Here is a 72,089-nt window from a genome sequence, read left to right as displayed (position 1 = left end):
ACAAAACTCCTTCACATCGGCATCATATAGATTCCAAAAATATTCTCGTGATCCTAAAAAAAATTTGAGTGAGAAGAGGAGTAGAATTAAAATATTACGTCAAGATTCCTCACCAGAGCATAGAAGAGGAGAAAAAAAGAATCCTACTCTCTGATATATAACTAAGACTCAAATATATTTGGTGGCTAACTTACGAGTTCAAGAAATAAGAGGGGGAAGATCTACGCATGACGGTCGTGAACTACTGATGATCAAAAGAATGATCCTGAACACCTACCTACGTCAGACATAACCCCACCGTGTCCTCGATCGGAGAAGGAACTCACGAAAGAGACAGTCACGGTTACGCACACAGTTGGCAAGTTTTAATTAAGTTAACTTCAAGTTATCTAGAACCAGTGTTAAACAAAGTTTCCACGTTGCCACATAACCGCGGGCACGGCTTTCCGAAAAGGTTTAACCCTGTAGAGGTGCTCCAACTAGTCCATCACAAATTACCACAAGCCGCATAGAAATCCTCAATCACGAAGCTCGCGATCTCGTCGGATTCCCTAGTGGAAAACCTCAACTCTGAGATTACCCAAAGCATCACCAGAATCCCGATGCACAAGATATTTCGTCAAAGGTAAAACTAATCCAGCAAGGCCGCCCGACGTGTCGACGATCCCGATAGGAGTCGCGTACCTCGTTCTCAGGACACGACGGATGAGCTTGACGTCGGGATCGCTAAACCTTCGGGTGACCTGAGGGGCGCCGGACATCGCTCAGGTGGGGCCAACACTCATGAGGAGCACTGGCCCGGGGGTGGATTAAATTATCCTCGGGTTAATTACTCCCTATGCAGTTCATTAGTTATTAGGCAAATGTAGTACCAAAGTTGGGCCCTGCCAGACTAGCTTTAAACTAAAATGAATTATCAAGGGGGTCCCCATAACAACCCCGATCGTGTTAGGAGCGCTCATTTATGGAACATAACACCGGTAGCCGAAACTAAGGGGGCAAAGGTGGAACAAAACACCAGGCTAGAAAGGCCGAGCCTTCCACCTTTTACCAAGTATATAGGTGCATTAAATTAAATAGCATTTAATATGGTGATATAACAAAGAACCCATGTTATCACATGGAAGCATCTGCACCTGCAACTAGCAACGCTATCAACAGGGTTAAGCAAGCAGTAACATAGCCAATCAGTGGTTTGCTAAGTTGAACAGGTTGAAGGTTTCATGGCATTGTTGAGAGGCTGATAATTAACATGTGGTAGGCAACGAGACATAATCGGTAGAAGCGATAAAACTAGCATGGCAATGATAGTAATGGTATCTGGGGAAATGGTCATCTTGCCTGAGATCCCGCTTGGAAGAAGAATGACTCCGTGAAGTCGGCGAACCAACGTAGTCGAACGGTTCCTCACATTCCGACACGCTTGCGGAACACTATCGAGACGGAGCAAACCGGAAACAAACATCAACACATATATTCACCACAAGATGCAAGACACATATGATGCATGAACGGTCTAATGCAAGGCATGACAATCACAACAATCAAACACTACACATTAAGTGAAGCTCGATATGACGAAACTCCACGTTTAATTATTTAGTTCTAACCCAATTAGATACACGGCAATATTAAATGTGGTTAAACATGGCAAGAGGTGAAGCACAATTAAACTACCTATCTAGGCATTTTAAATGAGGTCGGAAATGTCATATAGCACCTCCGAAACGACCTCACATGTTAATTTACAATTCTGTCCAGATCTGAATTAACACCTTTAATTAGTTGTTAAACAGCAAAACAAGTAGGTTCACGTGATTCTACGCGTCGATACAAGCAATCTAGACATAATGAACATCTCCAACGGAGCTACGAATCAAAAGATACAAGCACCGCAAGATATGATGGCATGAATGCAATATGTGTGCAACGACGGTCACGGGTACTTCAAAACATACAACCAGCAAGAGAAAATGAAACTACACGAGATTCTAAGCAAGTTTCATGTAGGAAACGATCAAATCGGAGCTACGGTTCAACAACTACGAGCAAAACAAGAAATGACTACAATCTGCCAAAATCAGCCACATAGCATATTCTACGCCCCACAACTACGAGCTACACAACTCCGATAAACTCAAGCAAGGCATGGCATGAAAGAGGGCAAGACGCAGTACTACAAACAACTAACAACAACTAGCATGGCAGCAAGGAGCACTAGGAAAAGAAGACACAAAATGGCACCTCACGCACTATTTCAGACTTAGTGAAAATTACACCTCATGAAAGTGCAGTTTTCGATCTGAAGCAATATTGACAGCAGCAAAACCTATAGCTACAGGACTCCAAATGGCATGAAAATTTACAGCATGCTAGAGAAACACAAGGGGTACAACTAACTTCATTGGACCAACCTCAATAGAGCTACAGATCACACGATGCAAGCAAGACAAGACAGCAACAAAATATAACAGATTCTAGACTTAGAAATATTTCAGCACCTCCAAATCAGCACAATTTCTAGCAACTTGAGGGCAATCAAAACACACCTAAACATGCATTTCTATTGCAACTAAAAATACCAGGGGCTAGTCTAGACACTCAAGATCAACTCTCTAGTTGACAACTTAATCAAACGGAGCACGGAATAAATCCTACGAATTAACCAAAAGGGCAACACGGCAAAATTTTGCGCGAACTAATTTACTCAAAAGCTAAAACTAATTGCACGGAAAAATGCATGGGATTTTTCTACCCCGGAAACATATGAAATATGTGGGGTTTGCAACACAAAATGAAGTCAGACATAAATGCGAGAAAAAATTGCCTATGTGCGGGAAAATAAATTACCGACAATTCCTACACGCAAAAATACGAGTGACCGCTCTAAAATACACGGAAAAATAGTTCCTAAAACATAGGCATTTCTAATACGGCACTCGAGCAATCCGTACTTGCACGAAAAATAAATACGGGGCGAAACCTATTAGGACAGCACGCTTATCTAGGCAAACAGCATGCTAAACGACGTCAAACAAATGTGCAAGTTGGATAATCGTATTCTACGCGAAAATCTACGCCAAAACCATATAAAGATCACCTAGATCCGACTTACGGAATATAAGTTACGGGGGTTCTAATATATGTCTAAATTCTGAAATTATCTAAACCAAAAAAATAAATCCTATAAAGCTACTGGGCCGAAACTGAGGCGTAAAATTAACTAAGAGGCGCCTATGCATAAATAAAAAAAAGGGGGGGCTGGGGATCTCACCTAGCGGGCCTCTACTTGGGTCGGCCTCGTGCTGCTGGTCAACAGGGTCGGGAGGGAGAGGCGAGGCGGCTGGGCCGAGCCGGCTGCTGGCGCTGGTGGGCCGCGCGGGGAAAGCGCTCGTGCGTGGTCGTCGTCCTCCCGACCTGGGCGAGCGAAGCCATGGCGGCACTGCTGCCACCACGCGGGTGCACGAGAGGCGACGGGACGGCGGGGAACCGGCGGCCCCGTGTGGATCCGGCCACCGGGGTTCCGTTCCCGGCGTTGGCGGCTCGAGGCGGGCCCGGGGCGAAGAGATCGGCCGCGGCTTCCATGGTGGTTCCTGCGGGACAGAGGGAGAGAAGAAGGGTGAGAGGGAGGAAGAAGAGAGGAGAAGGGGCGGTGGTCTGGCCAGGACCTGCAAGGGGCGGCTCGCCGGCGGCGGCCGGTGGGAGGAGGCGTCGCGGCTCCCGGGTCAGGAGGCGCGCAGGAGGACCTCGGGGCAGGGAGCTCGGGAACAATGGCCTCGGGCTCCAAACGGGCTCGGGTGGGCCCAACGTGGGCCCCGCGGCCCGGTGGCTGGAGGTGGGAGGAGGGAGGCGGCTAGGGTTTCGGGGGTAGGCGCGCGGATCCCGAGGCAGAAGGGGTTGGCTGCCTAAAAATGCACACGGGACTATATATAGACAAATGGGGGGCTAGGTTTAGCGAAATTTCGTTCCGGATCCAACCGCGGGGTCGGATTCGGACGATTCCGAACGCAGGTATGGGCTAAATGGCCGTGTAGTGTAGATAACCGGAGACGAGAGGGAAAACGGGCGGCACGGCAACGAATTTTTATAACACCGACAGACGTCCGACGGTAGCCCGAATACAGTGCCGCTACGGTCGACCGTTCGGGTACCAGACGAACTCCGATCGCGACGAATTTCGACAGGCGGCCTAGCTATAACTAATCACGACCGCATGCCGAGTTTCACCTCGATCAGAGAAAGTTCAATGCATACTTTTAAAACAGGGTGTCGATGGTGCCGCGGGCGCGTGCGTGTGCGGTCATGCTCGGAACGAACAACGTCGAACGCGAAGAGAAGCGGCAACTAATAACGGATGCAAGTTTGAAAACTGGCGGCAACGGAGATGCCGATGCAATGCAGATGATGCGCATGATGCGATGACGAATGCGACAGACAAACGAATCACACGACGAAAACGGAATAGGAGGGGGAATCTTCTGGAACGTCGGCATCGGGTTGTCTCATACTGTTTCCATACAACTTCAGGTGAGGGTCTTTACTCAGTTGTGTCCATTCACTTATAAGTGTAATTGATAAGTTACTGACACATATATATATACATGTGCAGCTTTCATTGGATTCTGTTGGACATTCAAATTGATAAGGGAAGAGTTGATGCCTTCGACCCATTATCGAGACCCTTGGAACAGTTCCAAAGCCTGCAGGACATGTTCCAAGGGTAATTTCAATCATTCTTGCGCTCTATCGGTCTCTTTCGATGATTTTCCGATATATCAATTAATGAAAAACTTAGCAAATCATTTTCCTTGTCGGGCAGGGTTTGAAAGCGGTTCAAGTGCGTGACTCCCGGTATCGAGCATGAGAAGCTGACCTTTAGAGCGGCTCAGGTAAGTAGTAGTATGATATACTTCTATTTTCAATACATTTATGATGCTAGATTATTATTTTGATTATATATATTCTATTCTCGTAAAGTGCGACCAGCAGCCACGGGGGACGCATCTATGCGGATACTATGTTTGCGAGGCCATTCGCACGTTTACCTCTGAGCACAAGGATCACAGATACGACGTAAGCAATGAACATTCACACCTCTATTTTTACCCATCATTCTTTGTTATCAAGATTGATATTCATATTCATCTCCTCTTCTTATATAGTACACGGCCATGAGGGAGAAGGTCCTACCATAGCAACGCGCGATTGCTGTTGCAGAGGAGCTTGCGACCTTTCTAAGGACGGAAGCTATAGATGACAAATGACGATTTAGTGTAGCTAGGGGCCATTACTGATGTTGGTCCATGCAATCGAATAGACGGGCTCTAGTCCCGATAATTCGGATCTTCATATAATTGTATATATATGCTCGCTTGTAAGAAGTTAATCTTATATATATATATATATATATATAAACATGTATATTTAGAATTATATAAAAACTAATCCCCGAACACCAAACGAGGCATCACGTTAATCTCCCGAACATCTAAACCCTAAAACCCTAAAATAAACAAAATCTGCAGAAACTCTTTAGTCCCGGTCCGTGTTAAGACCCGGGACTAAAGGGGCTGCCCCTGAGGGCGCTCCGAGACGTCCACATGGAGCACCTTTGGTCCCGGCTTGGAACAGGGCCAGGACTAAAGGTTAGGCCTTTAGTCCCGCCCCTTTGGTCCCGGTCGGTGAACCGGGACTAAAGCCCCTTACGGACCGGGACTATAGGCCCTGTCCCCACTAGTGCATTTAACCCTCCTGCTTTGGATGAAATCCTCAAACTTCGTGTTGAGCTCGTCGATCTCTAGCTTCTCTAGCTCCTCCTCGGCCACTCCGTCACAGGTTGGCTCCGTCTCCAAGGCGGCCATGTTGGCGCCGTCTCCATTGAACCCGGCTGTTTCGAGCCGCGACGACACCGCCGGCACCTCTTCTCGTTTAATCCCTTCCTCTCCGGAACAATTCGCTGATGCACCTTTGGTGTTGCTATAGCAGTAAGAACCACATGGCTCAGCTTGAACGGCACATGACGGCAATTCAGAAGCCGTGACGACGTCGTCCCTCGTGGATGCGGTGGCCATGCTGGAGACGCTGGGGAAGAAGCAGCGGCAGTCTGCGGCGAGGAAGAGGAAGATGGCGTTGGAGAGGACGAACAGCGCCTTCTTGGTGGTGATAAAGCAGCACAAGGCCGCAAGGCGAGCAGATAGGGCGGCACCGGAAGGGAGAGAGGAAGAAGAGGCCCCCGTAACGGAGGCGCCGCACAAGGACGACGAAATCAATGAGAGGAAAGCAACGGCGGCAAGCGCGAATGCGACCTGCGAGACACCGGCACCAGCGCTGCTGCGCGTGCCAGTAGTAGCCGTTGCGGCGTCTGGTTGGTTGCCGCATTGCTGGTGCTGGTCTGGATGGATCATGTGATCCATGCTCGCTCCTTTTCTTTCTCTGAGAGCAGGATCACTGACACGGGAAGAGGAGGGTTGTGTCTTCTGTCTTGTGTGTGTGTGTGTGAGTGAGGGTGCCGATGCTCCTGAGGGGGATCAGGTCTATGTACGGTATTTATATACTAGTTTTCGTCGTGGAGCACTGAATACATGTTTGTTGGCTGGTTTCCTTGCTGGGATCTAAACAAGACAAGACAGAGAGCACAGGTTCAGATGCTTGTATTGTAGGCGCTCTGTCCATTGCAGTTGTTTAAGCAGCGTTGCCACCTATAGCTAACTAAAGCCTTGTCATCTCCTTGGACAGAGTATATGGTAGGAATTCTCATGGAACTTGCTCATGCTTAGCTAGCTAGGTAGCTGATGCAATAACTAATTAGTACTAACTAATACTGCTGCTGAGCATAGGTCCAGTAGATGCAGTGGAGTTGGAGAGGAATGTTCGTCGACACGATCCGGATCCCTCGATCGGGACATTGCTCTACTAGATTAATCCCTTGGGTCACCCAACGACTCGCTACACGGCATTCTTATACTTTTCGAAGGTTCAGGTCGTGTTTGATCGTCGCAGGCGACGCGTGGTGGTGGTGGTGTTAGATCGCCGCGAGACGCAGGCGTCAGTATATAGTGGTACCTCAGAAGATTGAGTTTATCTATCGGCGATGGTCCCGTCTAATGACTGTGGCCGTGTAGGAGGAGGATGTGTGGAATCAGGGTGTGTGCAAGGGAGGGCAGTCCGACAGCCTCATGATCCGGCCGTGTCTTGTCCCCGTCCTCGTGTGCTTAGGTCAAAATGCTACACCTACGTAGAAAATCTACATAATCATACATAACTAGCTTAAATACTAATCTCTTCACCCCTGATTTCAACTGAGTGGCCCCCTTTCCCTGATTTCTTCCAACTGAAAAAGGCCACCTGAACTATTACGTTAGTTTACGTTTGATGCTTATGTAGGTGTAGCATTGCTGGTTTCACTCAACTTTGTCCGTTCACCGCAAGGGCGGAGCCAAGATTTAGGCATAGGGGGGCGAGATGACGGTGAAGCCAAAAAAAAAAATTATGCCTTGTGACTACTAAAAGTTTTATACCTAGTATATACAAAAAATGCAACAGGAGCATCCCTTAGCTATTTATAAATAAATTACATTTAAAATAGGTTATTCTTCACCCGACGTAATCTTACGAGCTTTTCATAAATAAATTACATTTAAAATACAAATAGTTACATTCATATTGACTCACTATGTAAAATTTTGCATAAATTTTTTTTTAAATATAGGCTGTAAGACAAGAAAATATGCATTTTATGTATCTTTTACACTATGTTTTTACGTTTGTAATTTTACGTAACAAAAATATTTTTTACGGTGGTTATATATTTTTTTACTGTATGTTTTTACGTATGGAATAAGTAAAAAAAATACGGAACGTAAATTTACGATGCATTGATGTTAAAATGGAGGGGGTGAAGAATAACTATTCCTCACCCAGGGTAACAAATAGCGCTATATATATATATATATAAGGTGTAACCGAAATTATGAAATGAAATTATGAAATGAAATATATATTATGAACCGAATATATATACTCCGAAATTATGAAATGAAATAAAACATTATCGTATATAAGTTTAAGATGTAAGACCTAGAAAAATCTTCGTGTAACTAAATGGTAGTATTCGGTGTATCTAAATTGGTTGGGTCAACACTTACATTGTACCTGATGTGGAGTTGGTAGCTACCAATGCGTACACATCCTTAAACACACATGATCAATTAGTGTTGCATTAGGAGATAACAATCAAGATTTTCCAAAAACATACCTAGAGCATTAAATCCACCATATCTTGTCCCCTCCACTGCTAGGTCGAAGCAGATCGACTGGTGGTAGCTAGTCACCAGGAACGCAACAATCATCCCTGATCACCAACGCTACAAAACGTCAGGGCGTCCGAGCTTCAGAGTTCTGACCGATTATGTGCGCCTATACTCTCGAGTTGCAATGATGGGCCACAACAACCAATTAACTGGAACACAAACATGATTAGATCGAAGGATAGTTGCTAGATCATAGCATCTTCCCTAACCGCCATGAACGGATCAACAATAACGCTTGACCAAATCCTATCATGATCGTGGGCGGCGGCGACAACAGATCAATTGCGTCGGTGTTATTGATGTATTGCCTGATGCGTTCACAAACATCAGACACCCTGGACAGCAGATGTCATTTGGACTATACCGCTTTGGGCTCTTGGGCCAACATGTAGCGTTGAATGCATAAAACAAAGGCATGTGACTTTGCTAATGACGGGTAGCTAAGCAAAGATCGCATAGAAGATTAGAACTAGTCCCCCTATGGATCCATGGGGCATGGGGGTGGTCGGCCCATGGGGGGGGAGTCTGGCCCCGCTCGCCCCCCTATTGGCTCCGCCCCTGGCTTCACAGTACATAATTGTTTTCTCTTATACCGATTGTTTTCTCGAGCTAGGCCTTGAAACCGTGCAGTAAAGGGTTTTGCTTCACGGACGGGAACTTGGTGCTCTCGGGTACCTATGTACCCTATATGCGCCAAAAATAGTAGTAATTTGAAGAAGTTCAAAAATTTCCAAAAGCATTGAAACCAAACATGATTAAGTATTGTACTCGTATAAAGCGTTTGGACAAGAAATGATTTCTAGTGACTTGGCAAAAAAGAAAAGTTTGTGACGATAATATAGCTTGTATAGTACTTGTATATAGCATTTTTTGCCGAATCTTTGACCCGTGATGCAATGAAAGTCATTCTCTGACTAATATATACGAGTACAATATATACTTGACCATGCTTGATACCAAAAAAGATTTGGATTTTTTGACCAGTTTTTGAATTACTTTTTTTTTGCATATAGGGTGCGCTGGCACCCAGGTTCTCGTTTCTATTTTGCTTTGCTTCGCACCTTATTTTAATTGGGCCAGACGGAGTCAATACCCTACATGGCTCAAGGGCATGCGCCGCGTCTTTTTTTTTCTTGGGCCGGAAGGAAAATATAAATAAGTGCTTTCTTTGGAACCTATGCTTAGGGTAGGCCGACTATAATTATATAACGCATGCCGTGTTAGGCCTCTTCCGGGTGTAAAAACCCCATCGACTCAATAGGCCAAGCCGCTCCCATGGGAGAGCGACGCCAACGGTTCGCTATGATGACAGCAGTGTTCCTTCTCGCTCAGAATTTCAATGTAATTTTTATTATATTTGAAATGTGGTGTACTTCTAGTGAACTCTAAGTATAATAGATGTGACGCTTTTCGCCCAAAAGAAAATACCACATCTCCCCCTTAGAACCAAAACATCAGTATAATAAATGTTTTGGAGTTACCTGTTATCGATCAACTCAATAAGTCGGCTTGAAAATCAACAAGTGAGGGATGAGGATGATGGCGCGTGAAGAAGACATGAGTTGCGAGGAAGGAAAGAAATATGATGGTCTATGTTATCTAATTACGTGATGCACATTTAAATGACTTGATGAATAATTAAAGGACTAGAAGGGTGGGACGGGCTTTGCTGCGCCATTGATGTTGTTAAGTTTCATCAAAAGATAATCACTCTCTTTCAAAATACTTCTTATGTACCGGAATATATGTCGCTGGAGTAGCTACTCCAGCTACATATATTCCGGTACAGAGGGAGTACAAGGTGTATTACCTTTTTTCAAAAGTCAAACCTTTTAAGTTTGATCAAATCTGTAGACAAAATATATCAAAATTCATAATATCAAATTGATATTTTTAGATTCATCATGAAATGAATCTCCATACTTTTTTAAAGATTGTGGATGTCGATATTATTTGCTCCGAACTTGGTCAAAGTTGAAGAAATTTGATTTTCAACAAAACTATTACCCCTTATACTTTAGAACATGTGGAAAATTTAGTTTGGCGGGTGAGGGAGATGGTAGAGTGTGTTTTATTTTTATTTTTAATGCAGTGATTTTGTGTGTCTTTCATGATGTGATTTTGTGTTATCCGCTAACTAATCTATATTTACGTTGGAAAACTTCTATGTCGTTGATTGCATGTACTACTAAATTGGTGCTACAAATATCACATAATGACACTTTTTTGAGGTGGTGGGAGGGGCGCGCTAGATTGATATGTGTTTATAGGTCGGTTGTTGTTGATAGATTTGGAAAATCGTTTGCCACTCAAAATCGCAAACCAAATTCAAAATACAATATCACAATAAAATGGAAAAGTTTCAAAATTAGGGAATATAGTGAATTAAAAGAATAGAATGGGACGGCTTGAGAAAGTATTGACCAGGTCAAAATCGATTAACCCAATCCTACATTAAATATCTCAACTAATTATGAGACCTTAAAATTAGAAAGCATACTGCATATTTTTTTTTTGAATGAGAGGGCTTTAAGAAAATTTGACGCGGTCTAAATGGAATGACCCAATTCTAATCCGAGACCTAAGTTAATGTGGGCTCTTTAAAATTAGGGAGCTTAGTGTTATAGAGGATGTAGCATCACTAGTAGAAAACGGGGCTATAGTCCCGGTTAGTAAGGGCCTATAGTCTCGGTTCTCCAACCGGGACTATTAACTTGGGACTAAAGATCCCCCCCCTCTTTAGTGCCGGTTTGCCACGAACCAGGACTAAAGGCCCTCCACGTGGCTGCTGGGTCTCGAGGACCTTTAGACCCGGACTAAAATATTTTTTGCAATTTTTTAATTTAATTTTTTTTATTTCTTAAAATAAATTCATGTTTTTAACTTTTTATGATTTTCAAATCTTTGAATTGTTTGACAATTTAATCTCTAATCACCCCTACTCATTGCTCCATCGTGGAGCACTCATTTCAAATCGTCAAACTTCCTGGTCAGTCACTCACTCCACTCATTTCAAACCATCTAACTTCCCGGCCGATTACCCATCCTCTCACTAATCCAGCTCAAGCAAGCTTAACTTTCCGATTCTATCTCCACTAGTTTCCAAGTCTCCACTTATTGTTTTCTTGACAATAGTAAGCTATCAATCCTATTAAACCTTAGGTCAAGATGTCAGATGATTTAATTTTTTGAATTCCAAAAAATTATTAAAACAAGAAACAAAGATCAATAAAAAAATAATTAATTTAAAAACCTCAAAAAACTTCAAAAAGGCAAAAAAAAAACTCAAAAAACTCTTAAAAAGCGCAAAAAAACCAAAATAACTAAAAATATCAAAATAAAATAATAATATTGAATTTCAATGAAAATCAGATAAGTAATATTATTTTATTCATTTTTTTGCCATTTATTCATTTAATATGGCATAATTAATATCTATTAATCTATAAATCAAAATTCGACAAATAATATATCCATTATTATCACAAAAATGTGAGGAATCCAAATATGGCACCCTTTTTTAAATAAAATTAGAAACACCTAACATAGCAATAAAGTAATATTAACTAATTACAAAAACAAAATTATTGTCAAACAACAAAAACTAAATTTAATTATATTAAAGTGGCAAAAAATTACTTTTTAATATAGCAAAACTAATTCTACCAAGTTTCAACATTTTTAGTTTTCATTTGTATTTCTTTTTAATTTCAGAGTCATTTACCTCAAAAACAAATCATTAAATGCATGAAAAGTAGCAAAATAGTTAGAAAGGGTTGAAATTTGAAGATTTGGCTTAGAATGGTGCATAGTGAATGCACAAAAAGTCTGGAGTTGAAATAAGTTAAAAAATTAAATGCCTTTGTAACAGATGAGTTTTTTTTTAAATCCTCATACTTCGAAGGAGATGGTCCAGTTTGTACACGAAGTGCATTCTGTTTTTGCAGTAACGGTCTCAATTTTTTATCACACGCTATGTGGTCGAAAAGATGATACCATTCCAAGTTTCAACCTTTTCAGAGTTCATTTGTAGTGACAACAATTTAAAACAACAATTAAATTACTAAAACAACTATATGAGCAAAACAGTATTGTTTAAATTAAAATCCTAAATTAAATTATTCTAAAAATAACCAAATAAATCTTACTATGACATCAATCTAACAGATGACTAGGAGAAAAAAGAATTAAATTAAAAACTATTTGTAAACTCAACTTATTCACAATTTGGGTTTGAAGCAAATTTGAACAAATTCAAATTTAAACCATTCAAATTTGAAAACTAATTGCACAAATAGAAACTAGATAAAATTTTGAATCTAATGCAAAAATAATCACTCAAAAACATGAAATATCGTAAAAGATATAAGGAATTTAGAACAGAAACTACAAACAGAATTTTTTTTTAAATTAAAAAAATCAAAACCCCTTTAGTCCCGGTTCGTGTCTCGAACCGGGACTAAACATCCCATTTGAACCGGGACTAATGACCGACCGGCGCCCTTGCCGCTCGAACCGAGACTAACGCTAAACCCGGTTCATAATGGCACCTGGGACGAGCTGGGACGGAAGCCCCTTTTTCTACTAGTGACACCTTGTACCATGAACGTCATGATGCACATTTTAGTAAGAGGAGTTTGTTTCTTTTAAGCCGGCCTATCTCCATTGTGGTTCAATTAATGTTGCACATTTCGAGCTAATGGCATAAAACCACCACATTCCAGGGTTTTCTGCACAAAACCATGTGGCCCCTAATCATTTGCAAAATTCATCATGTATTCAGTAAACTTTTTGCAAATAGCACTTATCGTCCGCTTTGGCATGTTTAAACAACCTTATGACAGGTGGGACTAGATCGTTAGAGCTGGCTAGGCAACAAAAAATAGTCTTCTCCGATCATTTTACATAGAGACCTCTCGATCAAATAAAAAAAATCAATCAGATCCCCCTCTCTCTTTATCTCTCTCTCTGGAGGTGCAGCCGGAGAGCCGGAGCACAACGTCGTCGGATCCGCCGACGGCCATGAGCCAACAACCGCAGGGAGGGAGCTCCCGTGTACCCTCCAGCCATGAGCTCCGGTTGGTGGCTCCCCTATATGCGGGAGGATGGAGATAACCTTATCCTTTGAATATTTTACAATTTTGTCCTTTATATTTTTATTATTTACTAAAGAGCCCATTGTTCAGTGTTTTTTGTCAATTCAGCTCCTTATAGCCAGGACCCGCTGTCAGAAAATGATCAAACAGGTCAAATCACCTTACCAACGCTATTTGCAAAAAGTTTGCTGAATGCGCGGAGATTTTTACAAATGATTAGGGACCAGGTGGCTTTCTGCAGAAGAAACCAGAAATGTGGTGTTTTTATGCAATTAACTCTGCACATTTCAGTAGAAGGAGTTTGTTTCTTTCAAGTGGATGTGCATTGTGTGGTTTTTTAATTAATGTTGCAGATTTCAGTAAGTGGACTCCGGGTTTTTTCAAGTGTATGTCCGTTGAGGTATAATTAACAAAAATGCCAAAAATCTGACGTCGGGTTTCTAGACATGGAAAATCTCCTGATTTTCATGGAAATTTATATTGGTATGCGAATGAAAAATTTGTTGGGCTAAGTCCCTTAACGTGGAGGAGTGTTGGCAGCCCAACATTAGTCCATAATTTCTACACATGTGAACCATTGTTCCTCGCTGCATCCAACGGTTGAAAGTGCTTTCAAGGGAAGAGAAGCAAGAAGAAAAACCCTAGCCACTCCATCCTTGCCTGTGGTGGCTGCCATTCTGAGAGTGGAGAGAGCACATAAGAGAAAACACAACCTGTTTGAGAGATGAAGGAGAAGAAGTGGAGGTTCTGTCCAGATTTGGTGCATCTGACTAGGCAGTGTTGAAGCTAGTGATTGGAGGCTCAAACGTGCTTGGATCCACCCCAAACTTGGTGAACTCGTTCCTTACTTTGAATACTTTAATCTGGTTAGCTGGTTTAAGGACAGAGTAGTTTTGGAAGACGAACAGATTTGAGAGTGGTTTTGTCATCTCTAACTGCTGCAGTTTCAGAACAGAGTAGTTTTGGAAGACGAACAACTTGGGTAGGCAAACGGTGTCCGATTAAGCTGAGACTTTTAGGGGATCTCAGGAACTCGTGTGTCTACTTGTGTGCCAAATTTGGTATTGTTTGGTTTAGCGATTTAAGAGCAGTTTGCAATATAGTGAAGGGGACATAAGCTGTGTGTACTCTGTTTTGCTGAAATCTTGCCTCTTGTGGTTGTTGTTGCTGTTGCCGGTTGGTAATGTGGAGAATGTGTTGTAAATCTCTCTAGAGGTTCTAGTGAAGACTTTGTACTCATAATTCTCATAGTGAAGTTGTGTGGGCCGGTTAGTCCATAACCGTGATTTTTTACTACTGAACTTGAGGAGGTTTTTACACGTTAAATAGTGTCTCACATGTGCATGTTGTTTGTGTTATTTCACTGCTTACTTGTTGGTTGAAGTTGTCCTCAAAGTTCATCACAAAAGAAGGGGATGTGTAGTGTGCATAAGCATATTTGGCGTGTAGGTGAATTTATGCAGCTCATTGTTGTTGTCTGGAGATGTCTTATCCTACCTACCTAATTCTAATTACAGTTTAACTCATGAGAGGATGCCAATTCGACGAGTTCTAAGGAATTTGATGGTTCGACATGTCCTATCCTACCTAATTACCTACACTGTGGTGGTGGAGAAAAAGTCGTGGTGTAGGTGGATACTGTCGTGGTCGCGCGCTGAGCGACAAACGCAAAAGCGCTATACCCATCGGAACAGTAGTAGAAAGAAGAACGTGCTTAGACATAATGTCATCACGTTGCAGTTTAATTGGTATTACTAAATGATTGGTACAGAAAACATGCTAAGAAAGACCATCACGTTGCCGGGGGATCATGGGATTTAATTGTTTGCTATACTTAATAAAAACAGCTACAATCCATGTTGGTAACACTTAACAACCTTAACCAATGGAGGAGCATGATCAAGACCACTCCGAGCTCTCCCAGGCGGAGCTTCTGCAAGCCACGAATGAGCTTATGGACCACACGTTAAGCTTCGTCAGGTCGATGGCGCTCGGATGCGCCGTCAAGCTAGGCGTCGCGGACGCTATCCACCGCGGGGGCGGGCACGTCTTCCTCCACGACCTGATCGCTGCTCTTCCTAATCCTGTGACGGCAAGCAAGCTCCCACACCTAGGCCGATTGATGCGCGTGCTCACCACGTCCGGCGTCTTCGCCCAAGCGGACGACGGCGCCTACTGTCTCACTCCCGTCTCCTCCCTGCTCGTGAGCGACGGTGGAAAACGCAAGAACCAGACGCAGCTGGTGCGGCTTCACCTATCGCCGTTGGTCGTGTCGCCCTTCACCAACATGGCCGAATGGTTCACGAGCGACGACGGCGAGGACACGGCCTTCAAGATGACGCACGGCGCCGATTTCTGGGGAGTCTGCGAACGCCACGCAGAGTTCAGCAAGCTGTTCAACGAAGCGCTGGCCTCGGACTCACAGTTCATCATGGACGCGGCCATCCACGGAGCGGGTCGTCAGGTGTTCGAGGGAATCAAGTCCTTGGTGGACGTTGGTGGCGGCACCGGCGAGGCGGCTAAGGCGGTAGCGAGAGCCTTCCCGCATATCAAGTGCATAGTGCTGGACCGTCCTCAAGTGATCGATGGGATTCCTGCTGGCGGCCCGGTTGAGTTTGTCGGGGGCGATTTCATGGATTTCATCCCGCAAGCAAATGCTCTCCTGCTTAAGGTGATATATACCTTATCCCACATAATTAATAAAACAACGAATGTGTCGGAGGGTGGGCCGCACCTTTCAGTTTTTTATTTGAAAAATAAAAAGAACCAAATTGCATGCACACTCTTTAAAATGCCACGTATGTATAACACATATACTCCCTCCGTTCCTAAATATAAGTCTTTCTAGAGTTTTCACTAATGGACTACATACGGATGTATATAGACATACTTTAGACTATACATTCAATCATTTTGTTTCGTATGTAGACATCTAATAAAATCGCTTAAAAGACTTATATTTAGAAACGGAGGGAGTAGATGTTTACACATGACATATAGAGACGATGGCCGGAATTCTCGAATAAAAAAGAAGAGAAGACGTCCGGGTTTCAAGATTGATGAACCCACTGTATATGCCTCGTTATAAATATCCTATTTACGTTCTTTCATATTTATTGTAGCAGTGGTTTATAAATTCTTGAGAAACGGTTGAACAATTAATGAACCAAATTGCATGTCCGTCATGATTTAGAAGACGTGCTTGAAAAATCTCTGAAACCTAGATAGTTTTCGATTGATCGTGAGATGGGCTGAAAAATAGCATCAACATTACTCATGCATCTAATGAGGCGAGAAATTAACACGGCGCATGCATACATGAATAGTACTAATTAGTATGAGTAACTGTGTTGGCGTCTTAAACCTTATCTATTATAAAAATACACGTAAATTTAACTATGCCTTCTAAACCGCGACGAAGAGAATATACTCTTTAAAATGCCATGTATGTATAACAAATATAAATGTTTACACATGACTCATAGAGAAGATGGCCGGGGTTTCTCAAATAAAAAAGAAGAGAAGACGATCGGGTTTCAAGATTGATGAACCCACCACATAGGCCTTGTTATAAATATCAAATTTATTTTCTTTCATATCTATTGTAGCAGTGCTTTATAAATTATTCAGAAACGATTGAACAATTCATAAACCAAATTGCATGTCCGTCACGGTTTAGAAGACATGCTCGGAAAATCTCTAAAACCTAGATAATTATCGATTGGTTGTGAGATGGGCTGAAAAATAACATCAACATTACTCATGCGTCTAATGAGCTGAAAAATTAACACGGCGCATGCATACATGAATAGAACTAATTAGTAGAAGTAATTGCGTTGGCGTCTTAAACCTTATCTATTATGGAAATACTCGTAAATTTAACTGTGTCTTCTAAACCGTGACGGAGAGAGTATACTATTTAAAATGCCATATATGTATAACAAATATACTCCCTCCGTTTCAGTGCATTAGACATATTAGAAGGTGCACTGCAACCTAGGCACGTAGAGATTGGGTAGGAAAAAAAAATTTAAATTGTAGAGGAAGCCAATCACACTACTCCTTTCTCAACTAAAAACATGCTATTAATTAGAAGATATTTCCAAACCCAAAAAACATGTCGCATATATTGCATGCATGTTGGGGAACGCCGCATGGGAAACAAAAATTTTCCTACGCGCACGAAGACCTATCATGGTGATGTACATCTACGAGAGGGGATATTCGATCTACGTACCCTTGTAGATCGCACAGCAGAAGCGTTAGTGAACGCGGTTGATGTAGTGGAACGTCCTCACGTCCCTCGATCCGCCCCGCGAACCGTCCCGCGATCAGTCCCACGATCTAGTGCCGAACGGACGGCACCTCCGCGTTCAGCACACGTACAGCTCGACGATGGTCTCGGCCTTCTTGATCCAGCAAGAGAGACGGAGAGGTAGATGAGTTCTCTGGCAGCGTGACGGCGCTCCGGAGGTTGGTGATGATCTTATCTCGGCAGGGCTCCGCCCGAGCTCCGCAGAAACGCGATCTAGAGGTAAAACCGTGGAGATATGTGGTCGGGCTGCCGTGGCAAAGTTGTCTCAAATCAGCCCTAATACCTTAGTATATATAGGAGGGAGGGAGGGGAGGAGGCAGCCTCAAACCCTCAAGGTTTGGCCAAAATTTGAGGTGAAGGAGTCCTACTCCAATCCTACTTGGAGTAGGATTCCACCTTCCCACTTGGAAACTCTTTCCACCTTGTGTTTTTCCCTTCTCAAACCTTATGGGCCTTAGTGGGAACTTATTCCAGCTCACTAGGGGCTGATTTATCTCTTCCCATAGCCCATGAGACCTCTTGGGGCATGACACCCCTTTCGATGGTCCCCGTCACCCCTCCCGGCACTCCCGGTACACTACCGATGAGCCCGAAACTTTTCCGGTAATGCCCGAAAACGTTCCGGTAACCAAATGAGGTCATCCTATATATCAATCTTCGTCTCCGGACCATTCCGGAAACCCTCATGACGTCCGTGATCCCATCCGGGACTCCGAACAACATTCGGTAACCAACCATATAACTCAAATACGTATAAAACATCGCCGAACCTTAAGTGTGCAGACCCTGCGGGTTCGAGAACTATGTAGACATGACCCGAGGGACTCCTCGGTCAATATCCAATAGCGGGACCTGGATGCCCATATTGGATCCTACATATTCCGAAGATCTTTATCGGTTGAACCTCAGTGCCAAGGATTCATATAATCCCGTATGTCATTCCCTTTGTCCTTCGGTATGTTACTTGCCCGAGATTCGATCGTCAAGATCCGCATACCTATTTTAATCTCGTTTACCGGCAAGTCTCTTTACTCGTTCCGTAATACAAGATCCCACAACTTACACTAAGTCACATTGCTTGCAAGGCTTGTGTGTGATGTTGTATTACCGAGTGGGCCCCGAGATACCTCTCCGTCACACGGAGTGACAAATCCCAGTCTCGATCCATACTAAATCAACGAACACCTTCAGAGATACTTGTAGAGCATCTTTATAGTCACCCAGTTACGTTGCGACGTTTGATACACACAAAGCATTCCTCCGGTGTCAGTGACTTATATGATCCCATGGTCATAGGAACAAATACTTGACACGCAGAAAACAGTAGCAACAAAATGACACGATCAACATGCTACGTCTATTAGTTTGGGTCTAGTCCATCACATGATTATCCTAATGATGTGATCCCATTATCAAGTGACAACACTTGCCTATGGTCAGGAAACCTTGACCTTCTTTGATCAACCAACTAGTCAACTAGAGGCTTACTAGGGACAGTGTTTTGTCTATGTATCCACACATGCACTGTGTTTCCAATCAATACAATTATAGCATGGATAATAAACGATTATCATGAACAAAGAAATATAATAATAACTAATTTATTATTGCCTCTAGGGCATATTTCCAACAGTCTCCCACTTGCACTAGAGTCAATAATCTAGTTCACGTCACCATGTGATTCCAACGAATCCAACACCCATATAGTTATGGGGTCTGATCACGTCTTTCTCGTGAGAGAGGTTTCAGTCAACGGTTCTGAAACTTTCAGATCCGTGTGTTCTATACAAATCTTTATGTCATCTTATATATGATGCTACTATGTGCTATTCGGAAATACTCCAAATATCTACTCTACTATACGAATCTGTTTCACTACTCATAGTTATTCGGATTAGTGTCAAAGCTTGTATCGACGTAACCCTTTACGACGAACTCTTTAACCACCTCCATAATCGAGAAAAATTCCTTAGTCCATTAGTTACTAAGGATAAATTTTGACCTCTACTAGTGATTCAATCATGGATCACTCTTTGTACCTCTCAACTGACTTTGAGTCAAGGCACACATCAGGTGCGGTACTCAGCATGGCATACTTTAGAGTCTATGGCTAAGGCATAGAAGACGACCTTCGTCTATTCTCTTTATTCTGTCGTGGTCGGGTTTTAAGTCTTACTCAAATTCACACCTTACAACGCAACCAAGAACTCCTTCCTTGCTGATCTATTTTGAACTCCTTCAAAAACTTGTCAAGGCATGCATCTTGTGGAAACTTCTATTAAGCGCTTTCGATCTATCTCCATAGATCTTTGATGCTCAACGTTCAAGTAGCGCAATCTAGGTATTCCTTTGAAAACTCCTTTCAAACAACCTTGTATGCTTTACAGAAATTCTACATTACTTCTGATCCACAATATGTCAACCACATATACTTATCAGAAATTCTATAGTGCTCCCACTCACTTCTTTGGAAATACAAGTTTCTCATAAACCTTGTACAAACCCAAAAACTTTGATCATCTCATCAAAGTATATATTCCAATTCCGAGATGCTTGCACCAGTCCATTGAAGGATCACTGGAGCTTGCATACTTGCTAGTATCTTTAGGATCGACAAAACCTCCTGGTTGTATCACATACAATGTTTGCTCAAGGAAACCGTCGAGGAAACAATGTTTTGACATCCTACGTGCAATATTTCATAAATAATGCAACAACTACTAACATAATTCTAACAGACTTTTAGCATCGCTACGAGTGAGAAAGTCTCATCATAGTCAACTGTTTGATCTTGTCGAAAACATCTTTGTGACAAGTCGAGCTTTTCTTAATAGTGACTTATCACCATCATCGTCTGTCTTCCTTTTAAAGATCCATCTTTACTCAATAGTCCTATGACCATCAAGTATTTCTTCCAAAGTCTACACTTTGTTTTCTTACATGGATCCTCTCTCGGATTTCATGGCTTCCAGCCATTTTTCGGAATCTGGGCCCGCCATTGCTTTCTCCATAACTCGTAGGTTCAGTGTTGCTCAACAACATGACCTCCAAGACAGGGTTACCGTACCACTCTGTAGTAGTACGCGACCTTGTCAACCTACGAGGTTTGTAGTAACTTGATCCGATGCTCGATGATCACCATCATCAGCTTTTACTTCAATTGGTGTAGGCGCCACAGGAACAACTTCCTGCGCCCTGCTACACGCTGGTTGAAGTGATGGTTCAATAACCTCATCAAGTTCTACCACCCTCCCACTCAATTCTTTCGAGAGAAACATTTCCTCGAGAAAGGATCCGTTTCTAGAAACAAACACTTTGCTTTCGGATCTGAGATAGGAGATGTACCCAACTGTTTTGGATATCCTATGAAGATGCATTTATCCGCTTTGGGTTCGAGCTTATCAGACTGAAACTTTTTCACATAAGTGTCGAAGCCCCAAACTTTCAAGAAATGACAGTTTAGATTTCTCTAAACCTCAGTCTATACTGTGTCATCTCAACGAAAATACGCGGTGCCCTATTTAAAGTGAATGTGGTTGTCTCTAATGCATAACCCATAAACGATAGTGGTAATTCGATAAGAGACATTATAGCATGCACCATACCAAATAGTGTGTGGCTATGACGTTCAGACACATCATCACACTATGATGTTCCAAGTGGCATGAATTGCGAAACAATTTCCACATTGTCTTAACTGCGTACCAAAACTCGTAACTTAGATATTCATTTCTATGATCATATCGTAGACAGTTTATCCTCTTGTTACAGCGAACTTCACTCCGAAACAGAATTGAACTTTTCAATATTTCAGACTTGTGATTCATTAAGTAAATACTCTTGTATATACTCAAATCGTCATTGAAGTAAGAACATAATGATATCCACTGCGTGCCTCAGCAACCATTGGACTGCATACATCAAAATGTATCACTTCCAACAAGTTACTATCTTGTTTCATCTCAATGAAAACAAGGCCTTGCTCATGTGGTATGATTTGCATGTCACCAGTGATTCAAAATCAAGTGAGTATAAAGATCCATCAACATGGAGCCTCTTCATGCAATTTATACCAACATGACTCAAGCGGCAGTGGCACAAGTAAGTGGTACTATCATCATTACCTCGTATCTTTTGGCACCACTATCATGAACATGTGTAACACTATGATCGAGATTCAATAAACCATTAAAGGTGATTATTCAAGAAAATAGAGTAACCATTATTCTCTTTAAATGAATAATCGTATTGCAATAAACACGATCCAATCATGTTCATGCTTAACGCAAGCACCAAATAACAATTATTTAGGTTTAACACCAATCCCGATGGTAGAGGGAGCGTGCGACGTTTGATCATATCAACCTTGGAAACACTTCCAACACGTATCGTCACCTCATCTTTAGCTAGTCTCCGTTTATGACATAGCTTTCATTTCGTGTTACTAATCACTTAGCAACCGAACCGGTATCCAATACCCTCATGCTACTAGGAGTACTATTAAGTACACATCAACATCATGTATATCAAATATACTTCTTTCGACTTTTGCCAGCCTTCTTATCTACCAAGTATCTAGAGTTGCTCCGCCTCAGTGATTGTTCCCCTCATTACAGAAGCACTTAGTCTCGGGTTTGGGTTTAATCTTGGGTCTCTTCATTAGTGCAGCAACGGTTTTGCCGTTTCACGAAGTATCCCTTCTAGCCCTTGCCTTTCTTGAAACTTAGTGGTTTTACAAACCATCAACTATTGATGCTCCTTCTCGATTTCTACTTTCGCAGTGTTAAACATCGCGAATCGCTCAAGGATCATTGTATTTATCCTTGATATGTTATAGTTCATCACGAAGCTCTCATAGCTTGGTGGCAGTGACTTTGGAGAACCATCACTATCTTATCTGGAAGATCAACTCCCACTTGATTCAAGCGATTGTCGTACTCAGATAATCTGAGCACACGCTCAACGATTGAGCTTTTCTCCTTTACTCCGTGGACAAAGAATCTTGTCGGAGGTCTCATACCTTTTAATAAGGGCACAAGAATGAAATCACAATTTCATCTCTTTAGAACATCTCTTATGTTCCGTGACGTTTCAAAACGTCTTCGGCGCCTTGCTTCTAAGCCATTAAGTATTTTGTACTGAACTATCGTGTAGTCATCAGAAACGTGTATGTCGGATGTTCACAACATCTACAGACGACGCTCGAGGTGCAGCACACCGAGTGGTGCATTAAGGACATAAGCCTTCTGCGCAGCAACGAGGACAATCCTCGGTTTTACAGACTCAGTCTGCAAAGTTTGCTACTATCAACTTTCAACTAAATTTTCTCTAGGAACATATAAAACAGTAGAGCTATAGCGCAAGCTACATCGTAATTCGCAAAGACCATTAGACTATGTTCATGACAATTAGTTCAATTAATCATATTACTTAAGAACTCCCACTCAAAAAGTACACCTCTCTAGTCATTTGAGTGATACATGATCCAAATCCACTATCTCAAGTCCGATCATCACGTGAGTCGAGAATAATTTCAGTGGTAAGCATCTCTATGCTAATCATATCAACTATACGATTCATGCTCGACCTTTCGGTCTCATGTGTTCCGAGGCCATGTCTGCACATGCTAGGCTCGTCAAGCTTAACCCGAGTGTTCCGCGTGTGCAACTGTGTTGCACCCGTTGTATGTGAACGTTGAGTCTATCACACCCGATCATCACGTGGTGTCTCGAAACGAAGAACTGTCGCAACGGTGCACAGTCGGGGAGAACACAATTTCGTCTTGAAATTTTAGTGAGAGATCACCTCATAATGCTACCGTCGTTCTAAGCAAGATACGGTGCATAAAGGATTAACATCACATGCAATTCATAAGTGACATGATATGGCCATCATCACGTGCTTCTTGATCTCCATCACCAAAGCACCGGCACGATCTTCTTGTCACCGGCGTCACACCATGATCTCCATCATCATGATCTCCATCAACGTGTCGCCATCGAGGTTGTCGTGCTACTCATGTTATTACTACTAAAGCTACATCCTAGCAAAATAGTAAACGCATCTGCAAGCACAAACGTTAGTTTAAAGACAACCCTATGGCTCATGCCGGTTGCCGTACCATCGACGTGCAAGCCGATATTATCTATTACAACATGATCATCTCATACATCCAATATATCACATCACATCGTTGGCCATATCATATCATAAGCATACCCTGCAAAAACAAGTTAGACGTCCTCTAATTTTGTTGTTGCATGTTTTACGTGGTGACCATGGGTATCTAGTAGGATCGCATCTTACTTACGCAAACACCACAATGGAGATATATGAATTGCTATTTAACCTCATCCAAGGACCTCCTCGGTCAATTCCGATTCAACTAAAGTTGGAGAAACTGACACCCGCCAGTCATCTTTGAGCAACGGAGTTACTCGTAGCGATGAAACCAGTCTCTCGTAAGCGTACGAGTAATGTCGGTCCGAGCCGCTTCGATCCAACAATACCGCGGAATCAAGAAAAGACTAAGGAGGGCAGCAAAACGCACATCACCGCCCACAAAAACTTTTGTGTTCTACTCGAGAAGACATCTACGCATGAACCTAGCTCATGATGCCACTATTGGGGAACGCCGCATGGGAAACAAAAAATTTCCTACGCGCACGAAGACCTATCATGGTGATGTCCATCTACGAGAGGGGATATTCGATCTACGTACCCTTGCAGATCGTACAGCAGAAGCGTTAGTGAACGCGGTTGATGTAGTGGAACGTCCTCACGTCCCTCGATCCGCCCCGCGAATCGTCCCGCGATCAGTCCCACGATCTAGTGCCGAACGGACGGCACCTCCGCCTTCAGCACACGTACATCTCGACAATGATCTCGGCCTTCTTGATACAGCAAGAGAGACGGAGAGGTAGATGAGTTCTAATTAATATGCATTGGTCCTTCAATTAATAGAGGAGGTCTAATTAACAATGCATTGGTCCTTCAATTAATAGAGAAGGTCTAATTAATATGCATGCAACTAGTACTAGTGTAATGTGCCTTAGAGTTTTAGGATTATTTGATTTTCATAAGATGCCTAATGCACCGAGACGGAGGGAATAGATGTTTACACATGACACACAGAAAAGATGGCCGGGGTTTCTCAAATAAAAAAGAAGAGAAGACGACCGGGTTTCAAGATTGATGAACCCACCATATAGGCCTCGTTATAAAAATCCTATTTATGTTCTTTCATATTTATTGTAGCAGTGGTTTATAAAACCAAAACGGTTGAACAATTAATAAAGCAAATTGCATGCCCGTCACGGTTTAGAAGACGTGTTTGGAAAATCTCTCAAACCTAGATAGTTATCGATTGACTGTGAGATGGGTTGAAAAATAGCATCAACATTACTCATGCTCCTAATGAGATGAGAAATTAACACGGCGCATGCATACATAAATAGTACTTCCCGTCTCAAAATAAGTGTCTTAAGCGTATAAATTTGTACTAGAGCTAGTATAAAGTTGAGACGGTTATTTTGAGACGGAGGGAGTACTAATTAGTAGGAGTAATTGCGTTGGCGTCTTAAAACTTATCTATTATAAAAATACTCGTAAATTTAACTGTGTCTTCTAAACCGTGACGGAAATAGTATACTATTTAAAATGCCATGTATGTATAACAAATATAGATGTTTACACATGACACACAGAGAAGATGGTCGGGGTTTCTCAAATACAAAAGAAGAGAAGACGATCCGGTTTCAAGATTGAGGAACCCACCACATAGGTCTTGTTATAAATATCATATTTATGTTCTTTCATATCTGTTGTAGCAGTGGTTTATAAATTCTTAAGAAACGATTGAACAGCTAATGAACCAAATGTTTCACTTCCTACAGATATTTTTAAATAGTTTTAAATTAAATTAGCCGTTGTCAATATGTTGTGCAACGCTAACTCATGCATTTTGGATCTATCACTGTGATATGTTGTGCAACATAAACTCGTGCATTTGGGATTTATCACTCTTTGTGCATGGTTACAGTTTGTGCTGCACGATTGGAATGACAAGGACTGCGTAAGGATCCTAAGACGATGCAGAGAGGCAATCCCTCCTAGACAAGCAGGAGGGAAGGTGATCATCATAGAGATTGTGGTTGGATCTTCTTCCGAAGCAATATACCATGCAACCCAACAATTATATGATTTGCACATGTCAATGGTGACACCAGGCATGGAAAGGGATGAAAAGGAGTGGTGCAAGTTATTTATGGAATCTGGATTCACCAAGTATAAGATCAATCCTTTATTAGGTTTGCGATCTATCATCGAAGTGTTTCCGTAGACCACCATCCCTTCTACAATCAGAACTGTGTACTCCGTTCCTAGTACTTGTTTCTTTATCCCACACGTCATCATTTTGTTCGTGTAATTCCATAGAAAGACTCCGACTTATGCTTGTACAATAAATGATTGGTAATAACTGAGAAAAGATGTCTCTCTATAAAAGAATCTCTTCCGCAAAAAAGAAATATTCAACAACATCATAGTGCTATCTAGAGAAGTAAAAAACATGTCATATATGATGAAATTACTTTTTACTGTTATTGCTAGCAATTAACAATCGTGTATCGCTGAAATTTTTGGTTGATTAAAATTAAAGTAGATAAGGTATGACTATGATAACACATCTTTTACATTAGACAATAACATCCATATCTTTCTTCATAAGACATCACGTCTTAGCTGAGGAGATATGCATTTTTGTTCATTTTAATTTCTCTTTTCCAACTTATCATTTATCCTACAAGGCATTGCTGAGATAGCATCATAGTACACGCCCGGCAATCATATCTGAGCAATAAAAATCTCTTTGACGACAAAAATACATAAAAAGCTCTTTTATGATACCGGGGACAAATATTGGCCGTCCATTTATGAAATCTAATGCTAGGTACCGATCTATACTGACTCAATTTGACAATAGAATTGCCAACAATATAGATTGCACTGCTTCGGTCCCTTCCTCCAGTATACAAGTTCTGAGGGCATTTTAGAAAGTAAAAAAATTTAGCCCACCCCGCCGGCCCGCCCTCGCCCTCCCATTTCATTCTCGAGCTCGGCCATGTGAGTTCTAGCCACCACCAGTGTTTGCCTGACCATCTATGGCAAACCAGGAGGTTATCGAGCTAGGCCATCTTCCTTACCATCAACGCCCTGCCGCTCTCTCTCGTCCCTCCACCCTCGTCCTTTTCTTCCTGCCGCTAGGGCGCTAGGCGCTGGACGAGAACCCACCACGCCCACACCGTTGCTCCACCACGAGGTCGTGACTGGTCTCTCCTCGTCTTCGTATCCACAAGCGCGCTGCTGCTGCTGCTTCTCTCTCATCCCTGAAGGCACGACATGTCCTCGGGTAGCGTGCGCTGTCTTACACCTGCTTGGCGCGTCGCCGACTTCAGGCCCAACTTCTCGCCCTCCGTGGACTGGATTGTCGCTGCAAGGATGGCTGGGTCGGCAAGGTGGAGCACTTCGGAACCGAGAACGACACCTTTCGGACATCTGAATCCTCCCGGCGCATGGTGCTCGTTCGGGACGTTGGCTAGCCATGCGAGGCAGTCGAAACCAAGGCGGTTGGCTGCCATTGTCTGCCCTCTGGGATCGCGTTGACTGCTGACGGCGACGAGGCGACGTGAGGGTTGTGGGGCTACTTGCGTTCGGGAGGCGGAAGCGGTCACTACGAGGCTATGGCGTGTGCGCTGCGGCTGTCCTTGCGGGCATGGAGTGCGAACGGCGCGCGTGTGTTTGGGCGTGTCACATGTGTGTGTGCAGGGCCGAGCTCCAGGGGCTAGTCCATGACGGACAGGGTAGAGGGCACCGGCTTCAGTGAGACGAAGCTACAATGGCCGAAAATGACAGGAAGAGAGGCGTGACCGAACGACGAGATGGCCGGGGTCGCAGAGGAGATGGCGAGGGAGAACGCCGATGCCGGCAGTGGTCCTCGGGTGCTCCAGGAAGAAGATGAGTTTGAGGCGGAGGTCGTGTTCGAGGACGACTGCTCGGGGGTGCCTTTGTCCAGATTGCAGGCTGCAGGCTGCAGCGACCGCAACAGGAGGTCGAAGGAGACCATGGAGTCTTGGTCTCATGGGACAACAAATCTATTTTCAATCGCGCCATTATTTGCCGACTAACAACGAAGCTATGCTTCACATGACAAAAAAGCTATGTCTAACCTACCCTTAGAAAATGATTGGTCGGATTTTAATATACTGCTGCCGGCATTGTCCCTCTTCATGTAAATCTTGTAAAATAAGAGAGAAAAGACATAAGTATTGTACCATAATGTGCAATAAGAACCCATAATGCAATACATATTGATATAAAAGCAGGATGCAAAATGGATATCTACTCCCCTAAGCTTAGACCTCGCTTGTCCTCAAGCGAAAGCCGAGATAAATAAACATGCCCACATGTTTAGAGATAGAGGTGTCGATGAAATAAAATATGGACACGAGGGCATCATGATTATCTTTAGAACAACAACACACATTGACATATAATATCTTATACTAGAGTAACAATTCATTCACAAGGCAAATATGCATCAAGAACTCTATTGAGAACTAAGAAACTATGATTTCAATCACTGAGGCAATTCCAATTTATCGCAACGTAGGAAAGAGTCAATATAAGAGCTTGTAACGCAAATCCACATACTCAATCATCTTATAGTCTTTCATAATTGCTAACACTCACGCGATACCTATGAGGTCAAAGTTTTAATCGGACACAAAGGAAGATATGGGCTTATAGTTTTGCTTCTCAACTATTTACCTCAAAGGTAATGCCAACAATAATAACTCATGATCACTCACATCCGAGTGGATATATTTGTCTAGATCATTTCCCAACACATGACGCTTGCCAAAAGATAAAGGCGAAATAAAAGAAATGGTGAAGATCACCACGACTCTTACATAAAGGTAAGTACTAAAAAGTAAAGGTAACAGATACGCCCTTCGCAGAGGGAAGCAGAGGTTGCCATGTGCTTTTATAGTTGGATGCAGAATCTCTTAATGCAAAAGAACATCACTTTATATTGCCCCTTGTGATAGAGAACTTTATTATGTAGTCTGTCGCTTTTGTTTCTTCTATATCACAAGTTTGTATAAAGTTTGGAGCACACATATTTACGGAGAAATTTCTATTGCTTGCACCGATGAAAACTTACTTGAACGATCTTACTCAATCCATAGGTAGGTATGGTGGACTTTCAAGGCAAACCCGGGTTAAAGATTTTTGGATGCACAAGTAGTATCTCTACTTGGTGCAGAAGTTTCTTTTGGCTAATATGAGGTGGAAGCAAGCGACATACGTTGTAGGATCTACAACCATATAACTTCTATTCGGAAATAAGCAAACATAACTCATTATGTTGTCTTCCTTGTACAACATGAACCTTTTAGAATATAATTTTTAGTGAGTTCTCACAATCATAAAAGATGTCTACGATAATATATTTATATGTTACCCTCTCTTTCTTTATTACTTCATGTTAATTGCAAGAATGACCAATAGCTTGTTTGTCAACTTACAACAAATTTCAATCAACATACTTTTTATATGTGAAGTCATCTCTCCATATAAGATCATCATGTATGCTCTTTTGCTTTTATTATATACTTCTTTCTATTTCTTTTTCTCTAGATCATAGAAAGAAAGCAAAGCCCTCAACTAAGAACTACTTTTTACTCCCTCTGTCCCAAAATAACTGTCTCGACTTTGTATTAGATCTAGTACAAAATTGTATTAAGCTTAAGACACTTATTTTGGGACGGAGGGAGTATTATATAACTCTCGGACTTGCTTACATAGGGGGACCAAAAAGAAAAACTTAAAACTAGATCGAACTAAAACTTTATTCCACTAGATCAAGATATAACTAAAAGTATCGAACACAGAAAAAAAAAGTAAAAATGTGTGATGGTGATACGATACCGGGGCACCTCCCCCAAGCTTGGCACAAGCCAAGGGGAGTGCCCATACCCATGTGTCCGGTTGTCTTCTTTTGAAGGTGCTGACGTTTGAGTTGTTGGTGATGTTGAATGTTTGTCCTCCGTCTTTCAAGGCATGGGTGCACCATCGTGAAAAGATGAACTAGTCTCCAGGATGCTCAGGCCTGCAGCCAAACTCATTTTCTTAAATTTGTATTCATACTCACAGTTTTGGTTTTGCAGGTCATAGATCTGGGCTTGGAGTTGCTCGATTTTCTCATAAATCTTGAAGATGTGATCCCAGATGCCCTTGGCGTCTAGCTTGTGCTTATGGGTAAACTCCGTGATCATCAGGTGATTGGCATTAAGTCCTCGTTCCACCATCCCTTGACACTTGAAGACTTGTTGCTCCTTGATGCAAACCCATGGAAACACACCTAACGCCACATAGAACTCTCACAAAGACCATGCGGGTTAGTACACAAAAGCGTTATGGACAATGCTTACCATACCATGGGATCACTTGATCCCTCTCGGTACATCTTATACACTTTGTGTGTTGATCATTTTGATTTACTCTTTGCTTAGTCTTGATCAACCTTGTGTCTTTATGACCAATCTTTGGATAATACTTTGAATACCATCTTGGTCATCATGTAAACTCCTTGAAACTAACAGATGGACTTCAAGAAGTATCTATGGACAAATCCTTCGAATATAACTCAATGCAACCATTAGTACATAGGGATTGTCATTAATTATCAAAACCACATACAAAGAAATATACTCTAACAATCTTCCCCATTTTGGTAATTGATGACAATCACTACATGAGAGTTTATATAAGGAAATAAGCATAACCAAGCACATACATACAAAGCAATAATGCATGCGTACAAGACAAAACCCTCTAAGCATCATCAAATTAAACTCTCTAAACTTCTCCCCCATTGGCATCGATTGTCAAAATGGACAAAAAGTTTAGAAAACCAATATAGTAGGTGGTCGTCCAAAAAGTGTGTGCCTCTCAACAAATTACTGCAAACAAATACACTAATACAATGAGAAACGTTGGAGAAAAACGAACTATATTAAGGACCCAAAGATTGCAAGAAGGATCGTATGTCACAAGGACATATAGAAAAGAGAAGCAAGCAATCAAAATATACCAATAGGGACAAGCAATCGTATGGTCCTTCGAACCACATGAATAAAAGATATTATGATAAGGGCAAAGGACTGTTTTATCAAAACTAGAGAAGCTCCCCATGATTTGTTTTACAAATAAGAATTTTGTATTGATACACGTGCACAAAATAGGACCGGTGCTCCTCCAAAATTAATAAAAACACACAACAAGTGCAAGAAAATAGATGAGACAATAAGCATATCACTTGCACAAAACATATGGTTGAGCAATATGTAAAAGAGGCAGTGCCAATGGAAAAATCCTTCGAATAAAACTCAATGCAACCATTAGTCCATAGGGATATTGTCATTAATTACCAAAACCAAATACAGAAAAATATGCTCTAACATGTACGATTTTTTTCCATGCAACATTCCCCATCACCCTAGTCGAAAGAGTTGTGTGGACGCAGAACCAACTAGACTAACATATGATACGGTGAATGGTCCCATCGCACTAACCATGTAGCATTGGATGCTAGCCGGATAATATGAACTTAGAAAGATCTGGTCAGATTTGACGTAGTCGGATCCGAGTCGAGATAAGGTCTGAGTTGGACAGACCCAATTATGCACGCAACGATAGCTCATCTGTGAGACTCTTGTACAACATACATTCTATGTCTTAGGACCTGAGCTGCCGCATGTACTCGGGATGATGACAGACTTGCTTTCGGCCGACCAAACGCTACTCCCTTATTCGATAGCCCCTCCTTGGGCGGATTTCTCCTTTTGCTCCTCAGCCTACGGGGTAACAATTCCATCGAATTGAGTATGACTGTATGTGTGATAGCATCTACTATACCAGGAATATCAATGAACCCCATTCTTGCAATTGCTCAGGATACCCTCTTTTAGCTGCTAGGTCTATTTCTTAGTTCAAGATCCCTCTTACTAACTGGAATAAAAGAATTAGTAGATCTGAATTCAAAATAAAATTATGATATGAGTTTTTTATTTCATAATCATTTCGAATTTTATTTTGAAATTTTAAAAAAGATAAAGAACCTATATTATAATATGAGTTCTGTGATTAATCGTTTGCTATGTCAGTATCTATACGTGTTTATTAAATGTATAAAGTATAAAACCCCTCCCATCCCTCGTCGGTTGCCCGCAGGACCCACTATCAAGAAGTGTATCCACGGCTTCTTGTACCAATTTTTCCTGGCACATTACTAAATCTGCTGGCGCTAATTCACTTCCTTTTAATAGATAGGCAAGATTGTTGTTCCGACGGATAATTCTCTTATAAAGTTCATTAATGTCTGAAGTCACTACTTTATCTCTAGACCTATAAACAATAGGTCTCAATTCGGGAGGAAGAACCGGTTACAAAGGTAGGTTTCGGACTTGTCCAGACCCATGCTGCGAGACGTGGTCGAGCTAGATGAGGTTTTCCCCTCCGATCAGGAGAGATATACTCTGGGCCCCTCGGGTGATCTGACCTAGATAAGCATGGCCATACAATGAGGATTATGAGATAATCCGAATGTTGGTCAGATTCTCCGGAACGAGAAAGAGCTCGCGTGCGACAACAAGGCTAACCATGTCGCCTTGAGTACGACAACGTATATCGTGTGGCAAAGGGAATAGAAGTACGAAGTATAGGTTCGTATAACCAGCTCCATCATACACTTGGAGTCGACACGTCTTGCTAGAGGCGCTGCCGACTAACCGAGTCACGTGGTCTGAATCACGACAAAGTGAATGAGAACCTAAAGGGTCGCGCGCTTAAAGGAAGGAACACGTCGGCTTTAGGGTCCGTGTGAGGCCCAAGAGTTGAGCCCGCGCTGGATGCCTATATATAGTGAAGGTGCGGCACATTTATTCAGTCGATCGCTTTGGCGCCGTCATTAATTAGGGTTGTGCATGTGTTGCACCTAGCCACCTCCATCCGCCGCCGCTAACTGTGTAATCCGTACCTAGCAGTCCGCCGGACGTTGTTCCTCCTGCGCGCGGAGATACCATTAGGGGCAGTGCACCTGCGCCGCTCCGGCGAACCTGTACGTGGGATCCGGCGACCGACTATTCGTGGGAGAGGGATCCGACGACCGACTGTCGGACGAGGAGGAGACGGACCACGCGGACGCGCTGCCACATCTACTTCCGCTATACGGCACTGCGCGTCTAGTGGTAACAATCTATGATCCATCTCCGTAGCATATTCTTGGTTGTTCTTCGCGTAGGAAAATTTTAATTTTTGCATGCGATGCGCCTACAGTAGAACCCAACAAAGGGCTTCATACAGCGCACGCTGCTCAGCGACGAACTTCGGGGTCGTTGCTTTCATGGCCACCACAGCCTCCTCGCTCGCAATCTCGCATTTGATCTTGTCCTCCACCAGACGGTGATGCTCCAGCGCCCGTTCGAACACCGACATAGGCACCGACGTAGGCTGCACCTCCGTCATGGGTGGTGTTGTAGTGCGCATGCGCCTCCTTCATGCTGAAGCCGGCATCGGGACTGTGTCCTCAGAGCCGTGGTCATCGTGGTGTCGTCCTCGTCACCGAAGACCTCGCGCGAGCTGGTCGGCAATCCTGCCTCACTCCGCCTGGCAAGATGGTACTGCCACGCGGCGGCAAGGGCGGCCACCTCATGCTTCATCTTTGTGGAGAAGCCCTCTCATAGTGATTTGTCGCCTGTAGTGATGGAGGATGCGGACATGCGGTGCAAGGGAAGAGGATGGGAAACGGCTTTTGTTGTGCCACGGTGTTAGCCAGGTGTGACCGTCTTTAAATAGGGGATTTTGGCTAGGACAGGCGTCACTCCAAGGCGCCAGAATGGTTTTCTCGACCGGTGATCCTGCTTAATGGCGGCATACGGACGGACGGGCCATTGAACGGGCGTGGTAGGTAACGCGTCCCCGGCATTGAACAAGCGCGGACATCGGGGACGTGTCGTGGGCAGCGCCCTTGGTTGGCGCGCTACTTCAAAGGCGGAGGCAGGGAGAAGTCGTGTCCATCCTTAGTCATCTTCAATATGGAGAGGTGGCACATGAATGCGAATAGCTCACATCTGGCGGGAACACACATGCGAGGGAGGAGGAGTTGGGGTGTGCAAGGGTGGTAAGAAGCGGGCTCATGCGCGGTCCGAACGCCCGCATATCCTTCATGTTGGTTTCCGTTTTACGCAAGAAATTATGTTCGGACCGTCATTTGGAATGATACAGGCGCGCATTAGATGGCTTCCGCGGTGCGGACAGCGAGTCCGAATGGATGCGGGCGGTTTATGGGTCATCGTTGGAGATGCCCATATAAGCACGTGTTGTGGTAGGAATTAATTGTAATATAGAAGCATACGGATAAGAGTTTTTTCATGGAACATGAATATTTAGTATTTGGACTAATAATTTGAAGTAAAACTGAACTGATAAGAGTTGCCATCAAGAAGCTTATCCTGAAATTTACAAGCATCCCGTAAAACCAGTTATACAGGAATCTATCTATGTGGTAAAGTAGGAAAGTTTCCGTTGTCGGGACGCGGCAAGTTGGTCCGTAAATCCATGCGGCATGCACGTTTTGTGTGTTCACGGTCACGTGGTATGCATGTTATAGTTGATGACCAGAAAACTGCAGTATATTTTGTCTCCATTGGGGTTGGCAAATAATAAACGCAATCGTGGTCGATAAGAAAAAGTAGCACACGCAATCCCTCTATACATCTGTTGCAAGAACGAATGTCTCATCGGCACATCTCTTACACTACATACATATATATATATATATATGTTGCGCCTAGCTTGCTGGAGAGCCGGCGCGGATATACCACAATCACACAAGGACATATTTGTAAGGGCTAGGTATCGATCACGTACCCCGGAAGTAACAGGTAATGGGTGCTGATCGCAGTGGCCCCTCGGAAGATGTTAGGCAAAGCCGACAGATATCGATCCGCGTACCGAGAACACCAATCGGTACCGAGTTGGCAGATGATTCCACAGCGGAGGAGCCTTTGAGCCCAACCGCGAGACTCATGGAGGGTATCTGCATCGTCGTCATGATCGGTTTGGACGCCCCCCTAAACCTACCGCTACTGCGTGCCGGCTTCGAGGCTCAACTTCGCCATTACCCGCGCTTCCGGAGCATCCAAGTACCTACTCCTAGTTACCGCTGGCAAAGCTAAGGATTACTCCATCCGTTGTTGAATATAAGACATTCTAGAGATCCCTTCTAATATATAGACTTACATATATATATAGTTTGCATATATATGGGTACGTAAGTTTATACTATTAGAATCTTTAAAATGGCTTATATATATATATTTATATAAACGGAGTAGTATATATGGACGGGCATGCGAATTTCCATCATTAATAAACAGTCATTTTCGCCGCTCTGACCATGCGTGAACAGGTGACGGATGGGTACAAGGATGGAGAACCGCGGTGGGTGCGCACGACGGTGAAGTTCGAGGAGCACATCACATTTCCGACGCTGGATCCCGACGCCGTGACGATGGACCCAGACAAGGTCGTGGAGGACTACGTAGCAACGCTGCCTACGCTTCCCATGGACGGCAGCCGACCACCATGGGAGCTCCACCTTCTCGACTTCCCGACCTCGGAGGCGACTTCCACCGTCGTGATGCGCGCGCAACACTCCCTGGGCGACGGCATGTCTCTGATGGCATTCCTCATGGCGTCTGCGCGTAGCGCCGCTGATCCGACCAGCTCGCCGGCCATGTTGCCGACGGCCAGACGCGCTGGCGCCCTGTACGCGCGGTCCGCGGGAGCCACGGCGTTCATCGCCTGGGTTTGGTCGGGGTTCGTGCTCTCCTGGCACACCGTGGTGGACGTGGCCTTGTTCGTGGCGACTATTCTGTTCCTGAGAGATCCACGCACGCTGTTCAAGGGTGCGGAGGACAACGTACTACTATCACACGGCAAGCGCTTCGCACACCGGACCCTGAGCCTCGACGACATCAAGATTGTGAAGAATGCCATGAACTGCGTACGTACGTCCTACTCCTCCCTTCGTCCCGCCTATTGCAGCAGCCAACGCGCACCGATCAAGCTGGATGGTTATTTATTGGACTTTACTCCCTTCGTCCCTCACATATTGGATGTGGGTAACATCGATCTGATATTATGGGACGTCTGTCTTCAACCCCCTGTAGAATGCTGAACGGATAAATTAATACCATCTAAATTTATTTTTCTAACTTGATTTCGCAGACTGTAAATGATGTACTAGTTGGACTAACTTCTGCTGCACTATCTCGATATTACTTTCGCAAGTCCGGTAAGCATATCAGTCATGGCTCATGGGGGTGTGAGCGGCTAGCTTCGTCCGGCCGGCTTCATCCCACAATACTCATTAATGCAGTAAATTTAACGCTATGTTTTTGGGATCATACGATTCCACGTCTATATATAGTTGACTTGTTTTCGATGCTAGGTGACACAAACACTAGGAAAATCAGTTTGCGGTCAATCATTGTGGCCAACATAAGACAGAGAACTGGCCTACAAGTAAGAACTTAAACTATTATTTCATATGCTATTATTAATTTGTAATATTTTATTCTAGTATGTTATTACTTTAACTACCTTATTGATTTTTACAATTACATGGACACAGTCCCATGATAGCATGGTAGAATGTGGTAAAAGTAATGATGTTACATGGGGTAACAAATTGGGCTACATCATCCTTCCATTTCATATAGCCATGCACGATGATCAAATGGCTTATATCCGTGAAGCAAAGAAGATGGTGGAGCGAAAAAAGAGGTCACTTGAAGTGATTATGACACAAAAGATCCTTGCGATTTTCCTCAAATGTTTTGGTCTCAAGGTATATTTCATGAAATGCATAAACTTTTATAACAAGTTTATATCTCGCTACTTTCATGTTTCGACTTGCACTGCATTTATCCATCAAAGCAGGCAGCAGCCTTTATCGCGCGGCGCGTGCTGGGAAATACGACATTATTGTTCTCCAACATGATTGGACCAGTTGATCGGATAGAGTTATGGGGGCATACAATTACCTTCATTGCGCCAACCATGTATGGGCCAGGAGAGGCAAGTCATCATGGTGTTTATTTTACTTCCCAATTAATAGATCTTTTGTGTTACTGTGTGGGGTGTGGGGTGCGTGTGTGGTGGGGTGGGGGGGGGGGGATATAGTTGGCATACATATATATTGACAGTTTTTATCTTATTAAAATATCTTGATATATCATCACACGGTATGTGTGGTAAGCAACTTCGTAACTGAAATTGAGCTATACGATGCTTTAGGTCATTAGAAAAAAAAAACTAATACACCCAGGAGTTTGTTAAAACATGTTATAAGTAATGGACCAGGGTATATCAATTAATACAACCACTAGTGGGGACAGGACCTATAGTCCCGGCCCGTAAGGGGTTTTAGTCCCGGTTCACCAACCGGGACCAAAGGGGCGGGACTAAAGGCCTAACCTTTAGTCCCGGCCCTGTTCCAAGCCGGGACCAAAGGTGCTCCACGTGGGCGCCTCGGAGCGCCCTCAGGGGCAGGCCTTTTAGTCCCGGGTCTTTACACGGACCGGGACTAAAGAGTTTCAGATTTTGTTTATTTTTGGGTTTTAGGGTTTTACGGTTTAGGTGTTCGGGAGATTAACGTGATGCCTCGTTTGGTGTTCGGGAATTAGTTTTCATATAATTCTAAATAGAAATAATTATGCATATATATATAAGATTAACTTATCTTACAAGCGAGCATATATATACAATTATATGGAGATATGAATTATCGAGACTAGAGCCTGTCTATTCGATTACGTGGACCAACATCAGTAATGGCCCCTAGCTACACTAAATCGTCCTTTGTCATCTATAGCTTCCGTCCTCAGAAAGGTCGCAAGCTCCTCTGCAACAGCAATCGCGCGTTGCTCTGGTAGGGACTTCTCCCTCATGGCCATGTACTATATAAGAAGAGGAGATGAATATGAATATCAATCATGATAACAAAGAATGACGGGTAAAAATAGAGGTGTGAATGTTCATTGCTTACGTCGTATCTGTGATCCTTATGCTCAGAGGTAAACGTGCGAATGGTCTTGCAAACATAGTATCCGCATAGATGCGTCCCCCGTGGCTGCTGGTCGCACTTTACAAGAATAGAATATATATAATCAAAATAATAATCTAGCATCATAAATGTATTGAAAATGGAAGTATATCATACTACTACTTGTTGGGTAACGTAGCATAAATTCAAAATTTTCCTACGCATGTTCATATCTTCCTATGGAGAGACCAGCAACGAGAGAGGGGTAAGAGCATCTTCGTACCTTTGAAGATCGCTAAGCGGAAGCGTTTGCTAGAACGCGGTTGATGGAGTCGTACTCGCAGCGATTCCGATCTAGTGCCGAACAACGGCACCTCCGCGTTCAACACACGTGCAGCCCGGTGACGTCTCCCGCACCTTGATCCAGCAAGGAGGAGGGAGAGGTTGGGGAAGAAGACCAGCAACACGACGGCGTGGTGTTGGTGGAGAGACGAGGTCTCCTGGCAGGGCTTCGCCAAGCGCCGGCAGAGAGGAGGAGGGAGAGGAACAGGGCTGCGCCGAGAGAGAGAGATCAAAACGTGTCTCAAACAGCCCCGAACCTCATCTATATATAGGGGGAGGGGGAGGGGGCGCAGCCCTTAGGGTTCCCACCCCTAAGGGGTGCGGCAGCCCTCAGATGGGGAAGGGGTGGCGGCCAGGGCAAGGGGGAGGGGTGGCGCACCCCTCTGGTGGGCCTAAGGCCCACCTAAATTAGGGTTCCCCCCTCTTTTCCTTTCCCCTGCGCCATGGGCTGAGTGGGGAGGCATACCAGCCCAACTAGGGGCTGGTTCCCACCCCCACTTAGCCCATCTTACCTCTTGGGGTCGCAGCCCCCCTTCGGTGGTCCCCCGGGACCACCTCCGGTGGTCCCGGTGGTCCCGGTACGTTACCGGTGATGCCCGAAACACTTCCGGTGTCCGAAACCATCCGTCCTATATATCAATCTTTACCTCCGGACCATTCCGGAGCTCCTCGTGACGTCCGGGATCTCATCCGGGACTCCGAACAACTTTCGGTAGTCTCATATAACAATTCCCTATAACCCTAGCGTCATCGAACCTTAAGTGTGTAGACCCTACGGGTTCGGGAGACAGGCAGACATGACCGAGACATCTCTCTGGCCAATAACCATCAGCGGGGTCTGGATACCCATGGTGGCTCCCACTAGCTCCACGATGATCTCATCGGATGAACCACGATGTCAAGGATTCAATCAATCCCGTATACGATTCCCTTTGTCTGTCGGTATAGAACTTGCCCGAGATTCGATCGTCGGTATACCTATACCTTGTTCAATCTCGTTACCGGTAAGTCTCTTTACTCGTTCCGTAGCACGTCATCGTGTGACTAACTCCTTAGTCACATTGAGCTCATGATGATGTTCTACCGAGTGGGCCCAAAGATACCTCTCCGTCACACGGAGTGACAAATCCCGATCTCGATTCGTGCCAACCCAACTGACACTTTCGGAGGTACCCGTAGTGCACCTTTATAGTCACCCAGTTACGTTGTGACGTTTGATACACCCAAAGCACTCCTACGGTATCCGGGAGTTGCACGATCTCACGGTCGAAGGAAAAGATACTTGACATTAGAAAAGCATTAGCATACGAACAATACGATCTAGTGCTAGGCTTAGGATTGGGTCTTGTCCACCACATCATTCTCCCAATGATGTGATCCCGTTATCAATGACATCCAATGTCCATGATCAGGAAACCATGATCATCTATTGACTAACGAGCTAGCCAACTAGAGGCTTGCTAGGGACACATTGTGATCTATTCTTTCACACATGTATTATTGTTTCCTGTTAATACAATTATAGCATGAACGATAGACGATTATCATGAACAAGGAAATATGATAACAACCATTTTATTATTGCCTCTAGGCATATTTCCAACAGTCTCCCACTTGCACTAGAGTCAATAATCTAGTTACATTGTGATGTATCGAACACCCATAGCATCATGGTGTTGATCATGTTTTGCTCGTGGAAGAGGTTTAGTCAACGGGTCTGCAATATTCAGATCCGTGTGTACTTTACAAATATCTATCACTCCACTCTGGACATGGTCCTGGATGGAGTTGTAGCGGCGCTTGATGTGCTTCGTCTTCCGGTGAAACCTGGGCTCCTTGGCTATGGCAATGGCTCCAGTGTTATCACAGAAGAGTGTCATAGGACCCGACGCGCTTGGAACCACTCCAAGGTCGGTGATGAGCTCCTTCATCCAAATTCCTTCATGAGCTGCTTCTGAAGCAGCTATGTACTCCGCTTCACATGTAGATGCTGCCACGACTTCTTGCTTGCTGCTGCACCAGCTCACTGCCCCACCATTCAACACATATACGTATCCGGTTTGTGACTTAGAGTCATCCGAATCTGTGTCGAAGCTAGCATCGACGTAACCCTTTACGACGAGCTCTTCGTCACCTCCATAAACGAGAAACATTTCCTTAGTCCTTTTCAGGTACTTAAGGATATTCTTGACCGCTGTCCAGTGTTCCGCACCGGGATTACTTTGGTACCTCCCTACCAAGCTTATCGCAAGGTTTATATCAGGTCTGGTACACAGCATGGCATACATTAGAGAGCCCACGGCTGAAGCGTAGGGGACAGAACTCATCTTCTCTCTATCTGCTGTCGTGGTCGGCGACTGAGTCTTACTCAATCTTATACCTTGCAAAACTGGCAAGAACCCTTTCTTTGAGTTTTCCATATTGAATTTCTTCAATATCTTGTCAAGGTATGTACTTTGCGAAAGACCTATGAGGCGTCTCGATCTATCTCTATAGATCTTGATGCCTAATATGTATGCAGCTTCTCCAAGGTCCTTCATTGAAAAACTCTTGTTCAAGTAGGCCTTTATGCTCTCCAACATCTCTATATCATTCCCCATCAATAATATGTCATCCACATATAGTACGAGGAAAGCTACAGAGCTCCCACTCACTTTCTTGTACAGACAGGCTTCTCCGTAAACCTGTATGAACCCAAACGCCTTAATCACCTCATTAAAGCGAATGTTCCAACTCCGAGATGCTTGCACCAGCCCATAGATGGAGTGCTGGAGCTTGCATACTTTGTTAGCACCTTTAGGATCGACAAAACCTTCTGGTTGCATCATATACAACTCTTCCTTAAGATTCCCGTTAAGGAATGCTGTTTTGACGTCCATTTGCCAAATTTCATAATCATAAAAGGCGGCAATTGCTAACATGATTCGGACTGATTTCAGCTTCGCTACGGGAGAGAAAGTCTCTTCGTAGTCAACTCCTTGAATTTGTCGAAAACCCTTTGCGACAAGTCGAGCTTTGTAAACGGTTACATTACCGTTTGCATCAGTCTTCTTCTTGAAGATCCATTTATTTTCTATGGCTCGCCGGTCATCGGGCAAGTCCACCAAAGTCCATACTTTGTTATCATACATGGATCCTATCTCGGATTTCATGGCCTCAAGCCATTTGTTGGAATCCGGGCCCGCCATCGCTTCTTCATAGTTCGAAGGTTCACCGTTGTCTAACAACATGATTTCCATCACAGGGTTGCCGTACCACTCTGGTGCAGAGCGTACCCTTGTGGACCTTCGCGGTTCAGTAGTAACTTGATCCGAAGCTTCATGATCATCATCATTAACTTCCTCTTCAGTTGGTGTAGGCATCACAGGAACAACTTCTTGCGTTGCGCTACTTTCCTGTTCGAGAGGGGGTGTAATTACCTCATCAAGTTCTACCTTCCTCCCACTTACTTCTTTCGAGAGAAACTCTTTCTCTAGAAAGGATCCGTTCTTGGCAACAAAGGTTTTACCTTCGGATCTAAGAGAGAAGGTATACCCAATAGTTTCCTTAGGGTATCCTATGAATACGCATTTCTCCGCTTTGGGTTCGAGCTTTTCTGGTTGAAGTTTCTTCACATAAGCCTCGCAGCCCCAAACTTTAAGAAACGACAACTTAGGTTTCTTGCCAAACCACAGTTCATACGGTGTCGTCTCAACGGATTTAGACGGTGCCCTATTTAAAGTGAATGCTGCAGTTTCTAATGCGTATCCCCAAAATGATAGTGGCAAGTCGGTGAGAGACATCATAGATCGTACCATATCTAATAAGGTGCGATTACGACGTTCAGACACTCCGTTGCACTGCGGTGTGCCAGGCGGTGTTAGTTGTGAAACGATTCCACACTTTCTTAGGTGTGTGCCAAACTCGTGACTCAAATATTCTCCTCCACGATCAGATCGTAGACATTTTATTTTTCTGTCACGTTGATTCTCAACCTCACTCTGAAATTCCTTGAACTTTTCAAACGTCTCAGATTTGTGCTTCATCAAGTAGATATACCCATACCTACTCAAATCATCGGTGAGAGTGAGAACATAACGATAACCACCGCGAGCTTCAACGTTCATTGGACCACACACATCAGTATGTATTATTTCCAATAAGTCGGAGGCTCTCTCCATTATTCCTGAGAATGGAGTCTTAGTCATCTTGCCCATGAGGCACGGTTCGCATGTGTCAAATGATTCAAAGTCAAGAGACTCTAGCAGTCCATCAGTATGGAGCTTCTTCATGCGCTTAACACCGATATGACCAAGGCGGCAGTGCCACAAGTATGTGGGACTATCATTATCAACTTTGCATCTTTTGGTACTCACACTATGAATATGTGTAACATCACGATCGAGATTCATCAAGAATAAACCATTCACCAGCGGAGCATGACCATAAAACATATCACTCATATAAATAGAACAACCATTATTCTCTGACTTAAATGAGTAGCCGTCTCGCATTAAGCAAGACCCTGATACAATGTTCATGCTTAAAGCTGGTACTAAATAACAATTATTAAGGTTTAAAACTAATCCCGACGGTAGATGTAGAGGTAGCGTGCCGACGGCGATCACATCGACCTTTGAACCATTCCCGACGCGCATCGTCACCTCGTCCTTGGCCAGTCTCCGCTTATTCCGCAGTTCCTGCTTTGAGTTGCAAATGTGAGCAACAGCACCGGTATCAAATACCCAGGAGCTACTACGAGCGCTGGTAAGGTACACATCAATAACATGTATATCATATATACCTTTAACGTTGCCGGCCTTCTTGTCCGCTAAGTATTTGGGGCAGTTCCGCTTCCAGTGACCTTTTCCCTTGCAGTAGAAGCACTCAGTCTCAGGCTTGGGTCCGTTCTTTTTCTTCTTCCCGGCATCTGGCTTACCGGGCGCGGCAACAGCTTTGCCGTCTTTCTTGAAGTTCTTCTTACCCTTGCCTTTCTTGAAACTAGTGGTCTTGTTGACCATCAACACTTGATGCTCCTTCTTGATTTCTACTTCTGCAGACTTGAGCATCGAGTACAACTCGGGAATGGTTTTCTCCATCCCTTGCATGTTGTAGTTAAGCACAAAGCCTTTGTAGCTTGGTGGGAGAGACTGGAGGATTCTGTCAATGATAGCATCATCCGGAAGTTCGACTCCAAGTGAAGTCAGACGACCGTGTAACCCAGACATTTTGAGTATGTGCTCACTGACAGAACTGTTCTCCTCCATCTTACAGCTGAAGAACTTGTCGGAGACTTCATATCTCTCGACACGGGCATGAGCTTGAAAAACTAGCTTCAGCTCTTGGAACATCTCATATGCCCCGTGTTGCTCAAAACGTCTTTGGAGCCCCGTTTCTAAACTGTATAACATGCCACACCTGACCAGAGAGTAGTCATCATTCCGCGCTTGCCAGACGTTTAGAATGTCCTGGGCTGCTGCGGGAGCGGGAGGGTCACCTAGCGGCGCATTAAGGACATAAGCCTTTTTACTTGCTTCAAGGATGAGCTTCAGGTTGCGAACCCAGTCCGCATAGTTGCTACCATCATCTTTCAGCTTGTTTTTCTCTAGGAATGCGTTGAAGTTGAGGTTGACGTTGGACATCTACAATATTTATAAAGACAACTTTTAGACTAAGTTCATGACAATTAAGTTCATTTAATCAAATTAAGTATGAACTCCCACTTAAATCGACATCCCTCTAGTCATCTAAGTGATACATGATCCATGTTGACTAACCCGTGTCCGATCATCACGTGAGACGGACTAGTCACCATGGTGAGCAACTTCATGCTGATCGTATTCAACCATACGACTCATGTTCGACCTTTCGGTCTCTTGTATTCGAGGTCATGTCTGCACATGCTAAGCTCGTCGAGTCAACCTAAGTGTTTTGCGTGTGTAAATCTGGCTTACACCCGTTGTATGCGAACGTTAGAATCTATCACACCCGATCATCACGTGGTGCTTCGAGACAACGAACCTTCGCAACGGTGCACACTTAGGGGAATACGTTCTCGAAATTTTAGGAGGGATCATCTTATTATGCTACCGTCGTTTTAAGCAATAAGATGTAAAACATGATAAACATCACAATGCAATCATATAGTGACATGATATGGCCATTATCATCTTTGCTCATTCGATCTCCATCTTCAGGCATCGCATGATCATCATCGTCACCGGCGTGACACCATGATCTCCATCATCATGATCTCCATCATCGTGTCTCCGTGAAGTCGTCACACCAACTACTACTATCACTACTACTATGGCTAACCGTTAGCAATGAAGTAAAAGTAGCAAGCACATGGCGTTGCATCTCATACAATAAATTAAGACAACTCCTATGGCTCCTGCCGGTTGTCATACTCATCGACATGCAAGTCGTGAAACCTATTACAATAACATGATCATCTCATACATCATACATGCAACATCACAACTTTGGCCATATCACATCACATGTCAAACCCTGCAAAAACAAGTTAGACGACCTCTAATTGTTGTTGCAAGTTTTACGTGGATGATTTGGGTTTCTAGCAAGAACGCTTTCTTACCTACGTGACAGCCACAACAATGATATGCCAAAGCTATTTACCCTTCATAAGGACCCTTTTCATCAAATCCAATCCGACTAGAGTAGGAGAGACAGACACCCGCTAGCCACCTTTATGCACGATGTGCATGTTTGTCGGTGGAACCAGTCTCACGTAAGCGTACGTGTAAGGTCGGTCCGGGCCGCTTCATCCCACAATACCGCCGGAAAAGAATAAGACTAGTAACGGCAAGCAAATTGACAAACCATCGCCCACAACTTTTGTGTTCTACTCGTGCATGGAATCTACGCATAGAAAACCTGGCTCGGATGCCACTGTTGGGTAACGTAGCATAAATTCAAAATTTTCCTACGCATGTTCAGATCTTCCTATGGAGAGACCAGCAACGAGAGAGGGGTAAGAGCATCTTCGTACCTTTGAAGATCGCTAAGCGGAAGCGTTTGCTAGAACGCGGTTGATGGAGTCGTACTCGCAGCGATTCCGATCTAGTGCCGAACAACGGCACCTCCGCGTTCAACACACGTGCAGCCCGGTGACGTCTCCCGCACCTTGATCCAGCAAGGAGGAGGGAGAGGTTGGGGAAGAAGACCAGCAACACGACGGCGTGGTGTTGGTGGAGAGACGAGGTCTCCTGGCAGGGCTTCGCCAAGCGCCGGCAGAGAGGAGGAGGGAGAGGAACAGGGCTGCGCCGAGAGAGAGAGATCAAAACGTGTCTCAAACAGCCCCGAACCTCATCTATATATAGGAGGAGGGGGAGGGGGCGCAGCCCTTAGGGTTCCCACCCCTAAGGGGTGCGGCAGCCCTCAGATGGGGAAGGGGTGGCGGCCAGGGCAAGGGGGAGGGGTGGCGCACCCCTCTGGTGGGCCTAAGGCCCACCTAAATTAGGGTTCCCCCCTCTTTTCCTTTCCCCTGCGCCATGGGCTGAGTGGGGAGGCATACCAGCCCAACTAGGGGCTGGTTCCCACCCCCACTTAGCCCATCTTACCTCTTGGGGTCGCAGCCCCCCTTCGGTGGTCCCCCGGGACCACCTCCGGTGGTCCCGGTGGTCCCGGTACGTTACCGGTGATGCCCGAAACACTTCCGGTGTCCGAAACCATCCGTCCTATATATCAATCTTTACCTCCGGACCATTCCGGAGCTCCTCGTGACGTCCGGGATCTCATCCGGGACTCCGAACAACTTTCGGTAGTCTCATATAACAATTCCCTATAACCCTAGCGTCATCGAACCTTAAGTGTGTAGACCCTACGGGTTCGGGAGACAGGCAGACATGACCGAGACATCTCTCTGGCCAATAACCATCAGCGGGGTCTGGATACCCATGGTGGCTCCCACTAGCTCCACGATGATCTCATCGGATGAACCACGATGTCAAGGATTCAATCAATCCCGTATACGATTCCCTTTGTCTGTCGGTATAGAACTTGCCCGAGATTCGATCGTCGGTATACCTATACCTTGTTCAATCTCGTTACCGGTAAGTCTCTTTACTCGTTCCGTAGCACGTCATCGTGTGACTAACTCCTTAGTCACATTGAGCTCATGATGATGTTCTACCGAGTGGGCCCAAAGATACCTCTCCGTCACACGGAGTGACAAATCCCGATCTCGATTCGTGCCAACCCAACTGACACTTTCGGAGGTACCCGTAGTGCACCTTTATAGTCACCCAGTTACGTTGTGACGTTTGATACACCCAAAGCACTCCTACGGTATCCGGGAGTTGCACGATCTCACGGTCGAAGGAAAAGATACTTGACATTAGAAAAGCATTAGCATACGAACAATACGATCTAGTGCTAGGCTTAGGATTGGGTCTTGTCCACCACATCATTCTCCCAATGATGTGATCCCGTTATCAATGACATCCAATGTCCATGATCAGGAAACCATGATCATCTATTGACTAACGAGCTAGCCAACTAGAGGCTTGCTAGGGACACATTGTGATCTATTCTTTCACACATGTATTACTGTTTCCTGTTAATACAATTATAGCATGAACGATAGACGATTATCATGAACAAGGAAATATGATAACAACCATTTTATTATTGCCTCTAGGGCATATTTCCAACACTACTTACCTGAGCCGCTCTAAAGGTCAGCTTCTGAGGCTCGATACCGGGAGTCACACACTTGAACCGCTTCCAAACCCTGCCCGACAAGGATAATGATTTGCTAAGTTTTTCATTAACTGATATATCAGAAAATCATCGAAAGATACCGATAGAGAGCAAGAATGATTGAAATTACCCTTGGAGCATGTCCTGCAGGCTTCGGAACTGTTCCAAGGGTCTCGATAATGGGTCGAAGGCATCAACTCTTCCCTAGTAAGAGCGTAGCTGGCACGCCCTTGAAACTGCCCTGGATGCATGTCATCTCTTCCTTTATGACGTTCCTGGTCCTCCCGTGCTTCCGGTGTATCTTTTGACTTCCCATACAAGCCCAGGAAGCCTAGAATATTCACGCAGAGATTCTTCGTCAGGTGCATCACGTCGATTGCCGAGCGGACCTCATGGACTTCCCAGTAGGGTAGCTCCCAAAATATAGATTTCTTCTTCCACATGGGTACGCGCTTATCAGGGTCGTTAGGAACAGGTTGGCTGCCAGGACCCTTTGCAAAGATTAATTTTAAATCTTTGACCATATCAAATACTTCAGCACCAGTACGGATGACAGGCTTTCCCCGGGGTTCTGCCTTGCCATTGAAATGCTTGCCTTTTTTCTTTAAGGGATGCTTGGGCGGAAGAAAACGACGATTGTACGGGTACACATTCTTCCTACAGTTGTCGAGATATATACTTTCTGTCTGATCCAAACAGTGTGTGCATGCATTGTATCCCTTGTTTGACTGTCCTGAAATGTTACTAAGAGCAGGACAATCATTGATGGTTACGAAAAGAAACGCTCAAAGGTCAAATTCCTCTTGTTTGTGCTCGTCCCACACACGTACACCTGGTTCGGCCCACAACTGTAAAAGTAGATCATTACTATCCATCCCTAGGGTTTCAGCCTTAAACCGCAGATATGGCCCAAATATAATGGACAACCGGAAATCAAATATGTCTAAGATAGAAAAGAGGTACTCTCGGGTGCCTATAAACAACATCGACTTAAATCTTATGACTCCAGATAAGGTTGTGAGGGCAACTTACACTATGACGTGTTAAAACTTCCTAACCATGTCTCGAGGACAAATTCAGGGAGAGAGCGGGAGGAATGCCATTGCCAAAACATGATATCAGAGGGCATGCTCTCGTCCAGGAGGTGATGGTATTTTTCATCTAGAAAAATGTTTTGGCTCTTCGAAATGCTGGAGAGGATAGCAGTGTACCTTTGTATACGAAGGTTCCATGTAAAAAGACAACTGAAGTTTCGCCGACGAAATGTAAATTAAATATGTAAAATAGTACATTATTCTATTGCTTTTGTTTTGGTTTGTACTGTATTTTATTGGAAGCTTGATTGCTTTTGTAGGGTCTGATACTGAACTACCAAAGTTATAGCAGCACTATCAAGGTAGTTCTGTCTTTTGATGAGGACAAGTTTCCGGATTATCATCATCTTTTGGATGACTTTGCAGAGTCTCTCAGGCTCATTAAAGACGCGGCTTCAAGGCTTCGTTCCAAGGTCGTGCCCGCATGAGTCAGCATGAATAAAGTTGGATGACACTAGTGTAGATTGAGGCTAAAAAACAAACTATCGCACACCCTTGGACCTTACTATGTGTGATGCATGTATCACAAATGATAGAGAAATAAACTCGTGTGCGAGGAAATGAAACCTCTGCGGTAGCCCATTGAAAATGAAAATCATGTATGAAGATCAGATATATACACGTAGTATGAAACATCTGCATGCTTGCATTTTCGCCTATGTGGTGTGTATATATGGATATGCAGCCTGCAATGTTCCTCCATTGTGTCACAAATTCTCTGGATCTTACGTACATGAGTACTACTAATCAGACATCTTATTTTGATAGTTCCATATCTCAACAAGTAGCGGTTCATTAGCAACCGTTCGGTTTAACAACAAAAGAGACTCAAAACGTTCAGTGTAGGCCTAACAACTTAGGATTATCTCTCTAAACAGAAAATGGTCTTAATTTGACAAATACTTGGCTGCAAAATCTGCAATGTTATTGTCAGAGCTCCCTCCTTCCTGCATAGCCTCTTTGGCCTTCTGCATCCACATACAAGAGTTTCTCTTATACTCTTCTCCACCCATCACCTCCTTGATGCACCTCTCCACCTCCTCCCTTGTCACCAAGCCTTTCTCGTCTCGACGCGCACGCAGGCCGATCCCCCACGTGCTCTCCACGTACTTTGCGGCGGTCGGTTGGTCCGCCCATTGCGGTATTGCGACCATAGGTACACCGGCGACGATTGCTTCCGTTGTGGAGTTCCATCCACAATGCGTCAAGAAACAACCTGAAAGCAGGACAATTGCAAGCTTAATTTGTATTCGTTGTCAGATTCCACTTATCATCACTAGCTTTGTTGCTGTATGCCCAAAAGTTTGGTTCATCTCCTACCTGTTGCTCTATGAGCCAACACCTCCAGCTGAGGGCAAAAGGGGACAATTAGGCCTTTCATGTTGCATTTGTCATGGAGCTCCTGAGGTAACTTATCTGCCTCGTTGGACCTCAACACCCAAAGAAAAGGCTGTCTGGAGTTGCACAATCCATGGCCTAGCTCCTCTAGTTGTGTCGTCTCGAGGTTAGCGACTGTGCCGTAGGATGCGAGGAGCACGGAGCAAGGAGCCTGCTCGTCGAGCCATGCCAATGTCATGCATGGAGCCGTGTTCGAGACGAGGTTGAAACCATAGGTCTTGTTCGACGGCAGACGATCATCGTCAAGGTAGAACGAGGGCAATGTCGGGCCCACGGTCTTTGCGCCCCATTTCGATTCCATGTAATCCGCCTCCTGCTCAATCAGAAATCAGCTAGATATGAAGCAATAAATTTGCATTTGAAAATTAGGACAACTTGAACTTATGCCTATACGATTCCAAAACTGATGATTCAAATTCAAAATGCAGAAAATTTCGGTATACAATGTAGTGTAGGGAGCAGTCTCTGACTCTCTGTTACTGCGGCATGAGATTTCAGCCGATCAAAACAACAAACAGGTGGTGGTCAGCTCGGAGCTCACCATTGGCTCGAGGTCGCGGAAGGAGTTGACGAGCACGTGGTCGGCCTGGTCCAGCCCGTCGAACTGCGAGAGCGCCGACTCGGTGAACGCCGGGTACCACTGCGGCGCGGCGACGAACGGCGGCACGTCGTCCGGCCCGAGCTCCACGGAGAGCCTCCCGCGGAGCGCGCCCCCGTCCGCGAGCGGCAGCGCGACGCGCCCCGCGGAGGCCTCGCCGTAGACCACGTCCACCGCGCACATCTGCGTGAAGAACGCGGCCGCGGCCACGCCGGCCTCGCAGGCCACGCGCCGCGCCCACGGCAGGTGCGAGTCGTACACGAGCACCCGTACGGGGTCGTCGTCGGCGAGGAGGAGCCGCGAGAGCGTGCCGGACCCGGCGGCCTCCATCCGGCGCAGGTACTCGGCCGTGTCGGCGCACGAGGCGATGCCGCCGGCGTCGAAGCCGTCGGAGATGGCGGCCACCGGGAACGGGCATTGGGTGGTGGAGGTGGGGGTGGTGGAGAGGACGTGGCGGGTGAGGACGAGGGTGGGGCGGAGGCCGTGGTAGGCGAGGCGGCGGCCGAGCTGCAGCATGGGGTTGGCGTGGCCCTGCATGCCCGGGAACGGCAGGAGGAGGACGCGGCCGCCGGTGGCTTGGACGGTGGTGACCGCGGCGTCCATCGTGAGCTGCTGAGTGATTTCGGCTGGACCGAGGGATTATGTACGTAGGAGAGTTATAAGCGATACGGTGGAGTGGCGCGCAAGTTCTTGTGCTTGTTTGTGAGTGGTTAGCTGACGGGAAAAGAAATGTTATCTTTGGAGGGAGAGTTCAAATTGGCTTTGAATCGGAGCACGTGATGCTGCTGGCGTTGGATGCTTGCTTCCTCCATTCCCAATGAACAATCTGAGATTTGGTATTCATCCAATGAACAATCTGAGATTGAATCATTTTCTGCGTTTAACATCTAGATCCATTTTATGCATCTTTTTTATGTAGAGGCTGAAGACAATCCTTCTTTTTAATAAAAAAAATCTAAATCCATTTTGACAGTTTTGAATTCATGCAACGACTGCGCGTTCTTGTCTCTTGTGTTGTTTCTCGCCTGGTAAACGTTTTCCGCCAGTGCGCCGGCCGAACATTCGGCCGGACGCACGAGCGTCGTTCGATCTCTTCATACGATCTTTTCCCATCCCGAAGGCTCGCGCGTGGTGGGGCGCATGGTCGAAGGGACCCACCATCTACGCGCCCCTGCGCTGCCGCGCCGACATCGCCGGTCCCTGCCTCCGTCGGTCCACCAGCATCACCAGTTCCTGCCACCGTCGACCGCGCGTATCGTCGGATCCAGCCTCCGACCGTCGTCCTCGTCGCCTGCCTGTCGCGCGGACATGTTTTATGCATCTTTTTGATGCAGAGGCTGGAGACAATCCTCCTTTAAAAAAAATCTAGATCCATTTTGGTAGTTTTGTATTTATGCAACGAATGTGCGTTCTTGTGTCTTGTTTTCGCCGGTTAGTCCTTGTGATTATTACTGTTAAATGTTACATATCAGATCGGACAAAAATCCCGATCGAATTGAGCACAAGCCAGACAACAGAGCCCCGACACCACCTCGCATGACGGGAGCATGGCACCACACATAGCCATAGTAGCTCCCCTACGATGCTACGTCATATGACGCCTCCTCAAACACGAGAACGTCGCCAAGGTGCACCTTCCACTCCCTTCACCTTTGACGAAAAGCCGGCAACAAGAGGAGATCGATCGCTAGGGTTTGTTAGCTAGGAGCTGGATCGCCTCCACCCTCCAGGATTGCACGAGCAAAGCAACCTAGGAGGCAAGCAAATCAAACTAGTTTTTATTTAAAACTCAAAATCATCAAATCTAAAAGTGAATGGTGAGTGTTAACCATTTTCAATAGGAAAAAGTGTCATTTTTTGCATAACTCACAACCACCGTAACCTCTTTCGGACATAACACATCAAAATCAGGTGATTAAAAGGCAAAATAACACTCCCTCCATTTCGAAATATAAGAACTTTTAGAGATTTTACTACGGATTACATACAGATGTATACAGACATGTTTTAGAATATAGATTCACTCATTTTGCGCCGTATGGTAAAATCTCTAAAAGGTCTTATATTTAGAAATGGGGGAGTACTACATAAATCAAGCAAGACTACTATCGTGATCTACTGCCAATACCAAGCAACTTCAAATGCCACTCAGAAAAGAGCAACACTAACAGTGAACTTCCATCATCCGGGGTGCGAGATGGGCATACAAAGTTCATTATACAAGACTGAAAACAACAAAAATTACATATACACTGATTTAAGCAAGTAATTTCATCAACAGATGGTATCTTTCTGAATCGGCTACTCTCAGTCAAAGTACAGCATATGCATCTCAATGCCCATCTAGAGGACACCAGAATTTCCCTTTTTCTTTTTTGACAACATATGCTAGGAATAATTTACATCACATGCCCTCTAGGACCAGTGAGTGTAACACAACAGCTGGTGTATACAGTATGCCTAATTTTCTTTCGCCATACCATCGACAGCTGAAGTGAAAACCGTCGAATTTTACATGAAACATTTTGCCCGTCCAGCACAATGTTGTGTCGTCAGGGGCACTGGGAAAATTCGTGTCGTTACAACTCTTGCCCATCCAAGTCTGTCCTGACAGGATAATCGAGGCCCTGCAGAGCGGGCATCCTTCGCAGGTCCTCTTCTGAGTATGCAGGGATGAACCAATACTTTTTGTCGTTTCCAAAGACCTGATAACAAGACCATTGTTTACTAACATAGTTTTGCATGAAAGTAACTCCCGAAATGTCGTTGTTTACCAAGTCTGTTAGTACTATGGCCAAGGAAAATAATAATAAAGAAAGGTCATGTTTCAGATGTTGAAGGTCAGTAATACGAACATGATCAAGGACATGCACTTTCCATATTTTGCCCCCTTGATTATATTTGGGCATCATGGTCCATGTACAGAGCAGAAATAAAATAGAAATGCTAGACAATCACAAGTAAAATGATGTCGATATGGTATGTTGCCTATATGTATCATCTACCTTGGCGGAACTGCCTGTGAAAGGGCACATGCAAGGTTTATGCAACTCCAACTAAAGAATATGATGGAATATCCAAACATGATGGTTTGTTGACCACAAGAGCTAGATTATTGGTTGAATAAGGAAATTTTGCAATTGCCTTGTGTAATCTGCTTCCGCAGTTACCAAAGTTCCTATGCATTACACCTGCCCATAGAAATTTCAACTTGGGGCATTTCAGACCTAGTATAACCCCATGCTCAGCTCTCACAAGGATTATTTAATCATCTCTAAATACATATAATGTGGTAAAATGATTACTGAATGTGAGTTAAGCCTTAACTACCATTAATATCTGGATCCACACGTATTTATAGGGAGTTTAAACTTTTGTCACCTCTACAAGACAGGTTTATCATCTTCTTGAAATAAAGCTAATTTGGTACATACTCCCTCCGTCCCAAAATAACTGTCTCAAGCTTAGTACAACTTTGTACTAGAGCTAGTACAAAGTTGAGACACTTATTTTGGGACGGAGGGAGTACATACTAGCACCATAGATAATTATTCAGGTGGCTATGAAAAATATATAGTTCTTATATAGATCTAACCTGAGCAAAATTCTTCTTCCGGCCAAGATCATACATCCAACGTGGACTAGTTTTCTTCTCATATGCCTGCACAAGAAAGTAAGAAATCAATCTCATCATGATATAACAAACAATAATCTTTAACATAATATTACAAGGTACTTACCTCAATCGTTGTTGTATTACCAGAAACAAGTGAAATGTGCATTATCATAAAACCCAGAACACTCAATGAAAAGGCCAGATTCAACACTGCAAGAAAAATCAATAGTTTTAGTGGATGTTCAATCAATCACGCTGAAAGCATACCATTTTTCCCAGAAATTAGTAATGCATTTACCAAATGTGAGAAATGTGGTTGCAAGTGCTGAAGGAGTTCCTGGGATCTCAACATCACTGAAGAAGGCTATGAAGTGAGGCAATAAAGAGAGGGTAACAAGCGTCGTCTCAAGGAAGGTGTAAAACTGCAAGCACCATAAAAACGAACAGATTTAATTTTTAAGAAAACTAATGATCGACATGGCAGCATGGAAGAGTGCACTGTTTCAAAACAAGTCCTAGATAAGTACTGAACAAGCAGTCCTTCTACTGTTACTATTAAAAAGAAGACCACTGAACACACCAATAACGTATGAATAAATTGATGCACTTGATTATACTATGCCTTATCACTCTCTCCATGCTGCATAAGTGAGATAACTCTTCAAGTAAAGGAGCAAGGCCTTAATATTTCAACTTATATGAATGAATGCGCATTTCCGAGAACAGATGGTTAGCTAAAGTAACTAGCTATAGACACAAATATATCACTTTTGTTTAAATATAAAACACAAGTTAATCAGTGTTCACTTAATAACTGTATGATATATGTTGCTAGCATGATGCATGAGGACAAATTGAAAGCCTACTACACAATAGGGTAAAGAAAGAACCTCATGCATTGAACTCTAGGATACAGTTTTACTCATAATTTTAGTTGAGATGGCCGCACTGTCATGCTCAAATGCTCATAAATTAACTATTTGGAGTCAACTGTATCATCATTTGCACAATCAAAATCCATCCCAAACAAGGGAAATATCACAATTTAGTTCAAATTATTGCTCTTCAAAAGCTTAATTCGTTGCTTTTGAAAGTAACAACCAATAAAATAATACACTATATTAAATTTAATTTGGACAAGTGGAAGAATCGTTTTGATAAATCATCAATAATTACGTATCTAAGAAATTCAAAGTATTAACCAAAGTTTTAAATAGCGGGCTATAGCTACGCTATGGCCCAGCTATAGCATTTTTAAGCCTCCCGCTACAGCTAGGCAGTTTTAGGGCCATCAAAGAAAAGCCGCTAATAGCCCCGCTAAGGAGGGTTTAGCACTAAATCTGAGACCTCATTTAGCTTTAGCACTTGTTTCTGGCAGGCCCCAGCCCCAAATTTCGGCCCAAATCAAAATCGTGCGCCGTCCAGATATCTCCTAACCCTACCCATCCCGACATCCACCACACCTCGTATCATTTTCCTCCCAAAACGCGATGGTGGCTGGCGGCGGCGCGGGGGCGACGCCGGCTGACGCGCCCCCTTTTCCTTGCGACCTCCTCTCCAGATCTAGAGAGGGAGAGAGTGCGGAGCGGACATGTTGAGGAGGAGCACAGCACCAAGCAGCATGATGAGCACCACAACGGGTAAGCGGGCGAGCAGCACGTCTGTCACGGTGACAAGCTTCAGCTGCTGCCCCCAGCGACCTTCAGCTGCTCCTCTCCACGATCCTCAGCTGCTGCTCTTGGCAACTCAGCCGTGAGGAAGGAGGGTTGATGCGGCTGCTTCCTGCTTCCTGCCATCGCTTCGGCTGCTCCCAGTAAGGAAGACAAACATGTCCCAGTCCCAGCCACCTAAAGCTGCTATATCGCATTGCAAGGTAAGTAGCCTACCCCCTCTATTTACTCCTTTTCTCCTAATCTTTGATTTGTTCCCGATGCAACTACTATTGTGCGAATGAATGAATGATGTCAGCACATGCTTCTTTTCCTTATTATTTATACTGTCATAGTTGTAAGTTGTTGATACAAATCACGAATTTTCGCAATTATCTTGCCTTTGTGTTATGCTGTGAAGGATGATGCTTATTGTCCATAACTGCTATGTGCTAGTGTAGTTGCTATATGTGACTGACATATATATCTATGACATATACATGTCATATATCATATATGATGCCTCATTGTATCATTTTTTTTTCATGATTTAAGCAAAACCGCTAAATGGGGGCATAGCCCGCTATAGCTTTGCTATAGCTTCTAATAGCTGCTGGACGGGCCACCGCTAAATGGCATAGCCCGCTATTTAAAACATTGGTATTAACGCATATAATTTTTTTCTTGAAAAGTTCAGATATATTGAAATGAAAGCACGGAAGGGATTTGTTTTGATGTTATTATTACATAAGAGTTGGACGAAATGTATTTAAATCTTGCATTTCAAGTTATCAAGGGAGTTGGACTAACTGCCTGCTCAGCTAATTAATCAATAACCTGGCTGGCAAAGGGACTAACTATGCACAGATACATCAAGGAGGGGTTGTGGCAGAGTACAGTACTAACAGGGTCCATGAAGCATGGACATGTACCGAGGTGTTGCATCGTTCAGGACAATAATCAGAGGAACCATGATGCAACAACATGTACTAAGAATTTGCATTTGATGCCTTTAATCATCGTTGTACTTACATAGAAGAAACTAAGAATCACAGGAAAAGGCGAAACCCCTGACATCTAATATCTATTTTCCATATACAACAAACTGTATATTAAAACCCCGTGAAAATAAGTCTATTTCTAAATGCGTTTATAACAGGATCATCCAAAAGCAGAAATACTTGTAGTACTATCAATGATGAACTAAGCAAGTCGTTGACAAAAAAAATGTGATAATTATTTTCCTTAAAGATTCAAAATTTGCAAAGGAAAAAGGAAATCAATTTCTTAATTCAAAAGGTATGGTTAAAGTATCACCCAAATATTGCATATCTATCTACATGATAAGAAAGAGCAACTAGTTCCGAGGTAAAAAATAATTTGAAAACAAAAGGTTAACTAATCTGCCTTCTAAAGAGAACCATTGTCTCAAGCATAATAAAATCATACCAGGAAGAGAAGAAAGTATTTATAGTTAAGCGCCCCAACACAATTAACAACCCATACACAGTGATGATCCATCTTAAGGATACACCTTCCACCTGAAAAACAATTTAGGCATAGATCAGCGGCACGATGTAGACTATGCAATTAGTAACAACTGGAATAACATAGCATTTCATCCTGAAGAAAAAATAATGGACTTACAGACAGAGCAATGATGGCACCGAGGGGGCTTCAGCTGGTTGCACTTCCTACAGTACCTCATCCTCGGATTTCCCGTGTCACCGAGAGCCATAGACTGCTGTGGGTTCATCTGGCTATTGAAGTCTGAACTAGAGAGGGGAGCAGTTTCTCCCCTTTCCTCGTCAAAATCAAGGTTCCAATTCGGAGGAACAGAACCAGGGTCGGTGAACACAACAGAGAAGTAGCTCCATAACAGCATAGCAAGCTGCAAATTCAAAAGAACTGTGCCATTAAAACACAATACAACTGACAAAAGCACACGGAGGACACGCCTTAAATCGCAAGATGACGCCACTAGCATTCACAGTTGACTAATTCTGCAAAGAAGCAGCTCATGTTGTGGCTCACTAATCAAACAGCATTCAAAATGCATTGGGCCTCTTTATACAGCCCAATATAGCATCTTTTCCGAACTTCTATCATTAGGCCTCATCAGGAAGTGTGTACATCCTACAGAGATCTACTAGATCTACTATGCTCCCACGGAGCATATGAGGAAAACAATGATAAGAATGTGGGCGCAACAGCCCAATCACTATACAATGTCTCCAAATAGAAGCAACTCCCTAGTATAGAATCATTCAGCACGCCTGCAACTAGCCACATACCAAGAAGTACCACCTAGAGAAGCAAATGTTAAGAAGAAACTAGCATAGCGCCAAAACATGTCCCACAAGGCAGCATTCCAAGAATGTATATGCTCCTGGGCCCCGACATAACATAATGGTCAAAATATAAATTTTTCTACCTATGTCGTAGTACCAAACATTGATTCCTGAAGAACTAGCATAGCATAGCGTTGTTCGAAAGAAACTAGCATAGCATACGAAGATAAGCTAAAAGGCAGCGCCGTGCCTGCATCAACAATCCACGAATATGCCGCATTCAACATCGCAGCTCCTCCTAGGCCACCAAAATCGATCGATTTCGCCCACGCACGAAACATTGCCTTCTGAAGGACCAAGATTTAGCACCTAAACGACTCCCAATTGAGCCACAATTAACGTCGTCTCCAACCCGACCTGACCAAACCAGACAGCGGATCCCCGGCCTAACAAATCCGCGAAATCAGCGAGGCCTGACGGGGCAAGGGGCAGCACTCACCAGGAAGTGGAAGAGGAGCAGCACGGCGAGCGCGGCGAGGGTGGCGCCGCCGCCGAGGAGGAGGGCGGGGCCGTAGTTGCAGAGGACGACGGCGTAGTAGGTGACGCCGACGATGGCGAGGACGAGCAGGATCATGATGGAGCCCAGGCCCCGGAGCGCCGTGCAGAACCTGAAGACGTTCCACGCCATCGCGACCCCGGCCGATCTGTGCATGCCTCCCCGCTCCGCCCGCCGCCGCCGGCGCCGGCCGCCTCCGTGGAGCGGCGAGGTGGGGTCAGCTTGAGGGGGGAGGGGGGCCGGCAGCACCGCGACGGCGGCCTCCGCCGGACGGGGGGAGGGTGGGGAGGGCCGTGGGTCGGGTTGCGGGAGGAGGATTTGCAGATGGGAGGAGGAAGAGGAAGAAAGGCGATGGTCAGAGGTGGAGTCCGCACGGCGTTCTTCCACGCCGCGTTGTCACTTTTCCTTTACCAATTCCACTTTTTATTCCTATCTTATTACGAGTAGTTAATAATAAAAGAAGTGAACTTTTTTGTGTTGAATGTCGACACAACACAAAACCTTTGTGGTATTGTTTCAAAGTTCAAAGAGGTGAAGTCTGTTTTGAACCCTCAGAGCGTAGGCAGCGACATAAATAGACCCCGACGTCCAAATCCCTCAAGTCTGTGTCCTGTAGTCTCTAATCCCGGTCATAATGGCCCTTTAGCGCGTACCCAAACGGTGGGATTCCAACGTGGCTAGGGAAAGTCCGGGAACCGGCTGATTCAGCTGCCTGCAGGTGGGTCCAATAAGGAGTAGTGGTCGAGACGGACCAAGTCGCCCACCTCGCCCCTTCCTCTCCTTCTCTCTGCGACGCCTGAGCTCCTCGTCTCTGCACATCGACGACATCTCCGGCGGCGTGGATGATCGCGGCGGCGATCCACGACATCTCCGGCGGCATCTAGCAAGGTATGCCCTGGTCTTCTCCTCTATTTGTTCGCCACAGTGATGCTCTGATTTTTCTCGGTTAGGTTTAGGATTCTTGAAAGGTGGAGCAGAGCAAAATTAGGGGTCGAAAAATCATATGATTTGTGGTCGAAGTTTGTTCTAAAGTTTTTAATCCGTCGAAATCGATGCAATGTAGGTGCTTTTTGTTGAAACAATGGACCCGACAGAGATGTTAAAAGTCAGGTTTCACATAGGGGGGGGGGGAGTTTCTTTGAATTGGCCCAAATCTGGACTATGTTGGTGGTGATGTGGCCTATTCAGAAATTGAGAGGGACAAGTTGTCCTTTCAGGAGGTCAAAGGATATCTGAGAGACCATATGGTTGTTAAGGAAAGCATGAAGTTTTACTTCCTTTTGCCTGGTACGGAGTTGATAAATGGCTTGATTTTTTTGCATGATGATGAGGGCTGTATGAACATGTCAGGGCACATAACTGATGGTGGTGTTGCTGATATCTTTGTGGAATACAATGGTGAGCAAGATTCAGAAGAAGAACATGGCAGTGGGTCTGATTATGAAGATGAAATGCAGTATGAGATGGGCAATGAAAGTGAAGGGGAATTTCCTCTTGTCATGACCGCACAAGGTGCAGAAGAACACTTACTCGAGCAAGTTCTTGTTCCTGATGGCGGTGGTGTTATCGTTGCAGTAATTAGAAGCCCAATAAAGAGAGCAAATGTTGCTGCAGGTTTTTCTCAACCATCTCAGAGTTCTCAAGTGCTAAACCCTTCTCTGTGTGATTATAGTAAAGCAGCAGAGCATCCAGCAGCTGGAAATGCAGTACAACAAGGAGTAGAGGTAGGGGCAGAGAAAGCAAAAGAACAGTCAGATTCAGAGGATTCAGAAGATACTGAATATGTACCACACACTGATGATAGTGGAGAGGAGTCAGAGGTTGTTGAGATGAGAAAGCATGCAAGGAAGTTTAGGAAAAAAATGAAAGACTCTAGGAAATGGGTTGAATCAGATTTAAATGGGGCTGTGCCAATTGATTTCATTGCAAATGTTGAGGAGGTGGTGGAGGACATGGAATTTGAGTCCTCTGATGAGGACTACAGTTATGATGAAGATAGTGATGGGAACATTCAGAGAAGGAGGAGTAAATATCCAAGATTTGACCCAGAAACTGATATTCCACATTTCAGTTTGGGGATGGTTTTCAGAAGTAAAAATCAATTTGTCAAGGCTATTAAAAGATATGGTCTTGCAACCAAGAGAAGCATGATATTCAAGAAGTCAGAGGGGACAAGGGTGAGAGTTACATGTGGATGGCCTGGTTGTCCATGGATTATCTATGCAGCAAAGACCAGCAGATGTTCAAGGTTTCAAATTATCACCTTTGATGATGACCATCAGTGTGCACAGAACAGAGAGAACATATTGGTCAGTGCAAAGGTCATTGCAGACAGGTATGAGCATTTCATATTGGCCAATCCAATGTGGAAAATTGATAGCATCAAAGCTACTGTACTACAAGACATGTTTGCTGATGTCTCAACTTCAAAATGCAAGGCAGCAAAAAAATTGTAATGGACAAGTTGTTGTGTGGTATGAGGAGTGAGTACACTAAAGTTTTTGACTATCAGTTAGAGCTGCTTAGGAGCAACCCTGGTAGTACAATTGTTGTTTGCTTGGATCCAACAGACATGGAAAATAATGTTTTTCAACAGTTTCTAATAAAAGACCTGGATATCAATGAGCAAGGAGAAGGATGGGTTTTCATTTCTGACCAGCAAAAGGTGTGCTTTTTGTCATATATGCTTTTGTAATATATATGTTTTGTCTTATGTATCATTCTGTCATATATGGATTTGTCTTATATATGGATTTGTCTTATATGGATTTGTAATCTAATGCTTTCTCACATATGTTATTTTGTAGGGATTAATTGACAGCATGAGAGATTATTTGCCTAGGGCACAACATAGGGTGAAGAAAATTGGCCAGTTTCTCAAAACCCTAGGCCAGTGGCACCTAGGTATATTGCCATGCGAGGAGCAAGGAAGAAATTGACTGGAAATGACAGGAGGAGAGAAGAGGGAGAAGCACCCAAGGGGAAGAAGTTGAGCAAACATGGCATTCAGATCACTTATGGATTTTGTAAGTCCAAGGGACACAACAAAAGTTCTTTTCTATAGAATCCAGATAGGACCAAAAAAGCAAAGGCATTTCTTGCTAAGAAAGGGAAAAAAATGAGGGATAGTGAGGTAAGTTAGTTGACAGTTTAATATGCACAATACAATTGTATGCTCTGTTTTTAAGTAGCAACTGACCTTTCTTTGTTCTGTTTTGATGCAAATGCAGGAAGCACATACTGAAGCTTTGAAAAGAAGGACACCTACAAATGCATCAGCCTCAAACACTCAGCCTGCTACTACAAGCTAAGAGAAATTCTGCAGCAACTACCAATGAAGCACCTGGAGGAAGCACATCTGCTGGCAGGGGTAGAGGAGCAAAGAGAGGGAGAGGAAGTACAAATGAAGCACCTGGAGGAAGCTCTAATGTTGGTAGGGGCAGAGGAGCACAACAGGGGCACAGGAGCACATGAGGGTTCATGGCTTACTTCACAGCAAGTGGGAACTACTGAAGTTGTTCCTTCATGATTATTTTGGTTGTGTGGATAAAACCATGTCAGCTTATGGTCATGTTGGTGTCAAACTACTAGTTATTTTGGATCTGGGTGTCCCTATGAACTTGTGGTTATGTTGGATGTGAACCAGTTGATTATGTGCAATGTACTGTGAACTAGTTGGTCTCTATGTGTGATCTTGCCCTTTACAAATTTCCTGTTATATAGCAAGTTGCCAAAATGATCTATATTACTGTTGTCTAGGAGATAGCACTGATTTTCACAGCAAGCTATGCACATGTTTTTGACAAAAAAAGCCGTCAAAATGATCTTTTATTCTTTTTCACAGCAAACTCATAACATTTGATACATTTGATACATACAAAAAAGAGAGCAATGGCACTGCATATCTCATGAAAAGATTTTCAACTTGAATTTCATTCAAACTTGTCTCAAGTACATTGCCTCCAACTCGCTACTAACTGATTCACTAGCCTAAAATCATCCCTACTAACATACCGGACAGAAATATCACTATGCCATACAACAACATCTCTCTGGTAACACATTTCTCACTAACTGATGCATTTTTTTCATTTCCTCTCATCACTTCGTCAGTTACAGTAGCAGCAGCTCCTGAAGCTCCTTCAGTTGACAGTGCATCGATATATGCCTCTAGCTTCCACACTCTGTCTCGAAGATCTCCAAGCAGTACACGCAAAAATAGAGTTGTAGTCCCATCATGCCACTGAATGAAGTCGTGCTATTCAATTGGTGCAGTGTTCGTCAGAGGGCATAGCAAAAACAGAGCAAATCGACGAAGAAAGCACGGGCGAAAGAACACATCAAATCAGAGCATACCTGAGCTTCAACGCATGCATAGTACCTTCTTCTAGGGTTCGTCGGACTCCACGAAATCCACCGCGGCGCTTTCTTCCCGCAGCGGGGGCAACAAATCACCGGCTCATACTCCATGGGCTCCTCCCGATAGGGCACCGGCGACCTTGCTGCTGCACCTCTCCGGCGAATCCCTCCGCCGCGAGAAGCAGATGAGCCGAGCGACGCCGACGACATCACCGCTTCCGTCGCCAATCGCCTCTCTCTTCCCCTCGCGAACCCTAATTTGGTTCCCCTCCCTGCTTCCCCACGGTCTCGCAATGGCTGAACCGACGTGCCGTTTAAACTAGCAATCCCACCTCCCCACGGTGCCACGTCGGCTAATCCCCTCCTAATACGCGCTAAAGGGCCATTATGACCGGGATTAGAGACTACAGGACACAGACTTCAGGGATTTGGACGTCGGGGTTTATTTGTGTCGCTGCCTACGCTCTCAGGGTTCAAAACAGACTTCACTCAAGTTCAAACCAACATGCCTTTGCACGGAGGGAAGGATCTCATACGCCGTTCGTCGTATGGTGTAAACGGGTGAACGCCGATTTTTCTTGTCGTGTGGACGAGATGCAACCGTATCGATACGGGGCGCGGGGAGAAGTAAGGGATGCGTTCATTACTGTTATACATGTTTTTGTTTGTCGCCTCACAAGGATGGCGCGGGCTGTGAGACGGACAATAGCGACAAATCAAGGAGGGGTGATGGGTGATGAGACCAAGATCTACATCAATGACGGTAACAGTCTTGATGATTAAGCATGGCACACAACAAGATGAGAAGGATTGGGGCGGGAGGAAACACAACTGCACATGTTTCAAAGTAGAGGGTGTGCATTGATGATGGAGTCCCTTGTTGACGATCTTCCAAGAGCGGCATCCCTGAGGTGCATAAGGCTTCATGTTGGGGGGGTGAGCTCAGGCTCTCTCCCAGCTCTAACCTCTTGTTGGTGCTGACTGGTTGGATTCAACTGGATCTGGGGGAATCTCTAGTGGTCCGATTGTGGTGAGCTTTGGTCGGTGGCTCTTGCATGGTGGCCGTAAGACCTAAAGATTGAAGGTGTCGAGGCTACGAGGATGGAGGGTCGGTTGTGTGGGTGTGAAGGGTCGACTACTACGGGTGAGAGATTTGAAGGAATGGCGCCTGCGGGCGTCGCTTCCTCCTTGGGGTGTTGTGGAGCTCTTCCTCCACCCACATGGTCATGCCCTATATGTGAAAGCCTAAGACTTCATTATGGGCCAGATGAAGATGTCGTCTCCATGATGTTCCCCCCTTAGGGACGGCGCCTTGTAGATCACTGATCCCGACTGTGCTTTCACGGTGTTGGATGTTCACGATATTACAGTCAGCAGGTAGTCGGCTCGGGATGCAAGTGTGGATGTTGGGGTGGTTGCCTCGTATTTGATGGCGTTGAGATTTATGAGGCAACAATGATGGTGGATGGAGGAGCAAGGTAGCAACATGTTCTTCCTTGTCAACCGTTTTTGACGTGTCTATGAGCATGAAGTCAGAGTTGTAGCATCGCGGAATGACACGGCAAGGATGATGTCCTTTGATGGGCAAGTCGAGCTAGTTTGGCGCAACATGTGCTTCGTTCTCATGAGTGACCCATGATTGAAGTCTGAGCTATTTGATCCTCGACACATTTGACCGATTGTTTGGCATATGTTGACAAGTTTCTCGTGTTTCGTTCATCATGTGGTATCTTGGTGGATCGTTCATTATGCGGTATCTTGGTGGCGTGCTTTTGGTGGAGTCATATTTGCTTGCTCAGAGTGATGCGATGATGGTCACATTTGTAGGAAACCTCGGCAGAGTTTCTCTCTTCAGTGGTTCATGTGGGTCTTGTGGGTAGACACGTCACTCGGGGTGCCCTTATTTGTGGATGCACTACTGGAATCTGCTGGTTTGCCCACAGCCAAAGCTGACGGCAAAGGACAGTTTAACTGATGGCAAAGGCTTTGCCGTCAGTGTGCTGTCGGCAAAGGTACCGGCCAAGATTTTATCGGCAATCACCTTCTTTGCCGACAGCTGGAGCTCCACCGACGGCAAAGACTTTGCCATCAGCTTTGTGGCATGGGCTGACGGCAAAGAGCAGTGCCGGCAACCGCACATGCCGAGCTCCGTTAGAAGGTTAACGGCAGGCTTTGCCCACAGCCGTAGCAAAGCTGACGGCAAAGCCTCTCCTCTTTGCCCACAGCCGTAGCAAAGCTGACGGCAAAGCCGAAACCCCTAGGCCCCCTAGGTCCCCTCTTTGCCCACAGCCGTAGCCCAGCTGATGGCAAAGCCTCTCCTCTTTGCCCACAGCCGTAGCCCAGCTGACGGCAAAGCCGAGAATTTGGTATTCCCAGAATTGCCAGGATACACAGGCTGCCGTCACGTGTCCTCTTTGCCTATAGCTCACTGACGGCAAAGCCTTTGCCATCAGTGAGCTGTAGGCAAAGACCCTCTCTGCTTTTTTTTCATATTTGTTTTCTATTAATTCCCTGCATTTGCAAAACATAGATACAAACAGCAACATATATATATTGAATCTGCCCCTAAACAGCACCACAAGTGCATCACAAAGTGCAAACAACACGAATATATGTCATTAAAGTGCAAACAAGATCACAAAGTATTACAAAGCATCACAAGTGCATCCACAAATACAATTGCATTACAAAGTTCATCTAGGACTACACAAGTGCATTACAAAGTCTCGAGCATCCATCCATATGCCATGCTGCTTTATCAAAATCTGCATAATGAGAAAGAATTTAGAAGAAGAATACAATAAGAAAGAAGTTATCTAAATTAAGCTAAGCAATTAGAAGAAGAAGTGGAAGAAGAAGAACAAGAACAAGAAGAAGAAGTGGAAGAAGTGGAAGAAGAAGAAGAAGAAGATAGAGAAAAATAAAGAAGAGAAGTTATCTTTTTCTCCTCTTTCTTCTTCTCTTATTTCTTCATCTCTTGTTTGTTCTTCTCTTCTGGTTTCTTTTAAAACTTTCTAAACTAATTATGTCATTTTTGAGCTCTAATATCAACTAGAATTTACTAAGCTAACTAAACCATGGCTAATATCAACTAGAATTTACTAAGCTAACTAAAGCCTGGCATAATCTAAGTTGATATAAACAATAAGAAGAATAAGAAGGAGAGGAATAACTTACCAAATGCCAGGAAACGAAGGAGAAGCTGCATCTCCGTTGGTCGCTAGGTTGCTAGGGCTCTCACTAGGAGAAGTAAAGGGATCGTGGGATTCAACTCTTGAATGATGCTGCAACAAGGCAAGAGTTAAAATATGTGGTTAGCACGGCAACAGGCAATGGTATAAGACCGTGCAAGGTTGGTCATTGAAAGGGAACTCACCGTTCCCACCGGAGAAGGCATTGTTGGGGAACGTCGCATGGGAAACAACAATTTTCCTACGCGCACGAAGACCTATCATGGTGATGTCCATCTACGAGAGGGGATGAGTGATCTACGTACCCTTGTAGATCGTACAGCAGAAGCGTTAGTGAACGCGGTTGATGTAGTGGAACGTCCTCACGTCCCTCGATCCGCCCCGCGAACAATCCCGCGATCAGTCCCACGATCTAGTACCGAACAGACGGCACCTCCGCGTTCAGCACACGTACAGCTCGACGATGATCTTGGCCTTCTTGATCCAGCAAGAGAGACGGAGAGGTAGAAGAGTTCTCCGGCAGCGTGACGGCGCTCCGGAGGTTGGTGATGACCTTGTCTCAGCAGGGCTCCGCCCGAGCTCTGCAGAAACGCGATCTAGAGGAAAAACCGTGGAGGTATGTGGTCGGGCTGCCGTGGAAAAGTCGTCTCAAATCAGCCCTAAAACCTCCGTATATATAGGTGGGAGGGAGGGGAGGAGGCAGCCTCAAAACCTAAAGGTTTGACCGAAATTGGAGGTGGAGGAGTCCTACTCCAATCCTACTTGGAGTAGGATTCCACCTTCCCACTTGGAAACTCTTTCCACCTTGTGTTTTTTCCTTCTCAAACCTTATGGGCCTTAGTGGGAACTTATTCCAGCCCACTAGGGGCTGGTTTATCTCTTCACATAGCCCATGAGACCCCTTGGGGCGTGACACCCCTCCCGATGGTCCCCGGCACCCCTCCCGGCACTCCCGGTACACTACCGATGAGCCCGAAACTTTTCCGGTAATGCACGAAAACCTTCCGGTAACCAAATGAGGTCATCCTATATATCAATCTTCGTTTCCGGACCATTCCGGAAACCCTCGTGACGTCCGTGATCTCATCCGGGACTCCGAACAACATTCGGTAACCAACCATATAACTCAAATACGCATAAAACAACGTCGAACCTTAAGTGTGCAGACCCTGCGGGTTCGAGAACTATGTAGACATGACCCGAGAGACTCCTAGGTCAATATCCAATAGCGGGACCTGGATGCCCATATTGGATCCTACATATTCTACGAAGATCTTATCGTTTGAACCTCAGTGCCAAGGATTCATATAATCCCGTATGTCATTCCCTTTGTCCTTCGGTATGTTACTTGCCCGAGATTCGATCGTTAGTATCCGCATACCTATTTCAATCTCGTTTACCGGCAAGTCTCTTTACTCGTTCCGTAATACAAGATCCCGCAACTTACATGAAGTTACATTGCTTGCAAGGCTTGTGTGTGATGTTGTATTACCGAGTGGGCCCCGAGATACCTCTCCGTCACACGGAGTGACAAATCCCAGTCTCGATCTATACTAACTCAACGAACACCTTCAGAGATACCTGTAGAGCATATTTATAGTCACCCAGTTACGTTGCGACGTTTGATACACACAAAGCATTCCTCCGGTGTCCGTGAGTTATATGATCTCATGGTCATAGGAACAAATACTTGACACGCAGAAAACAGTAGCAACAAAATGACACGATCAACATGCTACGTCTATTAGTTTGGGTCTAGTCCATCACATGATTCTCCTAATGATGTGATCCCGTTATCAAGTGACAACACTTGCCTATGGCCAGGAAACCTTGACCATCTTTGATCAACGAGCTAGTCAACTAGAGGCTTACTAGGGACAGTGTTTTGTCTATGTATCCACACAAGTATTGTGTTTCCAATCAATACAATTATAGCATGGATAATAAACGATTATCATGAACTAAGAAATATAATAATAACTAATTTATTATTGCCTCTAGGGCATATTTCCAACAGTCTCCCACTTGCACTAGAGTCAATAATCTAGTTCACATCACCATGTGATTCCAACGAATCCAACACCCATATAGTTATGGGGTCTGATCACGTCTTGCTCGTGAGAGAGGTTTTAGTCAACGATTCTGAAACTTTCAGATCCGTGCGTTCTTTACAAATCTTTATGTCATCTTATAGATGCTGCTACTACGTGCTATTCAGAAATACTCCAAATATCTACTCTACTATATGAATCCGTTTCACTACTCATAGTTATTCGGATTAGTGTCAAAGCTTGCATCGACGTAACCCTTTACTACGAACTCTTTAACCACCTCCATAATCGAGAAAAATTCCTTAGTCCATTTGTTACTAAGGATAAATTTTGACCGCTGCTAGTGATTCAATCATGGATCACTCTCTGTACCTCTCAACAGACTTTGAGTCAAGGCACACATCAGGTGCGGTACACAGCATGGCATACTTTAGATTCTATGGCTAAGGCATAGAAGACGACCTTCGTCTATTCTCCTTATTCTGCCATGGTCGGGTTTTGAGTCTTACTCAAATTCACACCTTACAACGCAACCAAGAACTCCTTCTTTACTGATCTATTTTGAACTCCTTCAAAAACTTGTCAAGGCATGCATCTTGTTGAAACTTCTATTAAGCGCTTTCGATCTATCTCCATAGATCTTTGATGCTCAACGTTCAAGTAGCGCAATCTAGGTATTCCTTTGAAAAACTCCTTCCAAACAACCTTGTATGCTTTACAGAAATTCTACATTACTTCTGATCCACAATATGTCAACCACATATACTTATCAGAAATTCTATAGTGCTCCCACTCACTTCTTTGGAAATACAAGTTTCTCATAAACCTTGTACAAACCCAAAATCTTTGATCATCTCATCAAAGTATATATATTCCAACTCCGAGATGCTTGCACCAGTCCATTGAAGGATCGCTGGAGCTTGCATACTTGCTAGTATCTTTAGGATCGACAAAACCTTCTGGTTGTATCACATACAATGTTTGCTCGAGGAAACCGTCGAGGAAACAATGTTTTGACATCCTACGTGCAATATTTCATAAATAATGCATCAACAACTAACATAATTCTAACAGACCTTTAGCATCGCTACGAGTGAGAAAGTCTCATCATAGTCAACTGTTTGATCTTGTCGAAAACATCTTTGCGACAAGTCGAGCTTTTCTTAATAGTGACTTATCACCATCATCGTCTGTTTTCCTTTAAAGATCCATCTTTACTTAATAGTCCTATGACCATCAAGTAATTCTTCCAAAGTCTACACTTTGTTTTCATACATGGATCCTCTCTCGGATTTCATGGCCTCCAGCCATTTGTCGGAATCCGGGCCCACCATCGCTTCTCCACAGCTCGTAGGTTCATTATTGTTCAACAACATGACCTCCAAGACAGGGTTACCATACCACTCTGTAGTAGTACGCGACCTTGTCGACGTACGAGGTTTGTAGTAACTTGATCTGAAGCTCAATGATCACCATCATCAGCTTCCACTTCAATTGGTGTAGGCGCCACAGGAACAACTTCATGTGCCCTGCTACACACTAGTCGAAGTGATGGTTCAGTAACCTCATCAAGTTCTATCACCCTCCCACTCAATTCTTTCGAGAGAAACCTTTCCTCGAGAAAGGATCCGTTTCTAGAAACAAACACTTTGCCTTCGGATCTGAGATAGGAGATGTACCCAACTGTTTTGGATATCCTATGAAGATGCATTTATCCGCTTTGGGTTCGAGCTTATCAGACTGAAACTTTTTCACATAAGTGTCGAAACCCCAAACTTTCAAGAAACGACAGTTTAGATTTCTCTAAACCTTAGTCTATACTGTGTCATCTCAACAGGAAATACGTGGTGCCCTATTTAAAGTGAATGCGGTTGTCTCTAATGCTTAACCCATAAACGATATTGGTAATTCGATAAGAGACATCATAGCATGCACCATACCAAATAGTGCGTGGCTATGACGTTCAGACACATCATCACACTATGATGTTCCAGGTGGCATGAACTGCGAAACAATTTCCACATTGTCTTAACTGCGTACCAAAACTCGTAACTCAGATATTCATTTCTATGATAATATCGTAGACAGTTTATCCTCTTGTTACGACGAACTTCACTCCGAAACAGAATTGAACTTTTCAATATTTCAGACTTGTGATTCATTAAGTAAATACTCTTGTATCCACTCAAATCGTCATTGAAGTAAGAACATAATGATATCCACTGCGTGCCTTAGCACCCATTGGACTGCATACATCAAAATGTATCACTTCCAACAAGTTACTATCTTATTTCATCTCAATGAAAACAAGGCCTTGCTCATGTGGTATGATTCGCATGTCACTAGTGATTCGAAATCAGGTGAGTACAAAGATCCATCAGCATGGAGCCTCTTCATGCAATTTATACTAACATGACTCAAGCGGCAGTGCCACAAGTAAGTGGTACTATCATCATCAACTCGTATCTTTTGGCACCAATATCATGAACATGTGTAACACTACGATCGAGATTCAATAAACCATTGAAGGTGATTATTCAAGAAAATAGAGTAACCATTATTCTCTTTAAATGAATAATCGTATTGCAATAAACACGATCCAATCATGTTCATGCTTAACGCAAGCACCAAATAACAATTATTTAGGTTTAACACCAATCCCGATGGTAGAGGGAGCGTGCGACGTTTGATCATATCAATCTTGGAAATACTTCCAACACGTATCGTCACCTCGCCTTTAGCTAGTCTCCGTTTATGCCGTAGCTTTCATTTCGCGTCACTAATCACTTAGCAACCGAACCGGTATCCGATACCCTCGTGCTACTAGGAGTACTAGTAAAGTACACATCAACATCATGTATATCAAATACACTTCTTTCGACTTTTGCCAGCCTTCTTATCTACCAAGTATCTTGAGTTGCTCCGCCTCAGTGATTGTTCCCCTCATTACAGAAGCACTTAGTCTTGGGTTTGGGTTTAATCCTGGGTCTCTTCATTAGTGCAGCAACTGTTTTGCCGTTTCACGAAGTATCCCTTCTAGCCCTTGCCTTTCTTGAAACTTAGTGGTTTTACAAACCATCAACTATTGATGCTCCTTCTTGATTTCTACTTTCGCAGTGTCAAATATTGCGAATCGCTCAAGGATCATTGTATCTATCCTTGATATGTTATAGTTCATCACGAAGCTCTCACAGCTTGGTGGCAGTGACTTTGGAGAACCATCACTATCTCATCTGGAAGATTAACTCCCACTTGATTCAAGTGATTGTCGTACTCAGACAATCTGAGCACACGCTCAACGATTGAGCTTTTCTCCTTTACTTTGTGGACAAAGAATCTTGTCGGAGGTCTCGTACCTCTCAACAAGGGCACGAGCATGAAATCACAATTTCATCTCTTTAGAACATCACTTATGTTCTGTGACGTTTCAAAACGTCTTCGGTGCCTTGCTTCTAAGCAATTAAATATTTTGCACTGAACTATCGTGTAGTCATCAGAAACGTGTATGTCGGATGTTCATAGCATCCACAGACGACGCTCGAGGTGCAGCACACCGAGTGGTGCATTAAGGACATAAGCTTCTGCGCAGCAACGAGGACAATCCTCTTCAAAGTTTGCTACTATCAACTTTCAACTAAATATTCTCTAGGAACATATAAAAACAGTAGAGCTATAGTGCAAGCTACATCGTAATTCGCAAAGACCATTAGACTATGTTCATGACAATTAGTTCAATTAATCATATTACTTAAGAACTCCCACTCAAAAAGTACATCTCTCTAGTCATTTGAGTGGTACATGATCCAAATCCACTATCTCAAGTCCGATCATCACGTGAGTCGAGAATAGTTTCAGTGGTAAGCATCTCTATGCTAATCATATCAACTATACGATTCATGCTCGACCTTTCGGTCTCATGTTTCCGAGGCCATGTCTGCACATGCTAGGCTCGTCAAGCTTAACCCGAGTGTTCTGCATGTGCAACTGTTTTGCACCCGTTGTATGTGAACGTTGAGTCTATCACACCCGATCATCACGTGGTGTCTCGAAACGAAGAACTCTCGCAACGGTGCACAGTCGGGGAGAACACAATTTCGTCTTGAAATTTTAGCGAGAGATCACCTCATAATGCTACCGTCGTTCTAAGCAAAATAAGGTGCATAAAGGATTAACATCACATGCAATTCATAAGTGACATGATATGGCCATCATCATGTGCTCCTTGATCTCCATCACCAAAGCACCGGCACGATCTTCTTGTCACCGGCGCCACACCATGATCTCCATCAACGTGTCGCCATCGGGGTTGTCGTGCTACTCATGCTATTACTACTAAAGCTACGTCCTA

At 44.2% G+C, this 72,089-nt stretch overlaps 4 protein-coding genes across 4 annotated transcripts; 2 read left to right on the top strand and 2 right to left on the bottom strand.

Annotated features, from left to right (window-relative positions):
• Positions 1 to 13,331: 13,331 nt before the first annotated feature.
• On the top strand, positions 13,332 to 26,061 carry LOC123429316 (O-methyltransferase ZRP4-like). Its single transcript, XM_045113370.1, has 3 exons — positions 13,332 to 13,391; positions 15,336 to 16,076; positions 25,762 to 26,061. The coding sequence occupies exons 1-3, from the start codon at positions 13,332 to 13,334 to the stop codon at positions 26,059 to 26,061; spliced, it is 1,101 nt and encodes a 366-aa protein (XP_044969305.1).
• An 8,602-nt stretch (positions 26,062 to 34,663) lies between these two features.
• Positions 34,664 to 48,460, top strand: LOC123425084 (wax ester synthase/diacylglycerol acyltransferase 11-like). The gene is made up of 7 exons (XM_045108756.1): positions 34,664 to 34,987; positions 35,254 to 35,850; positions 36,075 to 36,141; positions 36,298 to 36,371; positions 36,481 to 36,696; positions 36,789 to 36,926; positions 48,293 to 48,460. The coding sequence occupies exons 1-7, from the start codon at positions 34,730 to 34,732 to the stop codon at positions 48,458 to 48,460; spliced, it is 1,518 nt and encodes a 505-aa protein (XP_044964691.1). The 5' UTR covers positions 34,664 to 34,729.
• Positions 48,461 to 48,758: 298 nt separating this feature from the next.
• Positions 48,759 to 50,631, bottom strand: LOC123424555 (UDP-glucosyltransferase UGT13248-like). The gene is made up of 3 exons (XM_045108186.1): positions 49,972 to 50,631; positions 49,353 to 49,743; positions 48,759 to 49,248 (listed from the first exon to the last, which is right to left on the bottom strand). Exons 1-3 carry the CDS (start codon positions 50,629 to 50,631, stop codon positions 48,920 to 48,922), a joined length of 1,380 nt encoding a protein of 459 aa, XP_044964121.1. The 3' UTR covers positions 48,759 to 48,919.
• A 1,623-nt stretch (positions 50,632 to 52,254) lies between these two features.
• On the bottom strand, positions 52,255 to 58,509 carry LOC123424554 (probable protein S-acyltransferase 14). Its single transcript, XM_045108185.1, has 7 exons — positions 58,084 to 58,509; positions 56,941 to 57,184; positions 56,743 to 56,834; positions 53,943 to 54,066; positions 53,769 to 53,854; positions 53,624 to 53,689; positions 52,255 to 52,733 (listed from the first exon to the last, which is right to left on the bottom strand). The coding sequence occupies exons 1-7, from the start codon at positions 58,294 to 58,296 to the stop codon at positions 52,608 to 52,610; spliced, it is 951 nt and encodes a 316-aa protein (XP_044964120.1). The 5' UTR covers positions 58,297 to 58,509; the 3' UTR covers positions 52,255 to 52,607.
• Between the last annotated feature and the right edge of the window lie 13,580 nt (positions 58,510 to 72,089).

This window comes from Hordeum vulgare, chromosome 2H (assembly GCF_904849725.1).
Source record: "Hordeum vulgare subsp. vulgare chromosome 2H, MorexV3_pseudomolecules_assembly, whole genome shotgun sequence".
NCBI lineage: Eukaryota > Viridiplantae > Streptophyta > Magnoliopsida > Poales > Poaceae > Hordeum > Hordeum vulgare.
Note: the sequence above shows the minus strand (reverse complement) of the source record. Positions and strands in the feature narration are given on the sequence as shown.

Bases quoted from the DNA above. Each gene is read 5' to 3' on its own strand.
- LOC123429316 (XM_045113370.1), top strand. From the start codon at position 13,332: ATGAGCCAACAACCGCAGGGAGGGAGCTCCCGTGTACCCTCCAGCCAT. The intron at 13,392-15,335 runs GTGGCTCCCCTA...TCCCAGGCGGAG, and splicing joins CCAGCCATGAGCTCCGGTTG to CTTCTGCAAGCCACGAATGA. The intron at 16,077-25,761 runs GTGATATATACC...GCATGGTTACAG, and splicing joins CAAATGCTCTCCTGCTTAAG to TTTGTGCTGCACGATTGGAA.
- LOC123424555 (XM_045108186.1), bottom strand. From the start codon at position 50,631: ATGGACGCCGCGGTCACCACCGTCCAAGCCACCGGCGGCCGCGTCCTC. The intron at 49,744-49,971 runs GTGAGCTCCGAG...CTGATTGAGCAG, and splicing joins TCCGCGACCTCGAGCCAATG to GAGGCGGATTACATGGAATC. The intron at 49,249-49,352 runs GTAGGAGATGAA...TCCTGCTTTCAG, and splicing joins GTTGGCTCATAGAGCAACAG to GTTGTTTCTTGACGCATTGT.
- LOC123424554 (XM_045108185.1), bottom strand. From the start codon at position 58,296: ATGCACAGATCGGCCGGGGTCGCGATGGCGTGGAACGTCTTCAGGTTC. The intron at 57,185-58,083 runs GTGAGTGCTGCC...TTGAATTTGCAG, and splicing joins TGCTCCTCTTCCACTTCCTG to CTTGCTATGCTGTTATGGAG. The intron at 54,067-56,742 runs GTATGATTTTAT...TGGTGCTTGCAG, and splicing joins AATACTTTCTTCTCTTCCTG to TTTTACACCTTCCTTGAGAC.
- LOC123425084 (XM_045108756.1), top strand. From the start codon at position 34,730: ATGGGTGCTGATCGCAGTGGCCCCTCGGAAGATGTTAGGCAAAGCCGA. The intron at 34,988-35,253 runs GTACCTACTCCT...ATGCGTGAACAG, and splicing joins CGCGCTTCCGGAGCATCCAA to GTGACGGATGGGTACAAGGA. The intron at 36,372-36,480 runs GTAAGAACTTAA...ACATGGACACAG, and splicing joins GACAGAGAACTGGCCTACAA to TCCCATGATAGCATGGTAGA.